At 46.7% G+C, this 70385-nt stretch overlaps 3 protein-coding genes and 1 long non-coding RNA gene across 4 annotated transcripts; 2 read left to right on the top strand and 2 right to left on the bottom strand.

Moving 5' to 3' along the window:
- The first annotated feature begins 1297 nt into the window (after positions 1-1297).
- TVP23A (trans-golgi network vesicle protein 23 homolog A) lies at positions 1298-16821 on the top strand. The gene is made up of 8 exons (XM_083413803.1): positions 1298-1652; positions 5958-6037; positions 9141-9285; positions 10169-10258; positions 12016-12144; positions 13508-13636; positions 14901-14991; positions 16632-16821. Exons 1-7 carry the CDS (start codon positions 1641-1643, stop codon positions 14958-14960), a joined length of 645 nt encoding a protein of 214 aa, XP_083269929.1. The 5' UTR covers positions 1298-1640; the 3' UTR covers positions 14961-14991; positions 16632-16821.
- A 328-nt stretch (positions 16822-17149) lies between these two features.
- NUBP1 (NUBP iron-sulfur cluster assembly factor 1, cytosolic) lies at positions 17150-28448 on the bottom strand. The gene is made up of 11 exons (XM_083413736.1): positions 28301-28448; positions 28094-28198; positions 26489-26622; positions 24910-24978; positions 22917-22949; positions 22461-22551; positions 21266-21420; positions 20057-20167; positions 19389-19491; positions 18841-18924; positions 17150-17313 (listed from the first exon to the last, which is right to left on the bottom strand). Exons 1-11 carry the CDS (start codon positions 28344-28346, stop codon positions 17261-17263), a joined length of 984 nt encoding a protein of 327 aa, XP_083269862.1. The 5' UTR covers positions 28347-28448; the 3' UTR covers positions 17150-17260.
- A 2750-nt stretch (positions 28449-31198) lies between these two features.
- Positions 31199-41475, bottom strand: LOC310664584. The gene is made up of 3 exons (XR_014504976.1): positions 41292-41475; positions 39594-39729; positions 31199-31988 (listed from the first exon to the last, which is right to left on the bottom strand). It is a non-coding gene; the product is annotated as an uncharacterized lncRNA (long non-coding RNA).
- Positions 32330-54295, top strand: TEKT5 (tektin 5). Its single transcript, XM_083413622.1, has 7 exons — positions 32330-32969; positions 37205-37288; positions 38721-38791; positions 39794-39937; positions 40372-40594; positions 47671-47825; positions 53914-54295. Exons 1-7 carry the CDS (start codon positions 32403-32405, stop codon positions 54128-54130), a joined length of 1461 nt encoding a protein of 486 aa, XP_083269748.1. The 5' UTR covers positions 32330-32402; the 3' UTR covers positions 54131-54295.
- The last annotated feature ends 16090 nt before the right edge of the window (positions 54296-70385 follow it).

Genomic DNA, 70385 nt, shown 5'->3' on the forward strand with positions numbered 1-70385 from the left:
ATGTTCTCCTGAATTGCAGCTTCCCAGTTTGAGTGTGGATTGAATCAGCCCTCCAGCCTTTACCAACAGACAGGTGACTCTCAAAGGACTGGGGTGCAGGCAGGGGCCCCCAAACACCAGAGAATTTGTTTCGATCAGAGTCAGGGTGGATTTGATTTAAATCAAATCAATTTAAATCACGATTTAAATCACTAGTCAGTCAAGCTTGATTTAAATCACTAGAAAGACTTGTTCTTGCTGGTGTAATCTTAATATTTACAACCAGATGAAGGGTTCGTTTTCGGAATAATAAATTTTCAGAGTGGTTTTTACAGTTATATCAAAAATTACACAATCTCCTTTCCCTTCCTCCCCCACAACAAACACTCTGTGAGGTGAGTGGGGCTGAGAGACTTCAGAGAAGTGTGACTGGCCCAAGGTCACCCAGCAGCTGCATGTGGAGGAGTGGAGACACAAACCCGGTTCCCCAGATTAGGAGACTGCCGCTCTTAACCACTACACCACACTGGCTCCGAGAGAGAGAGACGAGGATGATTTTAATACACACATTGTACCCCTTCATCGCATGCTCCGCAGAACATCCAGCTCAGTGGCAACCAGCGGAGTCACATTTGAAAATCTGAAACTCTGTATTCTTGGGGAGGGAAGCTCCTCTTTATGAGGGGGTTATGTTTATATTTCCTTTTTTGAACCTCCCCCCTTTTTAAAATCAACACCATGGTGTTCTCATTGTTCCTAGCCCTCTCTGGGACCTTAGGGTGAAGGACAGCCAATAAATAAATGAATAATCACAATGCTTTTTGGTTAATGTGCTGAGGAATATCTCTGTGCGGTGTCTCTTGAAAAAGAGGAGCATTCTCTGGATTATTCTTCAAATAAGAAATATAAGAAGGTATCTGAAGAAGTGTGCGTGCACACGAAAGCTCATACCAATAACAAACTTAGTTGGTCTCTAAGGTGCTACTGGAAGGAATTTTTTTATTTTGTTTCAACTACGGCAGACCAACACGGCTACCTACCTGTAATCAGAAATCAATGACCCTGTGGGACCCATGTCTATCATTTCCAAGGGGGCTACTCTGAGTAGGTCTGGTGTTGGCTGCAACCTAATAAAGATTTTTATAAGAACTTAATGGACTGGTGTGTTTTTTTAAAGCCCTTTAAAATTAGAGGCACCTGTCAGCAGTATACAGCCCCCAAATCTGCCCTTTCGCAAAGCTGCTCTTAATCTGATGACAGTTAACTCCCCTACCTCACCCACCCTACCTCCCACAAATTCAGGCAAATCCTCCCACTCTTGTCCTTCCTCCCAGCACAACACCTTCCTTCCATCTCTCCTCTTCTCCCATCAGCCTTCATGAGCGTAGCCAGGATTTTATTTGGGGGGGGAGGCCTGGGGGGGCAGAACCTCAGCTCGCTATCTATTTTTATTGATTTAGGGAGGGCACCTGCCCCTCCCTGCAACCCAGCTTGGCTACGTCCATCAGCCTGCCCAACCTGCCTTCTTCTCCTGCATCTCCCTGCATCACTGCACTCCCGTCTCCATAGCAACCGGCCAGGAAGGAGAAGGTGGCTTGAGCATCACATCACATCCGCAGAGCCACAGAGAAGAGGAAGGGAGGGAAGGAGCCCAAGCTGCGATGATGAAGCAGGTGAGGGGAAGGAGAAATGCCGCAAGCTGCAGGGCGCGTGGGCAGGAGAGTATCAAATGGGAAGGGGGGTATTATGGGTTGTTGTCAATGGGCCTACAGGGTGCATAGGTGTGACAGTGAAGCTGTGGGGCCTCAGTCAGTGTGGAAATGTTTGGTGTGAGCTGGCAAGGCTTTTGGTGTGATAAGGAAGGCAGCCTCATTTGGGAATAAGGCTGTGTAAATGACATACATTTGCAGCACACACCCCACCCCAAGAATCCTGGGAACTGTAGTTTGTTCCAGGTGCTGGGATTTGTAACACTGCTAGGGGTAAACCACAACTCCCATGATTCTTTTTTTTGACTGGGTGAGTGTGCTTTAAACAAACCGGTTATAAAAAGTCTAAGTTGCCTTTAAATAGCTCTAATTTCTGACGGGAAGCCCAGCCAAATTCCAATTTGTGTTGCTTTTGCTGTGGAAGGACAATGATTTTTTAAAAAAAACATCTGCACAGCTTTCTTAGTTGTCTCTTTGCAAAACTACTGACATTGTGAAACAGCTGTTGGGCTGCCTCTTTAAATATTTTAACTTTGGTCACCTCCACTTTGCAGAAAGAACTCAAGGGCCTCCTGGAAATTTAGCTTTGCGCAACTGAAGCGTTTTGAAGAGCTCAGTTTCGCTGGCACGGCAAACCCATGCTAAAAAAACCCATAAAACTCCTCAGACTTTTTCAGTTCATAAATCTTCCTGTTAATTGTTTGCTCATCCCACACCACGTCTCAACCCATTTCCTGTCACTATCTTAACCGCAAGAAGTCTGTGTCTAAACAAAGTGGCAGCCATGTTGGAAATTGCTGTTGTGGGGGGAGTGCTTTTGTGCTTGGATCCTGTTCACGGGTTTCCCTTGTGAACACCTGGTCAGCCTCTGTGAGAACAGGATGCTGGACTAGATAGGCCATTGGCTTGGCCCAGCAGGACTTTTCTTAAATTTTCATGGAAACCATAGGAGGGCAGAGTGCTCTTGAGCTCTGTTCCCGCTTGCGCGTTTCCCATAATGCACATCTGGTTGGCTGCTCTGAGAACAGGATATTGGACTTGATGGGTCTTCAGCTTGATCCAGCGAGCTGCTCTTCTATTCTTTTGATTGGTTGAGCTAGGCTAGATGTGGGGAAGGAGTTTATTTAAAAGAATTATACGAGTTGCTAGAAGCCGCAAGAGAGGATAGTACTTTTTGAACTCAAGTCCTGCTTGTGATCTTCCCACTGTTGGCCATTGCATGCCCCCCAACATTTCTCTGATGAAAATAGGGTTGGCCTATTCAATAATAATACTGTAATAATAATACAGCAGAGACATCACCTTACCAACAAAGGTCCGTATAGTTAAAGCCATGGTTTTCCCAGTAGTGATGTATGGAAGTGAGAGCTGGACCATAAAGAAGGCTGATCGCCGAAAAATTGATGCTTTGGAATTATGGTGCTGGAGGAGACTCTTGAGAGTCCCATGGACTGCAAGAAGATCCAACCTACCCATTCTGAAGGAAATCAGCCCTGAGTGCGCACTGGAAGGACAGATCCTGAAGCTGAGGCTCCAATACTTTGGCCACCTCATGAGAAGAGAAGACTCCCTGGAAAAGACCCTGATGTTGGGAAAGATGGAGGGCACAAAGAGAAGGGGATGACAGAGGACGAGATGGTTGGACAGTGTTCTCGAAGCTACCAGCATGAGTTTGACCAAACTGTGGGAGGCGGTGGAAGACAGGAGTGCCTGGCGTGTTCTGGTCCATGGGGTCACAAAGAGTCAGACATGACTAAATGACTAAACCAGGAGGTGATGGGCCCAGTGGCCATGATCTTCCTTTTTTTTGATGTTGAGCTTCTGCTGAACTACAATTCCCATCAGCCCCAGCAAGTGTGACCAATGTCTAAGGATGATGGGAGTTGTGGTTCAGCAATGTCTGGCAGGTCCAGGATTCCTTACCATATGCACTAGACTACAGCAACCGAGCATCATTGTTTGTGACCATTGTTTGGTCCCCTTCAACTTACTGGCTTCCATTTCCTCCTAAAGTCACCCACCACCCAACCATTTTAAGCTTCCCATCTGCTTTGTGCCAAAACACGACGGGAGAATGTTCCAGGGGGTTCACACTGGCTGTGTGCTGCCTTCTTTTAACCTCCCTCCCTTCCCCACATTTGGAAATATAATTCCCCCGTTTGCTGGGAAAGACATTCCTCAGAGATGACATCCCATGCCTGGCTGGACTTTCCCCCTGAACTGGACCTCCTGTGGCCATGCAACTTTCAGATTCATTTCAGCCACTCCCAATGTAGTAAACGCCTTTCCTAATTCCCCAGGAGGTTCAGATTTCCAGCTAGAGGCCAAATGAATTCTTTTGGGTGTGAAGTAATTGGCCTTCCTGGTTCTGCTTGTGGATTCCCAGCTACTGAATTACTGGATGTGCGTGAATGGCGCTTGGATGTACAGTGGTACCTCAGGTTACAGACTCTTCAGGTTACAGACGCTTCAGGTTACAGACTCCGCTAACCCAGAAAGAGTACCTCAGGTTAAGAAGTTTACCTCAGGATGAGAACAGAAATCATGAGGCGGCAGCAGGAGGCCCCATTAGCTAAAATGGTACCTCAGGTTAAGAACAGTTTCAGGTTAAGAACGGACCTCCAGAATGAATTAAGTTCTTAACCTGAGGTACCACTGTGTGTTTTGTGTGTGTGTGTGTGTGTGTTCTTAACCTGAGGTACCACTGTATTTCTTTTTCACACATTGAACCTGCTTGAGTAAATGCTTTCCTGCAGGCAATTTCATAAGGAGAGTCTGCTGGATCAGGCCAATGGCCCACCAAGTCCAGCATCCTATTTTCACAGTGGCCAACCAGAAACCAGCAAGCAGAAGAGGTCCATGAGAGCATTCTCCTTTCATGTGGTTTCCAGTAACTGGTATTCAGAGGCATGGCAGCCACCAGCTACATTGGTACCTCGGGATACAGACGCTTTAGGTTACATACGGTTCAGGTTACAGACTCCGCTAACCCAGAAATAGTACCTTGGGTTAAGAACTTTGCTTCAGAATGAGAACACAAATGACACAGCGGTGGTGCGGCGGCAGCAGGAGGCCCCATTAGCTAAAGTGGTACCTCAGGTTAAGAACAGTCTCAGGTTAAGAATGGACCTCCAGACCGAATTAAGTTCTTAACCTGAGGTACCACTGTATGGAGACAGAGCAAAGCCAATGTGGCTAGTAGCCACCGCTAGCCCTTTCCTCCATGACTTTCTTTAATTCATAGATATTGTTGTTGTTGTTGTTGAGTCGTTTAGTCGTGTCCGACTCTTCGTGACCCCATGGACCAGAGCACGCCAGGCACTCCTGTCTTCCACTGCCGCCCGTAGTTTGGTCAAACTCATGTTCGTAGCTTCGAGAACACTGTCCAACCATCTCGTCCTCCATCGTCCCCTTCTCCTTGTGCCCTCCATCTTTCCCAGCATCAGGGTCTTTTCCAGGGAGTCTTCTCTTCTCATGAGGTGGCCAGATATAGATATAGATATAGATTTTCTGTTTTATACATTTCAATAATTTTACAATCATTTTAACATTTCAAACTTGACTTCCTTCCCCCTCTTTCTGTGGTTCTTTAATTTTTTTAAAAATATTTTCTGCAAATATAAATTAACTCTTAATTTGCTCATTTATTCATCTGCTTTAAATATATACTCTTATAAAACTGCAGCTTATTACAATAATCCTGCCACTGTTCTTATCCGTTTACAGTTTGTTTTGTAAATATTCAACAAACCATTTCCATTCTTTTATAAAAAGTTTGTTATCTTGTTTTCTTATTTTTCCGGTAAGTTTCGCCACTTCTGCGTATTCGCCATAATTTTTTGCATCCGTTCTTTTTTCGCTGGGATTTCTCTTCTTTCCATTTTTGGGCAAGTAACATTCTTGCCACTGTAGTCGCATACGTGAATAAATTTCAATACAGTTTGGGTAGTTCTGTCCCTATAATTCCCTAAAGGAAAGCTTCTGGGTGGTTGTTTTTACAGACATTATTTTAAACATATTTTTCAATTCATTCTATGTCATTTAATTCTTTTTGAAGCCATCTAGATTGGCGGCTATCACTCTCGTCTGGGGGGATGAATCTCATCCTCCTTCCTGATCCGATTGATTCTGTATGGTGGACTTCTGGTCTTTGGGGAAAGAGACTCATTCATGACATCAACTGCAAAGGAAGGAAGGAATTTCCACTACATCCTTCCTTTGATCAGTACTTGTTTAAAAAACGCATGTGTGCTCATGTGTCTTTTCCAGACTTTAGCAGACGACACTGAAGACGTGTCTCTTGACTTCGGAAACGAAGAGGAGTTGGCCTTAAGGAAAGCAAAGATCAGGTAAATGAAGTAAATTAATTTTATTATTTACATACCCTCCAACATTTCTCCGATGAAACTAGGGACGTCCCATTCCACAATGATAATTTTACTATTTATACCCCACACATCTTATTAGGTTGGCTGAGCCACTCTGGGCAGCTTCCAGCATATAGAAAAACATAATAAAACACTAAACATTAAAAAACCCCTTCCTTATACAGTGGATTACATACCTTGGGTTACATACCCTTCAGGTTACATACGCTTCAGGTTACAGACTCCGCTAACCCAGAAATAGTACCTCGGGTTAAGAACTTTGCTTCAGGATGAGAACAGAAATTGTGCTCCGGCGGCGCGGCGGCAGCAGGATGCCCCATTAGCTAAAGTGGTACCTCAGGTTAAGAACAGTTTCAGGTTAAGAACGGACCTCCGGAACGAATTAAGTACTTAACCCGAGGTACCACTGTACAGGATTGCCTTCAGATGGCTCAGGGGTCAGATAACTCAACACCCTCCGACATTTCTCCAATGGAATTAGGGACATCCTAAGGAAAAGCGGAATATTCTGGGATCAAATCAGAAACCGGGACTGCTTCTATAAATCAGGGATGTCCCTGCTCATCCCGTCGCGGGGATTCGAACTGCCGACCTTCCGATCAGCAAGCCCAAGAGGCTCAGTGGTCTAGACCACAGCACCACCCGCGTCCCTAATCCTGTTGCTGTGGCAGCCCTCAAAAGGAGTACAGGGGAGATGCCTGTCTAAAGTCAATGGGCAGGGAGCTCCCACACTTAAGCAATTGCTTTCAAGTGTGGAACTAATAGTGCTGCCAGGATTTTGGTTGTTGCTTTTTTTGCAAAGTTTTTGAGCTTTTTTAGTTTGGCCCAAAGTTGTTGAGCCGTTTTTTGCAAGATCCAAACAGCAGCAACAGCAGCAGCAGCAACAGAAAGAGGTTTTTAGGCTATTTTTAGGGAAATTTGCCAAAATCTACACTTTCTGCTCCCCACCCAGCCTCAGTCCATTTTTTTGAAATCATTTTTATTTGATTTTACAAATACAATTTTATAACAGTCCCAATGCATATCCATATACAGATGTTACTCTGAATCACAATACTTCCCCCCCCATCCCCTTCATGGGTCCTTTTTTCAGCATTTTAAACCGCCTATTATTCCGTAGTCTATATTTTATATCAATCCATATTAGCCATAACATTTGTTACGTTACAAGTGAGGCTTTTGAAGGGTGGTTTAAGAAAATCAGCAGGGATCAGTGGTTTTGCATATGCACTTGACCCTGGGCAGAGGATTGTATGAAACACCTAACCAAAAATATCTGGAGAAAATTTTCTACCCTCAGTGACATCAATATGATTTGATACCTGTTGTCTGGTTTGGACAGAAGCATAATGCTTAATACAGGCGCATAATGCTTAATACAGCTAAATTAACCGGGGGGCTTTCCCAACCTAGACAAGGCCAAGTGGTCACCCTCAAAATTTAAGATTCTATGTTTTTGTGTGGGTTTTTTTTAATGCATGCTTTATTTATTACATAGGCCAAGCCTTTTATTTTCAAGTGCAATTACGGTATTATGTATATTTTCCACTTATACGATTCTGTTTGGCTACAACCAGCATTCGGTTGCCTTGTTAGTGAAATTTGAATCTGGATATGGGAGGCTGTGAAAAGATGCTCTGTCCCCAGGGACACGCCAATTCTCAAGTATCGAAGAGTCACACAACGGCGGAACTGGGGAGACTCTGCACTAAATGAACTATAAGAACTTCAGAAAAGATGCTCCATTTTTGAAACCTCAGCTGCACGTTTCAATGTACATAGAAAGCTGAGAAGTTTGGGACTTTTCTGTTGTGTTGTTGTTAAACCACAGCTGCTAATACGACTCCACGTGCAACTTCATTTTTTACCATATTCCACAAAGGGGAACCCCAGGCTTCTGTTAAAAACAACACCAGACAGAACATACAGATCTATGAGGAAATGAGAGACCCATTGCTTCTGTCTCTTTTCAGCGAAGGGATCTCAAGCGGGGCTGCTGCAAGTTGTCTGCAAGTAGAGTTTTTAAATGTTTCCATGCATCATCATTTTTATTTTTTTGAAATTATATTCCAATTCCTTTTTAAGAACAAACTTGAGCAGCTAGCCCAAAGAGCCCATTAAATGCAATAGATGTGGTTCGAATGACTAAGATGGAACCAATATGTACTGTATTTTTCACTCCATAAGATACACCTGACCATAAGACGCACCTAGTTTTTAGAGGAGGAAAACATGAAAAAAATATTTTGAATCAAATGTTGTACTAAACTATTTAAAGCAGCAAAGTGGGCAACCCCTGTCTGCTTTGCTGCTTTAAAGCAAACCACGGAGGAGGGACGGACGGGTGCCCTGGCTCCCCTTCCCTCCCTCCTCTATGGCTCGCAAAGCGGACAGGAGCTCCTTACACGTAACTCCTCCACGCAGCATTCACTTCATAAGATGCACAGACATTTCCCCTTACAGTGGTGCCCCGCAAGACGAATGCCTCGCAAGACGGAAAACCCGCTAGACGAAAGGGTTTTCCATTTTTCGATGCGCTTCGCAGGACGAATTTCCCTATGGGCTTGCTTCGCAAGACGAAAATGTCTTGCGAGTCTTGAGGGTTTTTTCCGCTCCCCACCCCCTTTTTCTAAACCGCTAAACCGCTAATAGCCTTTTAGCAGCTAATCCGCTAATCCCTTAAGCCTTTAATAGCCGCTAATAGCCGCTAAACCACTAATAGCGCTAATCCGCTAAGCCGCTAATAGGGTTGCTTCGCAAGACGAAAAAACCGCTAGACGAAGAGACTCGCGGAACGAATTAATTTCGTCTTGCGAGGCACCACTGTACTTTTTAGGAGGAAAAAATTGTGTCTTATGGAGTGAAAAATATGGTAATTCACTGGAAAGGTGCATTTAAAAGGTTTTACGCCTGTACTTCCATGCTTTACTTTGCTGCATATTTTGTGATTTTAACTGTCTGCTGGGATTCTCTCACCAGAGAGTACTTGCCCCAAACTTGGGTCTCGACTTCTGGGATGCAACACAAAACAGCTTAGCATATCTTCCGGATCGTTCTCTCCTAGGCACCCTCTGGCCACCTTCTTCCACCTCTTTTTCCGAGTGAGTGCCATCGTGACCTACCTAGTCTGCGACTGGTTCAGCAAAAGTTTCATTGCCTGTTTCGTCCTCATTCTCCTCCTCCTGTCCTTCGACTTCTGGTCTGTGAAGGTAAGGACGCTCTGGGCATCTCACAACTCTTAACATTATGCCACCTTGCGCCATTTTGTCTTTTATCCAATGGCGTGAAACAGTCTGCCATCTCCCCTCTCCTTAGTCTCAGTGTTGCCCTTGTAATGCTCCGCAGGGAGAAGGAGGATAGGGACAAAACCAGGCTCCATTGGCACCGTCAGGCATTGACTCTGGCGCCACCTACTGTTGGTCCTCCTGCCTTCTGCCCTACCAGTCCCAATGGGCACCATCCAACACTGCCTTCATCGTGGCATAAGTACATAAGAAGAGCCCCAAAGCTGGATCAGGCCAGTGGCCCAGCTAGCCTGGCATCCTGATCCAAAAATACAGATCTCTCTATGAAAATGGTGTACCAGTGGTATTTAACTCCTAGTAAGTTAGCAAAAATGCAAGTACAAATACCTGCTGGAAATGTAAAGAAAAAGAAGGTACCTTTTACCATATGTGGTGGCTGTGTAAGGTAATAAAAGCATTCTAGGAAATGATATATAATGAACTGAAAAAAATGTTTAAAATAACATTTATTTTTAAAAAACCAGAAGCTCAGGAACCTAGAAGACAAAACCTTCAGGAAAGAATGGGAAACATTTTTCATTTCTTTAGGAGACCACTATAAGCAGATGAAAACAAATACTGCGGACAATATGGACAGATACAAAATACAGATTATGAAATAATATGCAGTTGAAAAAGTTGACAATAGGACCCGTGGAGGGGATGGGGAGATGTCTGGAGATTCCGGGAAATCTCTAAATATTTGGTATTGTTGCAACTTTACATTTGTGAAATCAAATAAAAATGATTATAAAAAAACCAAAAATACAGACCTCTCTAGCTGGCTGGCTTTCACCCTCTCATTTAGAACGTCACTGGAAGGCTGCTGGTCGGTTTGCGATGGTGGAACCAGATTGATGAGGACGGGAAGAGCCACTGGGTGTACGAAGCGAAAAAGGTATTCCTTTAGATTGTCTTTCTCAGAGCATAGAAGGGCCCTTGCTGGTGGACCATGTGTTGCAGCGGGCAATAGCTCTGTTGGTAGATTCTGAGACACTGAATCTCCCAGGGTTGGGGCTTTGAGCCTCACGTTGGGCCAAAGATTCCTGCATTGCAGAGGGTTGGACCAGATGACCCTCATGGTCCTTTCTAAGTCTATGATTCTATTATTCTAAGTGGTTCCCAAACTTTTTCAGACTCAGCCTCGGTTCCATAAACACATCAGCAGTGCTCCCCATCCCTATTAGAAAGCATAATTCAGAATAGTGGCTCACACAAGCCCCTAAGGAAGTTAATAACACGGTAAAATTCAAAGCAGAAACAATTAAGTACACATTCATTCAAAATCCAATTGAGACCAAATTAATGGACATGATGCAGTGAGACCAGCCTTTCGAAATCTGATGGCCATTTACATCTCCAGCAGCCCCCTGCTGCTCCCTTGCCTCTTCACAAGGTAATCCTAGCTAATCCCAAGCATCCCAGGGCAAGTTACTCCTCACTTTGGGAACCATAGAATTATAGAATCATAGAGTTGGAAGAGACCACAAGGACCATCGAGTCCAACCCCCTGCCAAGCAGGAAACACCATCAGAGCACTCCTGACATATGGTTGTCAAGCCTCTGCTTAAAGACCTCCAAAGAAGGAGACTCCACCACGCTCCTTGGCAGCAAATTCCACTGTCGAACAGCTCTTACTGTCAGGAAGTTCACTGGTCTAAAGCATACAGGGAAAGCGCAGGAAGAGGTACGTAATTTCAAGAATTGGGGGGATGGAGATAAGTTTTTCTCCTCCACAGTATTATTGCTCGGAGTCCTCCCATAGATGGCAGACAGAAGAAAGGACTTCATCAAATAATATGCAATTAAGTTTTTGACTACACCACTGTTGGATGCACGCAAGCCATCCAAAATGGGGGAAACCAAGCAAGACTTGCCTCATTTAGGCCTGCAATTTTTATGCCAACATGTGTATAGCAAGGGTGGTCCACATAATATTAATTTAATTATTTATATGCCACTCGTCTGACTGGACTGGGTTGCCCCAGCCACTCCCAACAAAATATTAACATTTAATATTAAAATATTAAAAACACAGTAAAACATCAACCATTAAAAACTTCCCTGAACAGGGCTGCCATTAGATGTTTTCTAAATGCCAAATCTGCTCAACAACTTTTGGGGTGTCCTGGTTCTTGCTTTTTGAAAAATGGCAACCCTACCCTCTGCCTGCTTACACATTTGGTGACAGACGCCATTTTCCCCAAACCACGCTCATCTGTCCCACACCTGATTCCAGGTGTGGGGGTTCTGGAAATCCATTGCAGTTTTTCATTTAAAATACTGCTTAGTTGTTTCTTTGTTTTGTTTTAAAAAACCCCTAAAGCCATGTGCAAATGAAGGCAATGTTTATCAAACTGTAAAATGAGCATAAAATGCAATTCTGCAGTGACCATTCCATTGACGTGGCCAGTATTTCTTGAGTATACGAAAAAAAAAGGCCTTTTTTAAAATGCATGGGACCAACATATCCACCGACACGGTACCAAATTTTAAGGAAGTTTATTGCCGATAATGAGGAAATGAATCTGTTTTCCTAGAATCAGATTATATATGGCAGAAGTTCCCATTTCTGTTTAATTCTGCGTCATTTTCACAGAGATTTCAGCGGATGCTAACCCAGCCCTCTCTTTCTCCCACTTTCCTCCACCATAGGTCCCGTCAACCGTAGCTGCCCCCACCGAAGTCGAAGCCCGGATATTCTGGCTGGGCCTGATTATCTGCCCGGTCATCTGGACGCTTTTCTTCTTCAGCACCTTGTTTTCCTTGAAGCTGAAATGGCTGGTAAGGGGTTGGACAAAGGTTTGCAAGAGCCCAGGGGGCAGAAGTGGGGCATGGAGGGAGAGGAAGATCTGTTGAAAAGGCAGAAGCCCTTGCACCAATGGGACATCTTTGTTGGATACAAGCCTAGACGGATGTGATAAATAATATTGGCTATAGCTCTTCACACCCAGATCATAGCACAGGGGTCAGCAAACTTTTTCAGCAGGGGGCTGGTCCACTGTCCCGCAGACCTTGTGGGGGGCCAGACTATATTGGAGGGGGACAAATTCCTATGCCCCGCAAATAACCCAGAGATGCATTTTAATTAAAGGACACATTCTACTCAAGTAAAAACACCAGGCAGGCCCCACAAACAACCCAGAGATGCATTTTAAATAAAAGGACACATTCTACTCATGTAAAAACATGCTGATTCCCAGACCTCCCGTGGGCCAGATTGAGAAGGCGATTGGGCCGCATCCGGCCCCCGGGCCTTAGTTTGCCTACCCATGTCACGGCACATGGAAGAACAGTCATAACTCACCCCCAGCTTCTGATGAAAAAACTTGGGGGTCTACATTAAGGGGGGAAAGCAATAGAGTCACAGAGGTCTCTTCAATCTAGGAAGGTTGCCAAGGTTAGGGGTGGAGAAAAAAACTGACTCAGTACACAATTAAAGACAATTTATCAAATTTGCACTGACCTAGAACACAGCTGCCCTTTGAAATTTGCGCCTGTCTGAATTTTGCAATGCATTTGTCCAACTAACATTTACAAGAAGGCATTGATATTAGGGGAAAGCATACATGAAGAGGAAGATATTCATGAATATTATATATATGATTCTGTGAACGGCCCTGAGATCTAATGACGAAGGGCAGTATATAAATCTAATTAATAGTAATATTAATAACAACACAGAGAAAAATGCTTTACGTTAGGGGAAATTGCTTGCAAAAATGGGTGCATTCGTCAAAACTGCATTTGTGTTTGTTAGGAGAAATTCACGACAAAATGCTGCTGGAATTTTCACAAGGATTTCATATGCTTTTGCAAATTTCTGCAAAATGTGGAGAACTGAATTTCATATTGGAAAACGGGAAAACAGAGAGCCGAAATTGACTGATCAATCCTCTCTAGTCAAGATAGATAAGTAACTCCCAACAGAATATCTGAGAAGATAATTTGTTTTTTGCATTTCTAGCCCACCTTTTCCTCCAAGGAGCTCAAAGGGGTGTACCTACTTCTCTGTCTATTATTATTATTATTACTACTACTACTATTATTATTATTATTATTTGTACACTCAGTGGTGCATTCTGTGCACTGCCAACACACTTGCTGGTAAACATCCCAACCTGCTTCTGTTTGCTGTTTGTTGCAGGCTCTCGTGATAGCTGGCATCTGCCTCCAAGCTGCCAACCTCTATGGCTACGTCCACTGCAAATTAGGAGGCTCGCAAACCATCCACAAAGTCACCTCAAGATTCCCAGCGCAACAGATGTTCCAGAGGGTGAGTTAGCGCCGGCTGTTTAGCCAGCCTTGAGTCAAGGTGAGGGACAGCTGCTCCACGTCCAACACCACAAAGGAATGGAAATGCAGATTGTAATTTTGATATGTCAAGGTTAAATAGACGGACAACATTGCTGTGGGTTGGTGGGGTGGAGCTTGCATGATGCCTCGAGTCCCTTCCAATTCTTGGGCTCCTGTACCCAGTGAGGGTTAGCATCTAAGAGAGGAGGTTGCCGATTTGGTCAGACAAGTTTCTTTGCAAGTCAGTGACCTTAGATAGCCGCTTAAGTGTCCTTAAGGGACGCGGGTGGCGCTGTGGTCTAAACCACTGAGCCTCTTGGGCTTGCAGATCAGAAGGTCGGCGGTTTGAATCCCTGCAAAGGGGTCAGCTTCTGTTGCTCGGTCCCAGCTCCTGCCAACCTAGCAGTTCGAAAGCACACCAAAAATGCAAGTAGTTAAATAGATACTGCTCTGGCGGGAAGGTAAACGGCGTTTCCATGCGCTGCTCTGGTTTTGCCAGAAGCGGCTTAGTCATGCTGGCCACATGACCTGGAAAAACTGTCTGCGGACAAATGCCAGTTCCCTCGGCCTTTAAAGCAAGATGAGCGCCGCAACCCCAGAATCGTCTACGACTGGACTTAACTGTCAGGGGTCCTTTACCTTTAAATGTCCTCATCAGCATCCCAAAAGATATGAATAGAATAGAACAGAACAGAACAGAACAGAATAGAATAGAATAGAATAGAATAGAATAGAATAGAATAGAATAGAATAGAATAGAATGTGTAGCATTCCTTCTAAAAAGGCCCAGGACGGAAGAGGGCAGTCTCTCTCTCTCTCCTTTTCTCAATCAATACAGCCTGAACACAAAGGGATATACCATCATACCTTGGATCCCGAACACCGGAAACCCAGAAGTGAGTGTTCCTGTTTGCGAACGTTCTTTGGAACCCGAACGTCTGACGGGCTTCCACGGCTTCCAATTGGCTGCAGGACCTTCTTGCAGCCAATCAGAGGCAGTGCTTTGGTTTCTGAACGTTTCGCAAGTTGAACGGACTTCCGGAACAGATTCCGTTCGACTTCCAAGGTATGACTGTATAGTCAAGACCAACAAGCAAGGCTGGATAGGAGAGGAAAAGCAGTAGCTGCTGCGTTCTTGAGTTTTCGGGGGACTGAGCACGGCTAGTTGATGCAATCTAACAGAGACTTCTGAAGGGGGCTTGGGCTGCTGTGACAAAGACGAAAGACATTTATGTATGTTGCAGGATATGCCAGAGGATTTTCAGAAGACCGTCCTGAAGGGCATGGGGACACGAAACCACTAGAGCAGAAAGAAGTGGGGAAAACTGATTACCGGTAGGAACAATTTGATACCACTGTTCTGGTGCTAAAGGAAGACCATCAGCTTGTTGTTTGAAAAGCCCAGATGCAACACCATCTCCCACCTCCTATCTGTTGCACTCAGTGGCACCAGCCACCCACCAAGTCCCTGTCGCCTCCCCTCTTTTGCAAGCTATTCTCGTCTCTTCCTCTATTAGAGATTCTGGTATTCCCCTCTGTCCAACTCATCCCTAGCACAAAAGTTGGCAACTTTGGTTGCAGAGGAGGAAGTGAAACAAACCGCTTCCACCTATCCGCACAACCAGTCTCGGGAGCCATCAGTCAAGGCTCATCTGCCCCATGGGCTCTGCCAATTCCAAAGGGCGTTGTTGACCCACACTGTCAACAGACCCCCTAAGCAGAGCCAGAGCATCGTATAGGAAAGGGGTCAGCAAACTTTTTCAGCAGGGGGCCGGTCCACTGTTCCTCAGATCTTGGCAAGGGGGTGGATAGACAGACTATATTTTGGAGGGGGGAAATGAACGAATTCCTATGCCCCACAAATAACCCAGAGATGCATTTTAAGTAAAAGGACACATTCTACTCATGTAAAAACACGCTGATTCCCGGACCGTCTGCAGGCCGGATTTAGAAGGCAATTGGGCCAGATCTGGCCCCCGGGCCTTAAGTTTGCCTACCCATGGTATAGATATTCAGTCCAATTCAGATTTCATTTCCTAGTCAGTCACGTTCCTGCTGGCCATTTTATTTCTTCAAAGAACTGGGAGTGTGGGACTCCACTGCTGTTTTTTGAAGGGGCATTGGTCCACAAACAAGTGTATGCACTTTGGCACCACCTTTTTCTTGCGCTTAGGGAGGTAGTTGGGAGAAGAAGAAGAAGAAGAGGAGTTTGGATTTGATATCCCGCCTTTCACTCCCTTTAAGGAGTCTCAAAGCGGCTAACAATCTCCTTTCCCTTCCTCCCCCACAACAAACACTCTGTGAGGTGAGTGGGGCTGAGAGACTTCAAGGAAGTGTGACTAGCCCAAGGTCACCCAGCAGCTGCATGTGGAGGAGCGGGGACGCAAACCCGGTTCCCCAGATTACAAGACTACCGCTCTCAACCACTACACCCCCACTGGGTCTCTAATTAGTTATATAATCGTCAAGGTTTCCTGCCTGGAACCTTGGAGCCTCTGGCAGTTAGAGTAGACAGTACCAAACAAAGTGGCCCAATGGCATCAATCTGTGAGAGGCAACTTTCCTCTTTCCTTGAGCCCTTTCTTCAGAATCCATGAGGACTAGAATATTTAATTCTCGAGGCAGATGTCAGTGGTAGAGTATACGTTGCATAAATCCCTGACATTTCGAGGCTAGGAGAGATGTATCTTCCATCCTGAAGAGCTGCTTCTGGTTCACGCAGACTAAACCAAGTTTGATGGACTGTTGGTCTGACTCTGTACAATTTCCTGTGTTCCTGGGAACTAGCAGTAGACATGGAGGGGGCAGACTTTGCTCATGGGCCTGGGGCTCCCTACTCTTTAATGTGTCAGTGTTCCAGTTCACAGTCAGACTAAGAAACAATGCAGCTAGTCCACAGCACAGAACCCCGCTAAACAAACACTAACGCATTTGCTATTTAAATTATAACTCTTAAATGTATTCTGATCTTCCAGATCCTTCACGGAGAAAGACTGGCAGTCAAGAGAACCTGTGGTCTAAATATGGATCATCCCCAACAACTTTATTCATCGGCAATTACTGAAAACAAAACTAAGGAGGCTGAAGCAGAATGCAGAAATGATTGTGAGAAACTCTCCTTAAAGAGAGAGATGTACGTTTCTAAATAAAAGAACTTCCTACCGAGATATGTGTGTTTTAATTTTAGTTTAGCTTATTTTAAATAGTAGTTTTAAAACTGATTTTTTACCAAAAACTTTATTGTTTTATGTTCTTTGTAAGTAGCTTTCGAGGGCTTTTTCTTTTTTTTAAACAGCCAAGTGGTGTAAAGGTTTTATTAAATAAATAAACGTTCAATGACTTTTGCTAATGAAGGTAACAGCCCTTAAGGGTAATCTAGCAATCAGAAGCAGACTTGCAACATGTGCTCAGTGTATGCATTCTGAAACAGGCATACTGTGCCGCTGTCCAAAAGGAAGGAGAGATTGGGGGGGGGAAAGACGACTAAAGCCGGGACATGACTCAAAAAATTTATTTGCTTGCAAAACAAAGGCTTTATATATTCCTATACAGAGAGGCTGAAGGCGATCAACGCTTTCCTAAGGACCCTTCCATAGTTTGCTGTTCAAGTACTGTTTTCTTCCTGCGGGGGGTTGTGGCTACAGAAGTCTTGGATTCCTGCAGAAAGACACAATGCAAGATGAATCAAAATGCTGCCTCAGGTTTTTGCACTGGAGGCTGGAAATGCAAGCGCACACCTCTCTGTGCTTGCAGCACAATTCACTGCATTTTCCACCGCAAGCCATGTTTGACCAGAAGAGGAGCTCTGGTCAGTGGAGAACTTGCCCTGGAGAATTTCCTAGGCCCCAGCATTAATGTACTGTATTTTTCCATATATAAGACGCCCCCCATGTATAAGACACGCCCTATTTTGGGGGACTAAATTTAAAGAAAATGAGGGGAGGTGGCCCCAAGCTGTTGAGCTTTTTAAATGGGGAATTGCACGAGAGCCATCACCCCAGCAGGGCCGTTGCTGTGGGTTGGCAAAGTGGGCAGCCACTCCCACCACCACCTCTGCGGGCGGGAAGCTCCCTAGAGCGCGGGCTGCCAACCAGCTGGCTGGCGGCTTCACCTCCACGCTGTTGCGGGAAACGCTCCCTAGAGCATGCTCATCATGCAGCGGCATGGGGGGGGGGAATTGCGCACCCACCAACCAGCTGACTGGCGGTGCGCAGCTCCCCACGCCACTATCTGTGTATAAGACGACCCTAGTTTTTTGACATGATTTTTTAGTTTAAAAAACCTTGTCTAATACATAGAAACTTGGGACGCGGGTGGCGCTGTGGGTAAAACCTCAGTGCCTAGGGCTTGCCGATTCGAATCCCCGCGGCGGATGAGCTCCCGTCTTTCGGTCCCAGCTCCTGCCCACCTAGCAGTTCGAAAGCACGCTTAAGTGCAAGTAGATAAATAGGTACCGCTTTATAGTGGGAAGGTAAACGGCGTTTCCGTGTGCGGCGCTGGTGCTGGCTCGCCAGAGCAGCTTCGTCACGCTAGCCACATGACCCGGAAGTGTCTCCGGACAGCGCTGGCCCCTGGCCTCTTAAGTGAGATGGGCGCTCAACCCTAGAGTCGGACACGACTGGCCCGTACGGGCAGGGGTACCTTTACCTTTAATACATAGAAAAATACGGTACCCCTTCACTCTGCCCATCCTTAGCTGCAGAGTTCACTGCAGCGGTCACCTGCCATCATGGGAGAGCTGCCTCCACTGATGCCAGCTCATTTTGAAACAGAAGTATGACTTTGCACAAGGTCAAGTATGACTCTTTAGTTCTCAAAGCGGGGACATTTTAATTAGGAACTGGCAGCGGGGGAGGAATCAGATCTAGAACTGAACGCCTAGTAACCTGTGACTTACTTGGTTAGGTGTTTAACAACTTTCAGGCTAGGTATGAGTCACTTCTAGTTCAACGTGCTCAGAATCCTAGACATGCCGTTAGAAAAGAACGAGAGCTCCCAGCCACTCATATGCATCTACAAGCCACAAGCTGCCTTCAGCAGCGGACTTGGCTGGCTAGGCCAACATGGTAAACGTGGAAAGCATCCATTTGGAGCTACCAAGAGTAGCTTGTGGGTGCACCTTAAAAATATGGAGGAGTGCGAAAGTTTCTCGGTTGCAGACTCTTTCCGGGATACTGTACTTACTCTGGATGATATTCCTGTAGGATAACGTAGCTGGAGAATTCGGTACCTCGGACAAGAACGAGTGTCCCGCGTCACAGCTTTTTCCTAGCCCGGCGGAAGAAACAAGCAAACCGCAAAGGACACAAAGACGGATGCCAGTGTTTAGCTCAATAGTCTTTCTCACACCCCATACTTGCATTTATGTTCCAAAGAACCCAGCGCAAGAGGGATGGGAAATCTGAAAGTCCTCCAGATGTGGCTGGAAGATCTCTTCCCACTGAATGATAGTAAGTGGCATAAATCAGCCTCTTGCCCCATTTACAGCCGCTGACGCTATGCCGGCTGCTACCGCCAGACCCATTAAACTACAATTCCCTGAGAGCCCTGGCCATGTTGGCTTGTCCTGATGGGAACTGGACCCTGATAACTTCTGGAGGGCCACAGGTTCATTATCCCTGCATTAAAGAGATTTGCACTGTTTGTTTGCGTGCAACTTAAATCCCACTGAATATAAACAGTGTAACGAGACTGTGAGCAAGCTCGGAAGGTGCTTCAATGTGCGGCATTACCTATTTGTGGGTCCAGAGGCACCTTGCCCAGGAGAGGCACGTTCAAACTGTGGCACATGGCCTCTGCGCCACCAGTTGTCGGGGGGAATATCTGCGACTCGTTCTGTAAAATGAAGATGCCATTGAACATGAACCCAGCAGATACAAAAAGAAAAAGAGAGAGACTGGTTGTAAGCTTTCGGTCAGCAGACGTGAGTCTTGTAATGCCTAGTACACTTCAAGTCCAGAACTCCATCTGGATTACAATCCTCGGAACTGAGTTAGACGGGCCAGTGATCTGACTCCGGCTAAGGCAGCTTCCTGTCTTCCTAGCACTTCCCACTCCTATATCGATAGGGCTGCAGCCCTGCCACTCAAAGTGCTCAGCCAGACAGAAACTGGGGCATATCTTGAAACATCCTTGGTATTAGGGGCCAACTCAAGTTTGTCTCAATGAGCCTCAAGCAGGGGCCACAAAACTCCTGGGAAATACAGATCCAAACCCTGTCAGAATGTGGAAGGGACCGTGAATTAATACACCAATAATTTGTGTGACAGTCATGATAGAGCTGGGGAAAATGCAGGGTAGCATCTCATCAAAACAGCTTAAGGGGGGCATTCTTCTGGTGCTTAATGACCCGGTAGAGCAAGAATAATTCTTGTGCTTAAATGTATGCAAGAAATATTACCTTACATTTCGGGCAAATGAAACCACTCATATTTTCAACTACTCCTATGATTGGCAGCTTCACCTTACGGCAGAAGTTTATCTCTTTCCGAACATCCTGAAGAGAGACTTCCTATTTAAAAACACAACAGTAACCCAACGAAATGTTAATTCAGGTTTCCCAGATCTGTTTCATAGTCTCCCCCCCTTTTATTATAATGAGACAGCAGAGCCTATTTCTTCACAGGGATGCTGTACAGTTCATTGAAAGGCCCTTTTTGCACAATTAAAGGGGGGCCAAATGACAAAGCCAGGAACAAGAAGGAGGTGCCCATGAGCCTGCGGCCATTTTAAATGGCAAAAGCCATGCCCCCCCAGCCGGATTGGCCAGCCGGAGGGCGTGACACAGGCACAGGGCTCAATGACACAGGGGGCTTGGTTACACCCCGCTCACAACACCTCCCCTCCATTGAGAGGCTTTCCCAGAGGACAACTGCCCTACAGCCTCCCCTTGGATAAACTCAGGCTGCAATCTGTTTACCACAAGCCCCAACGCATTCAACAGAGCATATTGGTTAAGACTGAACTATTAGTTGTGCCAGCTCTGCGCCGACAGCAGGGATGGGATTCTGAAGTCCTCCTACAGCGCAGTCAGCAGAAGAACAAGCCCGTCCTCCCTCCCTCCCATTATGCTTCCGCCATTCGCACTATTTAACCTTTTTATTGCATTCTAGGTCTCTTGTTGTGACAGAAATCCTAACCTTATTTTTATAGAGCTAGAGAACTAGTTACTGTATGAATTCAATCTGGGTCTGACACCCAGAGTTATTATACAGTGAAATCAAAGTATTCCTCCTATTGAAGCTTCCAAAAAAGAAAAGGAAAATGAGATGGGAGATGAGCAAAAGTCATTTAGTTAGGGCTTATCCCCACCTCTATTTGCCCCACTGCTTTCCCCCTGGAGAAGCCCAATCTTTATCGCTGAATTGGAAGAAATGGCAACTGGGTTTTCTGCAGATTGCTGTTGGTTCCGATTTAGCGCTAAAGAGTGTGTTTTCCAGGGGAAAGCATTGGGGCAAAGGCAAAACCACTCAGATCCATGCCTGGGACAAGTGGAAAACCACTCAGATCCACACTTGCTGGGCACAGGACAAGTGGAAGTTTGGACGCGCCGTGAGTCTCCTACTCAGCTAAATCTCTGAGTTTTAACTCCTAGAGTTGTGTACCTTACCTGAGGGGTGGTGATTACCACTGCCCCGTCTATGTTGGCGGCACTGAGGTACTGCACTATAGATAAGTGCTCATCCGACGTTCCTGGAGGTGTATCTACAATAAGGTAGTCGACTTCGCCCCAGTCCACATCGCGGAGAAACTGCTTAATCATTCCTGGAATCATAACACGCATGATTAAAGTTGGGTGTTTATATTCAGCTCCCTGAAACTGTATCCAACTGCCACCATTTCTATGGCTCAAATGAGAACTGTGTCTCAGCAGTGTTTGCTGTCTCCATTAGAGGTCTAAGAGCATGTGTAACATGCACTAGCAAAAAAATAAAAGTGGGGGAGGGAACTGAACTCAGAACTACACAGTTCAATTCTGACAAGCATGCTGGAGGTGGTCTGGAAACAACATCTGATTTCCTCCCCCCCTCCGGTTTCTGGAGTGGTTTAAGAAGCACTGGAGCAGTGTGCATAAGCAAACAGACAAAGGCAGATGATGCAGGCTATCAGCTAGTAATCGGTGGAGCTGAGATCCAATGCATAGAAAATGCTGGATTTTGAAACACGGTTTTTTTACTTCCTAGAACAGAAACAACATCTGATTTCCTCCCCCCTCCGGTTTCTGGATTGATTTAAGAAGCACTGGAGCAGTGTGCATAAGCAAACAGACAAAGGCAGATGATGCAGGCTATCAGCTAGTAATCAGTGGAGCTGAGATCCAATGCATAGAAAATGCTGGATTTTGAAACACGGTTTTTTTTACTTCCTAGAACAGATAAAGCAACAGTTGCTTAAGCTACTTTGATTTCTAGTTTGAAGATGCTTTGGTTGGTTTCAAAACTTTTTGTGTGTGTCAGCTACTTGTGAGCTATGTTGAAAGCCTGTCTCAAGATATGCTATTCACAAATCAAAAGAAATAAAAAATACCCTTAAAGCCACAATGCTATTAGCCCCAACTCATCTCTACCACGAGCTGACAGAAGTCAGATTTTATCAAGTGTGACTTCACATTGCAGCTTCACAATCCCTCTTCCCTTCTTTTCTGTGTGACCATCCCGCAAGCAAAGAACCAGAGTTCCTATCAAACAGTGAAAGTAACTTAAAATGTTATGAACAAAGGCTTTAAAAAATAACCACAGAGCTAACTGAATGTCAATCCCTTGCATTCTATGAGGCAAGTCTTTGTTGAGTTGTGAGATACAAACCATTTTTTTTGGGTCCTCTCCAAATAACGGCATCATCAGGGCTGCCGAGTAAGAATCCCACCGACATGACTCCTAAGTTTTCTTCAACGTACTACAAACAAAAGCACATACGTGTTGGGCAAAACGGACAATGTAGATTAAATAAATTATTGCTGCTTCTGAACAAGCAGCTGTGGTTGCCTTACCACTTCTAGCATAGATATGTGAAAACTTGAACTTTCTGGTACCTAGCCTAGTTTGGCTGATGCAAATCACTTGGCATACAACCAGCCAGTAGGCAGCTTCAGGAAGTTCAGCATCAAAATACTTTCCAACACAGGTGAGGCACTGCGTGTAACAATAATATTTCCCCTGCCCTCCCCCAACACTCTTTCTTTTTTTTTTGAAAGGTGCTGTTATCATTGCCTCCATGAACCAGGAAGAGTATTCACATGATTTAAAAAAACAACAACTCACCACTGGAGACCATCCAGAACCACTCTGGTGAACCTGAAAAAGTACACATTTTATGTTAGTGTATGTCTGGGGAACAGGTTTCTGTCGAGGGCTGCATTCCATTAGGAATCTTCTTTTAGGGGCTGCATGACAGTGTTGGGTGGAGGCAAAACTAGCAAAATAACAACTGAGGGTGTGCGGGGATTATTTTGTTTTTGTTATTTTTGTATGCATTTCTTTTTCCTGTTTTTATACTGTAAAACTGCCCTGTGATTCTCAGATGAAGGGTGGTAGAGAAATCAAATAAACAAATAATAGCACCAATGGGTGCTTTTTACTTCCTCCCTCTCCCCATGTAGTGGGCTGCCAAGAGTGGGACACATGGCTTTTGCCAGGGGTCTGGACAGACTGCTTGCAGAGGGCTTTACCACAGCTCCGCCTGGATTGGGAACCTTGTGGCTGTACTCTAAAGCGCTCTACGTGGGGCTTCCCTTGGGACTGGTCCAGAAGCTGCAGCTGGTACCGAATGCTGCAATCAGTTTTTCTGAACGGAGTATGTGGACACACACACACATATTCCACGGCTATGGTTGCCCATCAGCTCCTGGGCTACACTCAAGGCCATGTTGTTAAAATATAAACCCCTTAACCACTTTTAGTAGGTTACATGAAAGATTGCCTGCTGCTGTATAGACCTGTAAGATCAGCTGGGCAAATTCTATTTGCGGCTCCATATCCTACAGAATATCACAGGGTGGTGAGCCCCCTAGTGGCATTCTCTGCTATTGCTCCGTTCCACGGAATGCCCTTCCCTCTGCCGTACCTGAAGCAGCTGCTTGAGATGTCTTCAAAAACTTCTCTTTTTACCCAGGCTATCCCTGACTATAAGACTGGACCCTTCCTTATGTGCGTAAGCCCACTTGAATCTGTTTTACTTGCTTTTAAATTGTTTTATTAGTTTTAGGCTGTATTTTTATTTTAATCGATATTGTTTCCATATTGTACATACAGCTCAGAGTTGTTGTTTTTTAAAAAACTATTCAGCCAGTTGGAAATACTTTTATAAATCTCTTTTGGCTCCCATCCCCAATTGTCCTCCTCCTCCTCTACCTCTGGCCTCCCTCCACCAACACAAACAGCTAGTATACATAGAACAAGCACACCAGTTATCTAATAAGAACCTCAATACCCTGTTGCTGCTCACAATTTGTGACAGGGAGTTTTTAAAACATTACTGGGGGGGAAAGGTAGGTGGTAATACAGAACTTAACATGTAAACTCCCTGAGGCTCGCTCCAGGCCTGGATGTTTGCAACACAATATAGTTGACAAAGAAAGAGAGCCAGAGACCTGCAGACCTGATCATAAGCAGGGTAGACACTATGTGTAGACAACCGTAGTAACAGATACACATACTCTCCCCCACATAAACCACATTTTTTTCATTCTAACAAAGGCTCCTGGTGAGCCAAACCCTGCACAGAGACTCATCAAGACTTCTCCCAAGTCATTTTTCATTTTCGAGCTTTTTAACGGAACCTAAATGGTAGCGGTTTATCACCAATTTTGTGCAGTCTAAGCAGCTGTTCCCTGCTGCAAGAACCATTGAAGCAAAGCTGAAAGGGACCCCTATGTTCATTCAGCCAAAATCTTGGCTTAAAAATTTGTATAAAGGTAAGGTAAATAACCCCTGGATTGTGAAGTCCAGTCAAAGGCAACTATGGAGTGTGGCACTCATCTTGTTTCAGGCTGAGGAACCTGGGGTCTGTCCAAAGACAGCTTTCTGTGTCATGTGGTCAGCAGGACTAAACTGCTTTTGGTGCAACAGAATATGATGAGTGCCAGTGCATGAAAACACTGGTTACCTTCCTGCCACAGTGGTACCTATTTCAAAAGACAGCTACAGGGCAGAGGCGCTTCAAGTCTAACAAACCCTAAAGAAACATCTGACCAGGCAGATCAGATATGGCAGTGGTCCCGCAGTGTTTTCTTCCATTTATGAAGTCATATCATACCTGTTCCCCTTCTAGGCCCATGATTTTAGGGATGGATGGACCACAGATGTCAATGTCCAGCACGGCAACCTGGAGGGAGTTGGAAGTAAGTTGAGGAAGGGGAAGTTAGAAGTGAGCAAGCAAGACTTGCTACAAATGTTGCGTGTCTGTCCAGGGTTTTTCAGAGCTGTGGACGGTCATGTCCTGTTCCAACTTACTAGAGACCCTCCACCTGACATTTTTTGTCCCCTTCTCCCTAGCAGTAAGTCAGCACACTGTGATCACTAGGTATGCTCATTGGGCTGTTTTGAGGTAACCCCCCCCCCCTTTAAGGCTTTCCTCCCCAAAATATTTTTTGTACTGCAAATCTAGGGATTCCTCCAAGCCTCCTGGCATTCCCCTCTTGTGATGAATGACGCCATTTCTGGCTACATAAGGCCTAGAACTTGAAGCATGACCTTGCCATGATTACATATCAGGAATAGAGAACCTGTGACTCTCCAGATGCTATTCAGTCACCTCCCATCATCCCTGTCCCACTGATCATGCTGGCTGTGGCTGATGGGGAGTTGGGGACCCAATATCTGGAGGACCAAAAGTTACCTATCCCTGGTATACATATTGGAACACTACACACAGAAAAATTCCAAACACTAGGAATAGCAAAGTGAATTACAGCAAAGAGATGTGAAGTCCAGTCCCAAGTATGTTTATTTGATCAATTTATTTTAGTGTAGTATATGCGAGTAGACAGAGATATGCTCTTCATCAGGGTAAGATTGCACAAACACACATGTATGTAGTTATTGGTAGTTGTTATTCAAGGGCTGTAAACTTTATTCTAAAACGTAGACTAGATGTGAAAAAACTCTTGCCCTCCAGATGTTGCAGAACTACAACTCCCAGAAGCCCCAACAATCACAGCCAATGATTAGGGATGATAGGAACTGTAGTTCAGGAACATCCTGTAGTTCAGGAACATCTGGAGGGCCAAAAGTTCCTAACAACTGTGTCTACTTTCCAAAGTTATGTTTGGCTGTCATATCACATACATAGCGCAAGGAAAAACTTGTGCAATCTTCTTAATACAACATATGAATAACTGCTCACTGTTCATCTACTTTCTGGAATATTTTCCATTAGTTCCTACAGGTACATCCATTATTGCTATTAGCAAAATGAACAATTTAAGAGCCAGAGTGGAGTAGCGGTTGAAGCATTAACTAGGAATGGGGAGATTTCAAACCACATCACCACTCAACTGTGAGGCTCACTAGGGGCTAGTAATACCCCCTCAGCTTAACCCCTCTCAACAAGGTTGTTATAAGGATTTTAAAAAGGGGTTGAGAGAACTGTATACTATGCCCAATGCAACACAAAACAAATATATTCTAAAACAACATAATAAATTGTTTCACCCTAGAAAAATACAATATTTGTCCATTTTAAACCCAAGCTAAATTATTTCTGAAACTATATTTAAATCACTTATTGCAACCATGTCAATATTTAGAGATGAATTGTCTCCCTTGTCACCATTTACAATTGAATAATATGGGCTTCAAAAACAAACAAAAGATATAAACAGGATCACACTCACCTGTTTGGTTTCATCTTCAGCCAAGCCATGCGCCAAGTGAGCACTGAATGTGCTCTTCCCTACGCCTCCTTTCCCAGACAACACCAGCAGTTTGTGTTTCACAGCTTTCATTTTCTCCTTGATTTCCTCAATAGCTTAGACAGGGGAAAAAGGCAAAGCACAGAATTTGTGTGGGAAGGATGCCATTCTAAACAGAATCTGTTCCCTCATGCAGCATGAAGGTGCCCAGTTACTAGGATGCTCTATGAACTACATAACCAGGTTTGCAGATTAATTTCTGCTAAAAGATATTCCTAATGCTGAAGCTCTAATAGCTGCCTGTACAAGTCATGGGATACAAATAAAGTCTGCAGGTGAGGCTTTGCCCATTGCCACATCTGTACAATGGGAAAACAATGTTCAGAAAAGGGAAAGCAAAATAAGAACATTAAGAGCCTGCTGGATCAGGCCAATGGCCCATCCAGTCCAGCATTCTGTTCTCACAGAATGGGAAGCTAGCAAGCAGGATTCAGGCACAACAGCACTCTCCCCTGCCTCCTGTGGACTTCAGCAAGTGGTGTTCAGAAGCACCTGTGCTTCCAACCCCTGAGGCACAGCATAGCCAAGCCATTGTAGCTAGCACCCACTGATAACCTTATCCTCCTCCATGAATCTGTCTAATCCTCTAGTTTGTGGCCATCACCTATGTGGGAGGGAGTTCCACAGCTTAACTAAGTGCTGTGTGAAGGAGTACATGATCCAAGAGGGATGGTGTGGCTCTCCTATGAGAGAAAAGGTTACAACATTTGGGTTTTTTTAGTAAATAGGGGAGGGAGAGAGGTTTATTAGGAAAGGAATTTAGAATAAAACCTGTGACTGAAGCAGCCTGGCAGTGCCTCCCTCCCCCCTTGAGATGATATGCTTTAGTTGAGATTTCTGCACTGCAGGATCATAGAATCGTAGTCAGAAGGGACCCCCAAGGGTAATCCAGCCCACCCCCTGCAATGCAGGAATCTTAGCTAAAGCCTCAAGCAGGGCTTGACATCTTTCCGCAGGGCCTGCAAGACTGAGCTGTTCCACCAGGCCTTTGGCCAAAGCACAGTCTGACCCCCTCCTTTGGTAATCCTCATAGCTCAATGGTTGCCATTAATTTGATTTTAGAATGAATTGATTTTAGAATGCTGTGTTACTTTATTGTTGTTAGCCGCTCTGAGCCCGGCTTTGGCTGGGGGGGGGGCGGGATATAAATAAAAGTTTATTATTTTTTATTATTATGACAGACGGCCATTCAACCTCTGCTTTAAAAACCCTCCAAGGAAGGAGAGCCCACCACCTCCCGAGGGAGACCGTTCCCCTGCCAAAACAGCTCTTACTGCCAGAAAGATGTTGAGCCTTAGCCTCCTTTCTTGGGGTCATGGGTTCGAGTCCTACACTCTGGAGCGGGAGGAAACTAGCCTGCCCCGTTTTCCGTGCGGCAGCCCTTGAGATATTGGAAGAGGGCTCTCCTATCTCCTCTCGGCCTACTCCTTCCCAGGCTAAACATACCAGGCCCCTTCGATGAAAGGGGGTCAGACTAGATGACCCCGCGGGACCCCTCCCAAATCAACGGTTCCATGCGATCCTTACCTGGGTCGGGTCCCACGGGCCCCCTGGAGGAGCACACGCCCTGGTTGGGGCACCCCTGGCAGGCCTCGGCCTTGCCCGCCTGGTCGCTGCCGGTGCCTGGGCATTCTGGCAGAGGCGAAAGGAAAGAGAAGGTCCCGCGTTAGTGGAAGCCGGCGAAGAGCAACCCCCCCCCCACCACACACCGCCTACCCCTGCCTTTCCCCTCACCCTGAGGCGGCACGTCCAGCAAGGCCGGCCCTGCCGCCGCAGCCATGGCGTAACCAGCTGAGGAGAAACGGGGCGAAAACACAAATACAGGCACTTCCGGCGAGGGGCGCCACTTTCAAAGAAGTCCCCCTTTCCCCACTTCCGGTTGCGCGCTCGAAAATGGGTCCTCCCCTAGCTTAAACCGGTGACGTTCGTTTCGATTACGGCCCGCGCAAGCAGGAAGGAGGAGGAGGAGCATCCCGGAGCCCCGCCCGATTGCCCGACGCAAAGGTGCGCATGCGTATTCTTGAAGGCGGGTCGGGCGAAGGGATAGCATTGAAAGAAAGGCGAGCTGGGCGACAAGAGTTGCAGTGTCACGTGGCCTGATCCGGCGTTTGCGATTGGATGGCCCCGAGGCGAGTTTGTGCGAGTTCGCTGAGGGAACTCGAGCGGCTCTTTTAGTCCGTGGCGGGGGGCGAACCCCGTGTCTTTCCTGTGACACGTGGGCGTTCGTTCACACGTTTTTCTTAAAAAATAGTGCTCCCTCTAGCTGAAAACAGCGGGCCATTTTAGCATTAAAAGCACACACACGCATACGTGAAAATAACCAAAGCCAATGAAACAAAATTTACTGAAACTTTTTTTAAAATCGCACGAATATTGTTGCAAAACAAAAAGATCTGCCCATTTCTCCCCTAGTACAATTAAAATAACTCATGATTGGAATGTACCCCTGAGGTCCCCTAGGTTGCAATGACTGAAAGTATTCATGTTAAAAAGCAATCTTAAAAACCACACGAAACCATCCAAAGACCCTCTTAGCCAAAGTGCCGTCTAATATCTCCTGCACAAAGCCATTGGAAGCAGCTCCCAATTTGCCAATGACACCCAGCTCTATTTCTCCATAATCAGAACAAAACAGTGACTTCTGTGTAGTTCAGTGGGACTCCCATTGAATGAACTTGCTCCCAAGTAATGGCATCCATAGGGCAGGATGGCAGCTGGAGAGTGGGCAAATAGCCCCAGATTCAAATGTCACTATGATAAGCTTGCCAACAACTTATGGGGTGGCAAGGAGAGAGGAAAGCCTCTTCTCTTATTACCAGAAATCTCCAGGTGAGGTCTGGGGCAGCCACCTTCTGATTTTAAGTATTAGTTAATATTTAACACACAAGAGGGAAGTTTGGACCAAGAGGGACTTTCTCACTCACACTTTTAGTCAGCGCTTTCCCCCCTAAAATAATAATAATGTTTAGGGGTACTCTCATTTTGACTCAAGAAAACCACCACTTTATAGTTCAAATTGGGGAAAATAAATAGAGTAAATGGACAAAAGTATAGAGATTCACAAAATGTTTAGGGGTATGCATCCCCCTGCGTCCCCCCCAGAAAAAAAGCACTGCTTTTAGTAATGATGCCGGCCTATGACCACTTGGGGTCCTCTGGTCTTCCTCTTTCAACAGCTCTCTCAAATGGATACCTTTATATTTTCTATATTTTCAACTGCCATTATATGTGGAATTGTTTTCCATCGCTTTCATCCTGGTTTTTGGTTTTTTTGTTTTTGTTTTGCTTTACATTCATAGCAGTTTCTTTTGGTGCGTTTTATTGTGTGGCTTTGTGATAAAAGGTCAAATCAAATAAATAAACACGGAGTGGATGTTTCTGTTTCGAGTGTGGGGTTTCAGGATTTGTTTGTTTTTTAAATAAATATAGTGGTGTCTGGATAGGAACTGGGGCAAGCGAAGTTAGCATTCATGGCTATAAGTTTCCATTTGATCTTGGCTTGATACAGGCTGAAGGATCCTTGGGAAATCCAGCATGAAGTGTTTGTTTGCAGGTCTGTGGCAATGGGTGCAAATCCACAGGCAGTGTTCACACATGCAGCACACCCAGGGCCGGACTGAGGTTTGATGATGCCGTAAGCTAGTGAAGGTAATGGGGCCCTTTATATGTCCAGCTGTCCTTTGTCAACAACAAATTGTTGCTGATTTTTGTGTTGAATATATGCTGTATGGTAATTTATGGACCTAATAGGTATCTAAAGCCATTTTCACATGCAGAATGTAGGCACCCTATATATAGAAATGGGCAAACAGTGATATTTTAGGGAGCAGGCTAGCAGGCGGGGTCCATTATTTACATCAAAGGAGCCTACACAACACAAAACACTGTTGCTGTATGTCGGTTTTATTTTATTTGTTTTGTATCTTACATTTTGGAAATGTACATCCAGGTTTTGTTTTGTTTTTTCAAGAGAGTGGGGCCCTAAGCTATAGCTTGTTTAGCTCATACGTAAATCCGGCACTGACACTGACCAATCCAGCAGCTTACCCAAATTCCTGGCATTTACCCCAAAAGTTATGGTAACATACCGAGAGGTTTAAACACAGAGACTTGGAAATATTTAAACCAGGAAGGACTTTTTTTGCACATTTAATCAGCATGTTACACCACCAGCTCTCTATCATGTGACCTTATTGCCTTATGTTTAGAGTTGACATATCTGTTTTCGAGCTTGCGTAGGTTTTGAGATGTTAAATATAATAGTATTTGGAAGGAAATCGGGGGCAGAGCTAGCACTGTCCATGGTTTCCATTTTCTCCTGGCTGGTGTGGGCTGAACTTGGGTCGGTTCCCCCCCTGTTGTTGCAGATATGTGACAATCAGTGCAAATCTACACATAGCATTTTATTTCATCTCACAAGATTTATATCCCGCTTGATTGTAAAAAGCCTCAATACTTTTTAACATAGGTTTTTTCAAAAACATATGTTTGCATATGCAGCAGACCTGTGAAACAGCACATGGGCTGAGCTCAGTAACACATGGCCACGCATGCATGCTCAGAGAAAACATTGCTGTTGCATCTAACTTTGCTGATGAAAAATTAGCTTTTATTTGGAAGAGGAGGTGGGGAGAGATGCAATTTCCTGGCATTTACTCAGTGTGTTACCATAATGTTTGTGTCAAATGCCAGCGATTTGGGTCGGCCGCTAGGTTTCTCTTCCTTTTTCTTTTTCCTAAAATAAAGGCTAGCTTTTTTTTTTTGGTCAGTGGTCAAATGCATTTCCTCACAGTGCGCATGCCTGGTGCCATGTAATCAATCTCAACCCATGTGCTGCTTTTCAAGTCTGTTGCATATGCAAACATATGTAAAAATGCTAGATCTCTCAAGTGTGGGCTCCTTCAGCCCATATCAAGCCAAGATAAAATGGAACGTTGTAGCCATGACTGCTAACTTGGCTTTGCCCCCAGTTCTGATCCAGATATGGCTAGATTATGGTAATGTCAGGTTTTGGGAAAGCGGCTCCCTCCCGTTGGCTGTGGATAAGCAGAACAAAGCAAAAATAGTCTCTTACCATTTAAAGAGATTTTAATTATCACAGTGAAAGAACAAAGAGTCCATTCTCGGAGTAAAGGTGCTCCCAGTTAAGGTTTACACCCTCTTCCCCCCGAGTCACCCTCATCACTTCCTCGTCTTCCAAGCTGATCTCGCAACCACTTTGCCTTCTGTGCAGCTACTTTATCTAATCTCGTGACCTTGGACCCATCGACTGCAGACTTTCCAGTGAACTGGAGCCCATTAACACTCTCTCTCCCGGTTCTTCTCCTCCTAGCTGTTCACCAGCCAGTTATTCCCAACATTTGTCTTCTGAACTATGTCCCTCTGCGAACCACTGTTCCAGATCTATACTCTCCCATTGCTCCTGGGAAAATTCAGGATCCTGAATTCAGGGGGAGGCTCCCCCCAGTCCTCATCTGTGCAGCCCACATCAGCACAGTCCCATACTGATTTTAACCCAGCCACCCCCCAAAATATTTGATCCAGGAGTGGCTTTCTTGCACACTAGACACACTTGTAATGATTACGCCACACCAGACCTTATCGCCCCATGTTTAGAGTTGCCATTTCTGGTTTGGGTTTGTTTGCTTTTTTAAAGATACATACGTTTTTAGGAAACAAAACAGGCAGGCTGAGTGACCCCTTTGCTGGGGTCACGATGCCCTCACTAATCTTCTGTGACACCGTCACTGAGTCACAGTGCACGGGGCAGCTGCCTCTGCCTTGTCTCATGCCCCTGACCTCCAAGCAAGGTTGAGTGGCTGGTTCAGGGAGTTAGATGGAATTCCTTGGCACTACCCAGACTGCCAGCTACTGCGGACCTCGGAAGAGTTGCTTGCTTCCAGAGGTGGCCCCAACCAGCATCAGCCAGGACAGCTACCAGTCTTATTACCTGCCAGGCTACCGCTACCTGAACTCATGGCGCCCCAGCTTGTTCTACAAAGTGTCCGCCTTCAGGCCCAACGATGAGGGAGCGGGGCGCCTCTGTGCCCCACTGCGGCCTCCCACCATCCTGCCGTCGGTGCGGTCCTCCTTGTACGCTCGCTACAGCCCCCACGACTGGTACAAAGCCAACCAGCTCCAGATCAAGGGCTCGGAGGCTTACCGGCACTGGGCCGGGAGGCTGAACGCCGACACCGGGAGGCTGGTACAGGACAAAGACCAGCTGACACGGCAGCAGCAGGAAGACTCCGGGAAGAATATCGGGCAGAGGCTAGCGGACATCAATTTCTGGAGGTCCGAGCTGACCTATGAACTCGAACGGCTGCTGTCCGACACCCGCATGTTGGACACAGCCAAGAGGCGCCTAGAATGTGCTGCGGATGAAGCCCAGGGACCACTGCAGGTGGGTGCTGAGGGTGGTCCAGGAATAATAATAATAATGATGATGATTTTATTATTTGTACCCTGCCTATCAGACTGGAAGAGATGCGGGTGGCGCTGTGGGTTAAACCACAGAGCCTAGGACTTGCTGATCAGAAGGTTGGCGGTTCAAATCCCCACGACGGGGTGAGTTCCTGTTGCTAGGTCCCAGCTCCTGCCAACCTAGCAGTTCAAAAGCACGTCAAAGTGCAAGTAGATAAATAGGTACCACTCCAGTGGGAAGGTAAACGGCGTTTCCGTGCGCTGCTCTGGTTCGCCAGAAGCAGCTTAGTCATGCTGGCCACATGACCCGGAAGCTGTACGCCGGCTCCCTCGGCCAATAAAGCAAGATGAGCACGGCAACCCCAGAGTCGGCCACGACTGGACCTAATGGTCAGGGGTCCCTTTACCTTTACCTGTCTGACTGGATTGCCCCAGTCACTCTGGGCGGCTTCCAGCATATAAGAAAACACAGTAAAACATGAAACATTAAAATCTTCCCTATACAGAGCTGCCTTCAGATGTCTACAGAAGGTTGTATCATTGGCTCTTTCTTTGACGGGAGGGCATTCCACAAGGCGGGTGCCACCATCGAGAAGGCTCTGTGCCTGGTTCCCTGTAACCTCACTTCTCACAGTGAGGGAACTTCCAGAAGGCCCTTGGAGCTGGATCTCAGGGTCTGGGCTGAACAACAGGGGTGTTCTTAACTTTAACACTCTTGGTTTGGTATGCAACTGTGCTGAGAAGCCATTTGGTTTTCTCTTGGGCAACCTCTGTGACCAAAGTGGTGGTCCGCCTTCCCTCCCTTAATAGAACCATTCCTTGTTTCTAATATCAAAACAGCACGACTCCCAGATCTTCAAAACGACAGTCATGCTTCAAGTCCTTGGGAGCACTTTAATTTATTGCTTGTTTCCAGGGCTTTATTTCAGCCAGAACTCACTGGAACTCAGTCCCGGTACCTCTCAGATGGGTGCCATTGCCATTGTAAGAGAAAAAGGGAATTCTGTCACCTCTTTTTCTAGAAAAATAGCACTGCTCGTTTCCAATGTTCTGATACCTTTCCATAAAACCGCAATCAAGGCAATCAGCAGAAACGAGATAACCAACAAATCAAGTATGAGTAAGAAACCACCATACCACTAATAATAATAATCTAAAAGCAATGATCTAAATCAGCAATGTCGAACCTGTAGATTGCTGTGGTGCTCCCGGTGGACTGCAGTGATCACCTGGTTTCTCCTTAGTGATTGCGGCACACCACTCCGCCGCTGCTTAGAAAGGTTGTATTTGCTGCGCTGGCGGCAAGTGGTGAAAGGAGGGAGTGCCCCCCCCCAAAGCTCAACAACAACTCTGGTGTCTTTCCCTAAAAAAAGCTCAAGAACTATGGGCAATAATAGGTAGATCACTGCCAGTTTTATTATACTTGGAGTAGATCTCAGTCGCTATAGAGTTGGTCATGCCTGATCTAGATGGTCACAAGCAACTGCAGTCAAATCTTATTTAAAAACACCATCCAGAACAGGTCCACTGAGAAAAAGCCATTTGTAGTCATGTGGGTTAAACCACAGGGCCTAGGACTTGGCGATCAGAAGGTCGGCGGTTTGAATCCCTGCGATGGGGTGAGCTTCCGTTGCTTGGTCCCTGCTCCTGCCAACCTAGCAGTTCAAAAGCACCTCAAAGTGCAAGTAGATAAATAGGTACCGCTCTGGCAGGAAGGCAAACGATGTTTGCGTGCGCTGCTCTGGTTCGCCAGAAGCGGCTTAGTCATGCTGGCCACATGACCTAGAAGCTGTACGCCGGCTCCCTCGGCCAGTAAAGCAAGATGAGCGCTGCAACCCCAGAGTCGACCACGATTGGACCTAATGGTCAGGGATCCCTTTTCCTTTACCTTTAACACAGCACCCCAGACCCACTTTGCACTGGGCAAGGGGGAGATTTGAACTGAGTGTTCCTCCAACTAAGCTGGCTTTCTGCCACCCACGGAGCAAGATCTCACTTTCCCCTTCGTCTGCAAAATGTCCCGGTGGGCAGGAATGCTGAGAACGGGGAGCCCACCAGTGGTAGCTGGCAGAAAGCCCCCAGATGGTGCTACAAGAGCGGCAAGAGTCTTGATAGCACAAGGATGGAAGAATGAAGAAACCCCGACGAAAGAACAGTGGCAAGAGAAATTGATGGACTATGCAGAACTGGCATAACTGACACACATATATATATGTTGTTGTTGTTTAGTTGTGTCCGACTCTTCGTGACCCCATGGACCAGAGCACACCAGGCACTCCTGTCTTCCACTGCCTCCCGCAGTTTGGTCAAACTCATGTTAGTAGCTTTGAGAACACTGTCCAACCATCTCGTCCTCCGTCATCCCCTTCTCCTTGTGCCCTCAATCTTTCCCAGCATCAGGGTCTTTTCCGGGGAGTCTTCTCTTCTCATGAGATGGCCAAAGTATTGGAGCCTCAGCTTCAGGATCTCTCCTTCCAGTGAGCACTCAGGGCTGATTTCCTTCAGAATGGATCGGTTTGATCTTCTTGCAGTCCATGGGACTCTCAAGAGTCTCCTCCAGCACCATAATTCAAAAGCCTCAATTCTTTGGCGACCAGCCTTCTTTATGGTCCAGCTCTCACTTCCATACATCACTACTGGGAAAACCATAGCTTTAACTATACAGACCTTTAATGGCAAGGTGATGTCTCTGCTTTTTAAGATGCTGTCTAGGTTTGTCATTGCTTTTCTCCCAAGAAGCAGGCGTCTTTTAATTTCGTGATTGCTGTCACTGTCTGCAGTGATCATGGAGCCCAAGAAAGTAAAATCTCACTGCCTCCATTTCTTCCCCTTCTATTTGCCAGGAGGTGATGGGCCCAGTATAGCCCCCAGATGGGGTGTAGTCCAGAGGTGGGTGTGGGGCTGGACCAGCCTGAGATCTGTGGGATTTTGGACCAATCTCTCTGCCTCTGAGCGACAGCGTCAGTCACCAATTTGGGCCCATTCGCTGTGCCAGCTCCAAGCTTCTGAAGCAATCTTACTGAGCCCTCTCTGCTCTGCCGCTTCATAAAGTACCACTGTGGGTGGCTGTAGGTTTGGATTGCACCCTCAGGTTGTTGCAGCGAGAACGACAAATAATATTGGGGGCACACAGAAGAAAATGGACGAGATTCGCTTAACCAGCCCTGTCGCCAGAAGCCCTGAGCAAGGACGACTGAAGGGCGGTTTGTGAACTGTCTTCAAAGACAGCCCCATGGGGCCTGCTATTTATCTGCGCACTTGGGGATCACTTCTTTAACCCGACTGTTGAGAACCTTTAGTTTCAGAACAAAAAAGTGTGCAAGCTTCCCTTAAGCTGTAGAAAAGTGCACACAACACACAGGTCCCAAAATTCAGAGAGTAAATGGCAGGCTTTGTTGAAAAGCGACGTGCAGCGGTTAAGGCTGATAGCACCCTTGCCCTGACTCTTCCTAGTCCGGTCTTGCTTTTTGAGTCTAAAACTGGCCACAAGGTGGTGTACTAGTCTCGCTTTTCAAATAGATGTAGCTCAGTTTTCTTTTGGGTAGAGCAGCCAAGACGGGTTGCATGTCCCCTTCAAGCCTGACAGGGGTCTAGAGGCAGAAGTGCAAAGTTTCCAGTAGTGTAGCGAGCCCAGGGTGTGTGGGTGGTGGTCCACACTGGAAGGGAGGGGTTGCAGGGAGGCACGGAAGTCTGTACTGTGCGTTGGGGGTTGGGATTCTGGGGGGCAGGGGAGCTTGGGGTGGCCCAGTGGTTGTTGGGTGTATGAGTAATAAGTCTCATTGATGGGGTTTACTCCCAGGTAAGTAGGGTTAGGCTTGCAGCCTCAGCGCTGTTCTACACCTTAGTTTGGGGAAGTGTGGATCGAATAGTGTTTGTGTCAAAATTCACACACAAAAATTGAATTCCTTGTGTGTCCTTAGGCTGACCCTTGGGGGGGGGGGGAGGGTCCAGTAATTTAGCCGCTAATGGGTCTCCTAGTTGCCATTTTGATCATCCAGCACTTTGGGTCCTAGCAACAAACAAACATCCATTCATCCACATGTTTTAGTTACAGCTTAACCATTCACAGATATATTTGGAACAGTTTTCTTCCTCTATTAGGAGATTGAACGTGGAAAAGAAAAACACCTTGCAGTGTTTTTCCAAAGACTCACTATTAGCCTTTACCCCTCTGAAGGAGTTATTTGAACCCGTGGTTTTCTTGTCTGCTTTCAGGTGGCTTTGGAATGCTTATACAACCGGGAGAAAAGGATGGGCATCGACTTGGTCCATGATGACGTGGAAAAGAATCTCATCCAGGTACAGCGAGCCTTGCCGGCTTTGTGAAATGAGTTTGCAGAAAGGTAGCCAGAAATAGCACTTGAGACAGGTGTTCCGTTTTCTTGATAAAACCCATTTTTTTGGATTCTCCCTTGGCGCTCTAACTTGCTCAGGGAAGTCCAAGTTTGACCTGAAATTTCAGAGCAGCATTTCCCAGCCTCTGGGTCACTGACCCGCAAGCGGATTCATGAATCCTGTGCAAGTGGATCAGGGGCTTTAGGAGTAAGCCCAAAACAATTATGGCTTGTGACTTATGGCTTTTTGTTTTGTTGGCATGTGGTCATGCTGTGTTGACACTTGTCGTCAAACGCCAGAAATGCTAGAGTCTTGCATCTTAAGACCTGGGAACCGTGATCTGGTGGCAGAGAAGACCTAAGGTCCAAAATTCATATGGTAATAAATCATATGCATAAACCAAGCACAATTTGAACCTAAAGCCAGATTATAGTACATAGGAGATAGTTGTGTTCCTTAATATTTTTATTTTTATAAAGCTCAAGAGATGTACATCACAGGTGTACATTGGGAAGGGCCAGGGCCAGGTTTTAAAGCTATCCCCAAAGTGCATTTAAATTCCTTTTTTTGGGGGGGGGGGGTAGGGGGATTTTGTGCATTGTTACTCAGAAGTCTGAAGTTTAGCTGCATTAGATTCCTTTCAGCATTATGCTATTTTCACGCCAGAAACAAGTTTAGGAAAACTGGCCCAAACACAAACTGACATAAAATTTATAATGATGTTAGTGCATTACAGCAAAAATCAAAACAAATTTTAAAAAGCACCTTAATTTAAGGACAAATAGATTCATGGATGGAGAACTAGGACTCATTTTATCACATTTGAGATGTGTTATCCTCCCTCAATGGGCATTTATTATGATTGCATTTCTATCCTACCAAGATGTTCAAGGTGGCACACGTCTTTAAACCTCTTTTGCTGCCTTGATGCACAGTTGTAGTGGGCGAGGAATCCTTTGCCTCTATTCAAGCCTAAAGCCGTAGAATCAAACTGCCTGGTTCAGGAAGTTTGTGACCAACTTTTGTAGTACGAGAAGCAGAATGCAACCAGAAATCTGTGCACGTTCCCATTGTTCACCGGTGCCCAGATTTCTGGGGTCTGGGGACAAATTTGGAAATGTACAAAACTGTCATGGGTACCACAAAACACAGATGCTCAACACGCACCCTTCAAAGCTCAGGCAAGACATCACCAGCCTGGGAAGAAAACAAAACACAGACCTAAAAAACCAGGCAAGCCCTCTCCCCAAGAAAGCAACAACATCCCAACCAGACAACTGCAACAATGGGAAGGGCAGGGAGGCTTGGTGGATGTTGAGAATGTCTGATAAAGGATGCTCTTTCAGCCTCCATGTTTGCAGGATCAATGACAGCAGGTGTCTATTTTCCGTTACAGGAGGTTGATCTGATCAGAGCATGCCAAGAAAGAATGAGGAAGCTTGCAGAAAGGATCGAACAACAAATTAAGTAAGTTTTTTAAACACACACACGCACAAAATATACATGGCCTTTAAAGGCGGCTGGTGAATTGGGCACCCTGTTCATTTGCAATGTCTCAGCCACCGTTAGAACTCAGCAGTAGTGTAGCGTGGGGGGTGCAGGGGCGGCCGGCCGCACCAGGCGCAACATCTGGGGGGGGGGGTGCGCTCACACTCGCAGCTCTCTGCCCCTACCTGGCTCACTCACTCTCTCTCACTGCAGTGCTGGCTGTGCGAATCCGATCCGAGCCACCGGGTCGCCGCCCACTGTGGAGGGGGGTGTGTGCCAGGCATGCGGTGCGGTGCGGAGAGAGAGCGAGGGACTATCTGCGGGAGGGGCAGTGCAGCAGGGGGTGCAAATTACTTGCCTTTCCCCGGGTTAGGGGGCACAAATTACTTGCCTTGCCCCGGGTGCTGACAACCCACGCAATGCCACTGGAACTCAGCAGCCTTTGCCTCGAGAAATCCTCTTTTAGTGTTTAGTTCTCCAAAGGATGGCCATCAGGTCTCTTGGCAGTTCTCAACAACAAAAGCCCTTTAACCTTCCTGGGTTGCTCAGCCATCTGGAATAGACCCAGAATTCACAACACTACCCAGGAAGTCACACCCAGCCCTCAAAGGGAGGAACGGCAAAAGTTTCCCTGCTGCTAAAAAAGGAAGCAGCATAATTGTTGGTACTACTGGGTTTTCCTTTAACCCCACCCCCCGTTGGGGTTTCTATAACTTCACAGCAGGCAGAAATCCAACAGGTAAGGCATTTACTGGCAATAATATTGCTGAGTCTTCCTTACCTGTTCAGCTTCTGCCTGGTAAAAGGCACCGGTGTCATTCCGCCCATATTTTAGGCCGAAATCCACAGCTTGTTTTCACGGTTTTTGAATATGGAAATGGGATTTCCAAGACTTCTTCTTTCTTGCCCATTGTCACCTGCAAAAATGCTTTGAAATTGTAAATATGCTGCTATAACAAAAATCCTCGTCCTCCTACATAGTGTCAACAGAGATGCCCAACATGCTCTCGAGAGGGACCTTGGAGACAAGAACTCGGCCCATTTCATCGATGAGAAGTGCTATAACCTGAGGAACACGTCCGACAGCATCAATTTCTACCACGGAGTGGAAAAAATAGATGGAACGTAAGTCTGGGGCACTCTGCTTATAATAGCCATTGCTAGATTGTGTTATTGAGTATGACAGACACCAAGCCCACACCTCTTAAAATCCAGGTGTGAAAGCAATCCTACTAAACAGAAAGTAAACTTCCTGGATTTCCAAAGATGAGCAATTGTACCTATTGTACAAAGCAAAGCTTCAGAGGGGGGAGACCACAACATTTTGCTTCCACTTGGTGTGTTTGTGAATTTGGCCTTTGAACATGCAGAAATGTGTATGCAAAATCCTTTTGTATAATTACAAATTGTATGGTGCCGTGATGTCGTGGATATATAAATTTCTTTTTTTAAAAAAAGAAAAAAGTACGCAATTTATTTTGCGCAGTGTCCCACAGCACCCTGGAACACAGGACATCATGCTGGTTTTTAGCAGTAACCCGGATTCTTATACCTTGCAGAGTGACGGTCCCCGAAACGTGGGCCAAGTTTAGCGATGACAACATCCGGTATTCACAGAACGCACGGGCCAACACAGCCACCCTCTGCAGCGAAGCGGACCACACCCTGGAAACCACTTCCGACGATATGTGGAGGCAGTGGACAAACACAAATTTGGCCTTCGACGCCCGCATTTCGGAAATAGCGGACTCCAAGAACCAGCTGCAGGCACAGCTGGCCAAGGTAGGAGGGCGCTGGTCTTCAAGAGGCTGGGCGGGTTAGGCAGAGACTGCTCTGCTGAGTGCTGGGGATGGAAGAGACTTCAGGTGGAAATGGAGGCGGAAGTGGAAATTGCCCATGTTCCCTCCTTCCTCCTGGGTCCAGAATGGAAACCAAACCAGTGAATATCGCCAATATTTCCCAATACGAAACTGCCCAGCTGCTAAGATCCTTTGTTTTGGTGGTCTCCCACCTCTTTTCCCTAGCTGTATAAACACACCTCCTGTAAAAAGGTAGTATAAACGCCGACAACTGGCCTGTGAGCGCTTCAGTTGGAGAACACCCTTTACCAATGGTGTCATGGGCTTTGAAGACGCTCAAACTCGGGACACAAGGGAGAAACGTGCTAAGTGGAAAGCACACTTGGCAAACCCTCACCGTGATCAATTCCTACCCAGACATCTATGTCCCCACTGTGGAAGGACGTGTGGGTCCAGAATTGGCCTCCACAGTCACTTATGGACTCACTGTTAAGTCCGTGTTCATGCAATCTTAGTTGGCTACGAGTGATAGGAGAAGAGGAGGAGGAGGAGGAGGGAGAAGAAGAAGAAGAAGAAGAAGAAGAAGAAGAAGAAGAGAGCTCTCCCACCTCTTTCCCCTAGCTGGGCAAACTCTAACTAGGTTTTGGGAAGGAGGAGGGAAGACTCTAGGACTCACTTACCGGGCTTTGGGTAGGCAGCACGAAGGCTGGGGAGGGCCACCCAAAAAGCCCTCGAGGGCCATGAGCAAGGTTTCTCCTACCATCTTGCAGTGGGGGGCAGCTGTCCTAGATGATAACTTTTGAAGGCTGCTACGCTTGGCATGGTGGGTGCCATCCTTTCAGTCGAGTGAGCTGGCCTTGTGGATTCCTCAGCTCAGGGATGTGTAGACCACCCAAGCTGCACTGTGATGTCACCATGCCACAGAACCCGGACAAGACCCAACAATGGGCGGTCATAAAAGGCATGAGCATGGGAAACGTGGCAAGCCCCACTACGGTTGGGCATGACATGAAAAGGAGGTCCGGCAATCAGTGGCGTAGCGTGGGTTGTCAGCACCCGGGGCAAGGCAAGTAATTTGCGCCCCCCCCGCTGCACTGTCCCTCCCCCAGATAGTCCCCCTCTCTCTCTCCGCACCGCACCGCACGCCTGGCACCCTCCCCTCCACAGTGGGCGGCGACCCGGCGGCTCGGATCGGATTCGCACAGCCAGCACTGCAGTGAGAGAGAGTGAGTGAGCCAGGTAGGGGCAGAGAGCTGCGAGTGCGAGCGCGCCCCCCCAGATGTTGCGCCCGGTGCGGCCGGCCCCCCCTGCACCCCCCACGCTACGCCACTGCCGGCAATTATTTTCTTTTCTCCGTCTTTGCTCTCAGTATGGGAGAGGAGGCACATAGAATTGGAAGGGACCCAAAAATCCCAATGTATCGAAATCTCAATGGAGCAGAAAAGATTATTTATGTATGCAGCCATGGCTCTGTGGATGTTATTGGCCCAGAGATGGAAAGAAGATAAAGACCAGAGAAGAATGGCAGATTAAGTTGACGGATTATTACGAAATGGCCAAAATGACCGGAAGAATCAGAAATCAGGAAGACTAAAATTTTAATAAGGAATGGGGGAGATTTATCATTTATCTTAAAAATCATTGTAAACAGTTAAAATTGTTAGTAGGGTTGGAATAACACTTGTAGTTTAATGGTTAATTTTGGATATAATGGAGATGTAAAAAATTTGAATTATTATAAAAGATGCAGGAGGAAATGACTAACCATAGGACCCACAAAGGGGAGAAGTCCAGGAGTTTCTTTGGAATCTTGTTTTTATGTTGTATGTTGGATATGTGATTGAAAAACTTTAATTTGAAAAACCAAATAAATGAATTTATTTTTTAAAAAAAGAATTGGAAGGGACCCTCGGGCTCATCTACTGCAACCCCCTGCAATGCAGGAAAACGCAGCTGATCCTTACGGGGATCAAACTTACATCCTTGATGTTATCGGCACCATGCTTTATAACCAACATAGCTGCCCAGGCTCAGTGAATTGTGACAGTGTGACAGTGAATTGCTGCTTTCAAGTAAAACTTGTTCAATATTGGCCATGATTCTGGTGCTGTTGCTCCAAGAAGAGAAGAAGAATAAGAATTTGGATTTGATATCCCACTTTATCACTACCCTAAGGAGTCTCAGGGGACACAGGTGGTGCTGTGGGTTAAACCACAGAGCCTAGGACTTGCCGATCAGAAGGTCGGCGGTTCGAATCCCTGTAACAAGGTGAGCTCCCGTTGCTCGGTCCCTGCTCCTGCCCACCTAGCAATTCGAAAGCACATCAAAGTGCAAGTGCATAAATAGGTACCGCTCTGGCGGGAAGGTAAACGGTGTTTCCGTGCGCTGCTCTGGTTCACCAGAAGTAGCTTAGTCATGCTGGCCACATGACCCGGAAGCTCCCACAGCCAGTAAAGCAAGATGAGTGCCACAACCCCAGAGTCGTCCGCGACTGGACCTAATGGTCAGGAGTCCCATTACCTTTAAGGCGTCTCAAAGCGGCTAACAATCTCCTTTCCCTTCCTCCCCCACAACAAACACTCTGTGAGGTGAGTGAGGCTGAGAGACTTCAGAGAAGTGTGACTGGCCCAAGGTCACCCAGCAGCTGCATGTGGAGGAGCGGGGAAGCAAACCTGGTTCACCAGATTATGAGTCCACCGCTCTTAACCACTACACCACACTGGCTCCAAGGCAAAGACACAGCATTATAGAATTGTCGGTCTGTGGAGTTGGAAGAGACCCCATCAGTCATCTATTTCCACCCTCTGCAATGCAGGAATCACAGCTAAAGCATCCCTGACAGATGGCCATCCAACAGAAAATAGACTTGCTCCACCTTCCATGCGATAGCTCTTCATATATTTGAAGATAGCTATCATGTCACCTCTCAGTATTCTCTTTTCCAGGCTAAACATACCCAGCACTCTCTAGTATAAAGTCATAAGGCTTGGTTTCCAGATCTTTGATAATCTTGTTTCACCCAATATTGACTCTTAATACCTATATTTTTGGGGACCCGGGTGGCGCTGTGGGTAAAAGCCTCAGCGCCTAGGACTTGCCGATCGAAAGGTCGGCAGTTCGAATCCCCGCGGCGGGGTGCGCTCCCATCGCTCGGTCCCAGCGCCTGCCAACCTAGCAGTTCGAAAGCACCCCCGGGTGCAAGTAGATAAATAGGGACCGCTTACTAGCGGGAAGGTAAACGGCGTTCCGTGTGCTGCGCTGGCTCGCCAGATGCAGCTTGTCACGCTGGCCACATGACCCGGAAGTGTCTGCGGACAGCGCTGGCTCCCGGCCTCTAGAGTGAGATGAGAGCACAACCCTAGAGTCTGTCAAGACTGGCCCGTACGGGCAGGGGTACCTTTACCTTTTTACCTATATTTAATGAGCACTTCTCCCCATTAAAAAAACCCAACCTTTTCCATTTTAAAGAATGTTTTTGTGTGCAGGAGGGAGAGGGTTCAAACAAATCAGGACAAATGCCGCAGAAACGGTGGATGCTGTATAACCTCCCTGCAAACGTGGTGCAAAAAATTAAATGCATCTCGATGAATTTGATAACCAGATCAACTGGAAGTGAGAAAGTATGAATTCAGAGTCAAAGCGCCACAGGTGCCATTCAGGAGAGACTCTTTGGTGCAAATTGCCTCTGCAATCTGTATGCCGCGAATACGAAGATGATCTTTTATGCATAACAAGCCCATTTAATGAGACAATATATAGAGTCACCAAGCAAGATGCATGCACTCTGTTACACTGGTGGATGTATTTATGTGTTTTGTTTTTAATTTTACAGTTGCTGCAGTCATTGTTCTCTTAAAAACAATTAACAAAAAATAGCACAGTTGAAACAACGACGCCAGGGATTGTCGGGAGTGGGAGAGCCCAGGCCTGCAGCATTCTTTAACCTCCCTCATCTTGAATACCACTTGACACATTTTAGCCACCCAATTTGAATGCCAAATTTGCTAGGTGGTTCCTTATTCACACTGAGACGCACCCCTTTTGTGTATGCATGACGCCACAGTTCTTGCTCCATGTGGAATTTTGGATAAGGTGAACACTTGTGTACAGGAGGTGGGGAACCACAGAACGAGACAGAGAAAGAGAGAGAGAGAGAGAGAGAGAGAGAGAGAGAGAAGAAAGCTTCGGGAAATGGTGGTGGGGTGGGGTGATTGGCGGCTCCAGCAGTGGCAGGCAGAAAGGAAGGAGGTGTCTGCCTTCTTTGCAGGCAGAAGCTGCAGATCCATTCCAGCCTTTTTCTTCTGCCTGCACCTGTCTCTGCCTCATGGCTCTGTCTCCATCTGAGCTCCCTTGACCACTTGTTTGTGGAGAGAGATATTTGGGGGGCGAAAAGTTGCTTTTGAGATGCACAAGCAAAGAGGAGGAGGAGGAGGAGGAAGAGGCCTTGCACCCTCTCCAGATCTGCCCTGCCTCTGGAAATCTTGGCACAGCCTATTTTTCTCTGAAGTTAAAATCTCCTGTTTTGGCTTCTTGACCCCTCTTGTTCTGGTTGCTTTGTTTGTCGTTGCCCCCCCACCTCTTTCTTGCTCGTCTTGTCGTTTTCCGACCTCCCTTCTTCCTTCATTGAAATAAAATAAAAATAAATAAATAAATAAATAAAATATCCTGGGTGTACACCTTTATGAAATGTGCTGCACTCACCCACTGCAAAATATTTTAAAATGAGGGGCATTACCATAAAAACTGAGTGCAAGGCGCACTTTGTCCCTGCCTACGATGGAGGTGTGGTGGTGGAGATTTGCACAAATGGTGAAGGATGCCAGAGGGCAGACTTGGAACTTTATTCTCTGCAAGAGGTGGGTGTACGGTTTGGCAGCTATATATATGAACTGATCTCCACCCAGCCTCTGGAGTGTGTGCTTGTGTGTGTGTGAGTGAGAGAGAGGGAGAGATTTGCTTCCTAATTCTTGGAATATAGCCACAAAATGATGTCGTTTGGTGCAATACAGTCTGGTGACTTTCTCCACCAATCCAGTCAAGTCCTTTCAAGCGATGCGAGTTTAATCTGGACCAATGTGTAAATCGCAGTGTGCGATCCAAAGCCACTTGTAGCAAGTTTCTGCCAGGTGTGAAAGGTAGTTGCTCTGTAGAGACAACCTCCAGTTCCTCTCCCAGCTTACTCCAGCTTCTTAATTATACTTTTAAAGCGGAAAAAAGGAAGAAGACAGGAGACAGCAGCCAGGAAGGCAGGATGACCTTAAAACCAAACATACTATTAAGCTCCTAGTTGTGGGTTAAAAAGACGAGGCAGTGTTTGGTTTGGGAGTTCACTTAAAGGTTCGAACAATATTTTGTTTCGGAGGCTGCCAAGGGAGGAGATTCCTGCCTGCGTTATCAGTTATCCTCTTCCTCTGGGGGCACCATCTGGCAGGAAGGTCTCTTGCAGAAGCCCCAGGGGAACACATCGGCCCTTCGCCAGAGGGCCCAAAAAGCGGACATGTATGCGATTCTGAATTAGGGATGGGGGAGAGATTTGATACGGTTCACATCTAATGTCAAATCTGCCAAACTCGCCTGAGTTTGAACCAAAACACAGCTGCCTTTTGAAACTTGTATTTCCCCGAATTTTGCAGTGACGTTGACCATTAAGTAAAATAAGGTGGGAGTGTGGTGCAGCAGTAAGCCTAAGCTGTAGAACGTTTAAAAACATGTTAAACAATGGAGCTAAAACCATAAAACTTAACTAAAAGCTGGAGGGTTTGATAAATGTTGCCTTGCTGCTTCCGCGCATGCGCGTGATGTCATTTTGAGTGTCTGTGCATGCGTGAGCGGCGAAACCCGGAAGTAACACGCTCTGTTACTTCCGGGTTGCCGCAGAGCACAACTCGAACAGGCTCAACCCGAAGCACATTCAACTCGAGGTATGACTGTACCTTGGTTCTCGATCTTAATCCGTTCCGGGAGTCCATTCGACTCCCGAAACCATTCAAAAACCAAGGCGCGGCTTCTGATTGGCTGTAGGAGATACTTGCACTCAAGCAGAAGCTGTGTCGGACGTTCGACTTCCAAAAAACGCTCGCAAACCGGAACACTTACTTCCGGGTTTGCGGTGTTCGAGAGCTGATTTGTTTGACAACTAAGCCGTCTGAGAACCGTATTCTCCCACCCCCCATTCCCCCAGCACATTTCTTTCCAAAGAAGCCCTAAGAAGGAAATACCTTCCATTCGAATGGGCCCAGATGTCAGGGACTGGACTGAGGAGGAATGGTGGAGACAGCCCCACCCCTTCCCCTGAACCTTCCCAAGAAGAGGAGGACAGTATAGATTCAGTATAGAAGCTGGGAAATATTGGGAGAGGGGCAGGAGGAAGAAGAAACACCGGGGAGAGGCAGCTGACAGACTCAGTGTCTTTAGAAAGCATTCCTGACCCCACCCCCCCGGACCCGGCAGGCATTGAGAGTAGGAGAAAACTCAGAGGCAGAAAGCACAGATCAGCCGGCACAGGGGTGATGTGGAATAGGAAAGACGGAGGGGGTGGGACTTTACCTGGAGCAACACCATTGTCCAAGAGAGATGGCATTTCTACCTCTCTGTGAATATTGAATAAAACACTTGGTAAGAGCTCTTCTCCTTTATCTGCTTCTTGGCTGCCACTGTGGGAGGGATCAGATTCCCTGAAGCCTGACACCAGAGGACGGTGGCGAAAGTCGCATCAATCAAGGAGGCAGCAAGCACTGGGGGGGGGGGGGGCAAAAGCTGTTATGTACTGAAGTTCTCACCCTGGGCCACCAGGGGGATACTGTAGATAGTTTTCACTCAGGTCCACATATGCAAATAAGGAATTGAAAGTGACGTTCAGTGATTGGATAGTTACAGAAAGTTGTTACTGTTGCGTTGTAGTGGAGCTCTATATAAGCAGGCTGGCTGAACCCTTCAGTTCAGTTCTGTTCTGGCCTGTGAATAAACAAGAGCTGTTTGAAGAATCGCTGTGTCATCTGATATGTTCACCCACAACTTAACAACAACCATACCATTTTCTTCTCCTCCTTCTCCTTTCAGACACTGCAAGAAATCTTTCAGACAGAAAATACAATAATGTTGCTGGAAAGAGCCATAATGGCTAAGGAGAGCCCACTCAAGGTAGCCCAGACACGCCTTGAAGCCCGAACATGGCGGCCAAATATGGAGTTGTGCCGGGACGTACCCCAGTACAAGTGAGTGAGCCCCCCCCATCTCCCACCCTCCAGATATTGCTGCTTGAAGGCCTATCACATTCCAGATCTATTTGCTGTTGATGCAGAACGCATCGAGGATTATTAGTGCTACAGGATTCGGGGAGTTGGTTTGGATGCCATCTTTGAGCTCCCGTCGCTTTCTATTTCCGCAAGATGGAATTCTGCAATCAGCGTTTCTCACACTTGGGTCCCCTCCACCTTTTGTGGGACGACAACTCCTATTATCCCTAGCTATCAGGATCTGTGGTCAGGGATGATGGGAAACTGTAGTCCAGTAATAGCTAGGGACCCATGTTTGAGAAACACAGTGCCGGTAGAAGTGGTCAAACCAGTTGGTGGTCCCTAGCCAAGTCTCCTAGACATCTTTAAACCACAGAGCCTAGGACTTGCTGATCAGAAGGTCGGCGGTTCGAATCCCCTGACGGGGTGAGCTCCGGTTGCTCGGTCCCTGCTCCTGCCAACCTAGCAGTTCGAAAGCACGTCAAAGTGGAAGTAGATAAATAGGTACCACTCCGGCAGGAAGGTAAACGGCATTTCCGTGTGCTGCTCTGGTTCGCCAGAAGCGGCTTAGTCATGCTGGCCACATGACCCGGAAGCTGTACGCCGGCTCCCTCGGCCTATAGAGCGAGATGAGCGCGCAACCCCAGAGTCGGTCACGACTGGACCTAATGGTAAGGGGTCCTTTTACCTTTAAAGACACCGTCACCCAACTGCTTTATTGCAGGAGTATTATGCAAGATGCTTTTGATGCAATGGGCCCGTTCACACTACTGTTTGTCCTGTGATTTCTTGTCCGAGAGGAGTTATTTTTGTCCCACAGCTTTCCCGTGGTTTATGGCTGAATTGGAACAAATGCCAATATGCAGGAAACCCGATTTGTTCCAATTCAGCAGTAAGCCATGGGTTTTCCCAGGGAAAGTGGCAGGACCAAAAGAAAGAAGAACTTGGACCCCTGGCTAAGAAATCATGGGATAAACGGGAGTGTGGATGGGCCCAATAATAATGGTGGATTTATTCTGCTTTATGTTTGTTACGCGATGCTTCCACAACGCAAGTACATTATTACTGTCTGGATGAGCTATAGCGTAACAAAAGTGGAACATGAATAAACCAGAATATTTGCGGAATTAAAAGTTATGGGACTTCAGCAGAAGTTGAAATGAAGTCGTGTGATTGCTCCAAACTTTTGCAGGTGCAGAAGCCGGCCTTCTCTGCCAATTTTTAAACGCCTGCTGAGAGCTTTTATATTCTGCCAGGCCAGGGCAGGCAATTAAGAATACATCCTTTCACAATGGCTAATTAATGTCTGCTTTAAACCTTCTTTATGATGTTTATTGTACAATTTTACGATTGCTGTAAACTGCCTTGATATCTTTTTCATGACATAGAGGTATATAAAGATCTTTATCAATAAATATAAATAAATAGTATTGAAGGGGTGATTGTGTACCTGATAGCACCATGAATGTTTCTCTCTGCATTTCATAGCATCATAGAATAGTGTTGTGGACTATACTTTGCTCCTCACAGAACTACGGTTCCCAGGGGCACCCTCAGGAAACTACAGTTCCCAGGATTCTTTGTTGTGGGAGAATTCCTCCACTTTGGCATGGCTGTGACTGTTGTAGACTGTATCTCCCATCATCCCTGAACATTGGCCATGCTGGTTGGAGCTGATGGGAGTTGGAATCCAGTGACAGATGGAGGGCACCATGTTGGCTAACCATGCCCTATGTTTCTGCAAGGCTTCTGTTCCATTGCTCTTTGTTTTTTCTCTAGCCACAAAGGGGCCCGGTGTGCCTCCCCACCCTGCTTTCCCTTCTCATAAAGTTGGGAGACACAGGATGTTTTGACACCAGGCGCTGGCGGGTGATCGTGTTAAGGGTCGGAGAAGCTGTTTGCCGAAATCGTTTTTTTCAAAGCCGCCCTCCCCCTCCAAAAAGAAAAAAGGGTTGACTCATCTTTTCCTAGTGCACCTGTATGAGCCTCAGTGGGTGGGAGTGATAACATCTCCAGCAGCACAAAGCGTTTTACAGGATCTGGCTAAGCATCAAAGGGGTTTTATAGCAGAGCTTGCAAACACGGAATCTGCTCCGTCCTCTGCAAGAGCAGGGACAAAAAAGAGAGAGAGAGAAGAAAAGGAGTGTCACACAATAGGAACACAGCAAGCTGGCTTGTTATATTGAGCTTTGGTTCAGCTAGTTCAGTATTGTCTACACTGACTGGCAGAAGCTCTCCAGGGTTTCAGAAATAATAATAAGAGTAATAATAATAATAATAATAATAATAATAATAATAATAGTAGTAGTACTAGTAATACTAATACTAATAATAGTACTAATAATAGTACTACTAATAATACTACTACTACTAATACTACTACTACTACTACTACTACTACTACTACTAATAATAATTGTATGGCACCCATTTGTGGCTTCCAACAGATATAAAAAGATCTTACAGTCCTTTTATATCTGTTGGAAGCCGCCCAGCATGGCTGGGGCAACCCAATCAGATGGGTGGCTTATTATAATTTCAGTGGTATCTCGGAAGTCGAACGGAATCCGTTCCGGAAGTCCGTTCCACTTCCAAAACATGCAGAAACGAAAGCGTGGCTTCTGATTGGCTGCAGGAAGCTCCTGCAGCCAATCAGAAGCCCGCTGGACGTTCAGCTTCCAAAAATAGTTCACAGACCGGAACACTCACTTCTGGGTTTGCAGCATTTGGGAGCCAAAACCTTCGAGAACTAAACTGTTCGAAAACCAAGGTATGACATTACATCATCATTATATATCCTCCAAGGTTTCTCTGACGAAAATAGGGGCATCCTATTCAATCATCAAGGGGACGCGGGTGGCGCTGTGGGTAAAAGCCTCAGCGCCTAGGGCTTGCCGATCGAAAGGTCGGCGGTTCGAATCCCCGCGGCGGAGTGCGCTCCCGTTGTTCGGTCCCAGCGCCTGCCAACCTAGCAGTTCAAAAGCACTCCTGGGTGCAAGTAGATAAATAGGGACCGCTTCCTAGCGGGAAGGTAAACGGCGTTTCCGTGTGCGGCTCTGGCTCGCCAGAGCAGCTTCGTCACGCTGGCCACGTGACCCGGAAGTGTCTCCAGACAGCGCTGGCCCCCGGCCTCTTGAGTGAGATGGGTGCACAACCCTAGAGTCTGTCAAGACTGGCCCGTACGGGCAGGGGTACCTTTACCTTTACCTATTCAATCATCATCAACAGTGCTTTCCCCCCCGGGGGTATTCAAGGGTACGCAGTACCAGTACCTCCCCCCCCCCAAATGTTAAAAGTGTGGCACTTACTGGAACAGCTACATGGTGAATACTGACACCTTTTCCCCCTTAAAAAAGCACTGGTTGTTGTGGTAGCAGTGGTGATTTTACTATTCATACCCCACCCACCTGACTGGGTTGCCCCAGCCACTCCGGACAGCTTCCAACATATATAAAACCATAATAAAACATTAAACATTTTTTTAAAACTCTCCTGTACAGGGCTGCCTTCAGATGTCTTCTAAAGGTTGTACAGTAACTTATCGGGAGTCGCACAACTCCACACCCTACAAAGTTTCTCTGATGAAAATAGGGATGTCCTAAGGAAAAGCGGGACATTCCGGGATCAAATAAGAAATGGGGACGGCTTCTGTAAATCTGAGACTGTCCCTGGAAAATAGGGACACTTGGAAGTTCTGTTATTATTTATTATTATTATTTATTTATTATATTATCAGAGCTGCAGGGCTCTGGCAGCACAGTCTGCGTTTGATGTTTTATCGTGTTTTTAATATTCTGTTGGGAGCGGCCCAGAGTGACTGGGGAAACCCAGATGGGCAGGGTATAAATTAATAACAACAACAACAACAACAACAACAATTGGGGCCGGATTTAGGTTTGATGAGGCCCTAAGCTACTGAAGATAATGGGGGCCCTTTATATGTCCAGCTGTTTTATAACGGGGTCAAAATAAAAAAAATATGTATTACATGAAATCAATCAGCAGGCATAAGACTCATGCCCTTAGTCTACGCTGCCTGATCATGAGTCTACAAGCACTCTTTAATATTAGATAACAGGTACAACAGCTTGACCTGCATTCAACTGTGTTGCACTGCAGCTGCATGCTCTATGTTGGCATGCAACCAGTCCATGCAGAATGTAGGCACCCTATATCTAGAAAGAAGCAAACCAGTGATATTTCAGGGAGCAGGCTAGCAGGCCTTACACAACACAAAACACTGTTGCTGTATGTCGGTTTTGTTTTATTTGTTCTTTATCTTATATTTTGGAAATGTACGTCCAATTCTTTTTTCCCCTTTAAATTTATAGGGGGGCCCCCAAGAGATTGGGGCCCTAAGCTATAGCTTGTTTAGCTTATACGTCAATCCGGCACTGATTATTATTCCGGGTTGCTGATGCTACCTCTAGGCGGAAGCTGGTGTTCTGTTTATTTGTCCCTTCCTTCAATGATTTGCAAACCACTTCCCCCCAAAATGTTTCTGAGGTTCTGAGTGTTGCAGGAATTTATATATAGGTTGGGGGTGTTGCCCCTCCAGCAGATATCATGCGTATGCAGCCCACTACCAATATCAGCACAATCGCTTTTGTGACTTTTGTGATTTGTCCCCACAAAACACTTCATCACAGTTTCTTCCTATCTATTCAAAGGACCTTTGCTGCACGATACCAAATTTAACAATTCACTGATAGACGTATGTATGTACTGGCTCACTGGGAAAACTTCAGAAATTCATATAGACATGTCAGCTCAGCTACTCAGCAGCCCCTCTGCCTGAGTGATCATTCCTGGCATCCTGATACCCGAGTGCTAGATAGGTAGCCATTCCAGAAATAACAAACCCAGATGAAGACAAAAGGGTGTGATTAACTTGGTTGGGAAGGGACGTGGGTGGCGCTGTGGGTTAAACCACAGAGCCTAGGACTTACCGATCAGAAGGTTAGGGTTTGAATCCCCGCGACGGGGTGAGCTCCCGTTGCTCGTTCCCTGCTCCTGCCAACCTAGCAGTTCGAAAGCACGTCAAAGTGCAAGTAGATAAATAGGTACTGCTCCGGCGGGAAGGTATACGGTGTTTCCGTGCGCTGCTCTGGTTCGCCAGAAGTGGCTTAGTCATGCTGGCCACATGACCTGGAAGCTGTACGCCGGCTCCCTCAGCCAATAAAGCAAGATGAGCGCCGCAACCCCAGAGTCGGCCACGACTGGACCTAACGGTCAGGGGTCCCTTTACCTTTACCTTTACCTTGGCTGGGAAACAGGGAAATGTACATATCTCTTTTGTTACACTTGATGGGTGTTTGGTGGAGGGCAAGGAGAACCATGGGGCAGGGTCCAGCATGCTCAGATTACTGCCACCAGACCTCCCCTTTCATGATGTAACCATGATGTATTAGTGATGTAGTTTGGGGGGGGATGTAACATGGGGATTAGCGGCTAATAAAAATTTGGGTTCTCTTTAGTTCGGGGTTTCCATCTTGTTCCACCTTGTGGCAGGTGGGAGTCCTGTCGTGACAGTCTTCAATAAAGACCAAGCCTACTGGCTGCTGTTTTGCTCTGGTATTCCTGGCTGGTGTCCTTGTTTTTTATCCAAGGGAGCCCTCAGATTTCTCCGGTAACAGAGTATCTGTTATGTACCGATGTTCTCACCCTGGGCCAGCAGGGGGATACTGTAGATAGTTATGCAAATGAAGGATCGAAACTGACGTTCAGTGATTGGATAGTTTGTATGCAAATGAAGGATTGAAAAGTGACGTTCAGTGATTGGATAGTTTGTATGCAAATGAAGGATCAAAAGTGATGTTCAGTGATTGGATAGTTTGTATGCAAATGAAGGATCGAAAAGTGACCTTCTGTGATTGGATAGTTTTAGAAAGTTGCAACAGTTACAATTGTTCTGGAGCTCTATATAAGCAGGCTGACTGAGCTCCTCAGTTCAGTTCTGTTCCAGCTTACAAATAAAGAGCTGTTTTGGAAGAATCGCTGTGTCATCTGATATGTTCGCCCACAACTTAACAGTATCTGTTTCCCCCCAACCCCACCCCCATTTCAGGCTGGTGAATGAGGTTTTCACCATCGACGACACGCTGCAGACCCTGAAGCTGCGCCTGCGCGAGGCTCACGACACCCTCCAGCTGCTCATCCTCAACAAGTCCAAGCTGGAGCATGACCTCCTGGTGAAGGCCAACTCCCTATTCATCGACAAGGAGAAATGCATGGGGATGAGGAAGACTTTCCCCAGCACCCCTCGCCTGGTCGGCTACACCTGAGCTTTCCCGGCGACCTCTGCTCTGACATAAAAGGTTTGCAAATCATGGGAGAACATTCTGCTCGTTTCATTGCTATTTTTTTTTCTTTGTTTGTTCGGTTAGCCAGCTTGACAAAGGAAAAAAAGAGAAGAAATTGGATGGCAATAAAGCATAAGAGAAACCAAATCAGAGAAAAAGGGTCGCAGGTTTTTGTTGCTCAGGGGGAAAACGTGAGGCGGGGTGGGGGTCTCTTGCTGTGGGAGGAGCTACAGTCCACGCAATGCATCCTGGGAAAGAATTGGGCACTGGGGCTCGCCTTTCTGTCCTGGCAAGCCCACCTGCTGCCTTGACTTCAGGGCTCTTTGCTCAAGGAAAGCGCATTTGGGATACGCCGCCTGTGTGGTGCAGATTTTTGAAGTCCCAGCTTCATTTTTTTATTTAGTTATTTTGGTGGAATCTAGACACATACAGTGGTACCCCACAAGACGAATGCCTCGCAAGATGGAAAACCCGCTAGACGAAACGGTTTTCCGTTTTTCGATGCGCTTCGCAGGACGAATTTTCCCATGGGCTTGCTTCGCAAGACGAAAATGTCTTCCGAGTCTTGAGATTTTTTTCTGCTCCCCACCCCCTTTTTCTAAGCCGCTAAACCGCTAATAGCCTTTTAGCAGCTAATCCGCCAATCCCTTAAGCCTTTAATAGCCGCTAATAGCCGCTAAACCGCTAATAGCGCTAATCCGCTAATCCGCTAATAGGGTTGCTTCGCAAGACGAGAAAACCGCTAGACAAAGAGACTCGCGGAACGAATTAATTTCGTCTTGCGAGGCACCACTGTACTTAAAAAATGCTGTGAAAATGCATTTTTAAACAGAGTTTAAAAAATATACAGTGGTTCCTCGTTTTTGAACATCTCCATTGACGAAAGTTTCAGAACTCGACGCTGTAAACCCAGAAGTAAATTCTTTCATTTTCGAACGCACCTCGGAAGTTGAACGGCTTCTGCTGATGTACCACTGTGTTTTTCTCATTTGTCTCTATTAAATTTGCAGGCTGCCCTTTGCGGCCCGGTTTTTGAACGTTTCGGAACTCGAACGGTCTTCCGGAATGGATTACGTTCGAAAACCGAGGTACCACTGTATATTGAATTTGCCATTAACTCACCATCACCATCTAGTGTCACATTTGTATAACGTTTGGCAAACCCTCACCATGATCAACTCCGACCGGGAAACCTCCGTCCCCACAATGGAAGGACGTGTGGATCCAGAATTGGCCTCCACAGTCACTTACGGACTCACTGTTAAGACCGTTTACATGGAAGACAATCTTACTCAGCTATGAGAGTTGACGAAAGAAAGAAGAAAGCATTTGTATAATACACTCAAAACATACTTAAAATGTTACATTTGCAGCTTTATAGCCGAGTCCTTTGTTGTATTATCACATTTCTACCCCTCCTTTCCTCCAAGGAGATCAAGGCAGTGTCCGTGGTTTTTCCGCTCCCATTTTCATCCTCTCAACAATCCTGTGAGGTAGGTTATGTTGAGGGACGGTGGTTATATTCACAACATACATTTAAAGTGCATTGCTTCCCTCAAAGAGTTCTGGGGGCTGTAGTTTGCCCCGCACAGAGCTAGAATTCCATCACCCTTGACAAAACTACAGTTCCCAGCATTCTTTGGGGAGGACACCATGCGCTTTAAATGGATGGTTTGGATGTGAGCAGCGACTGGCCTAAGGCTACACAATGAGCTTCATCTCTAAGTTGAGATTTGGACAATGGTCTTCCAGATCACAGTCCAGAGACTGTGCCCCTCCTTTGCCCCTCCAGATGATGCTGAACTGGGTGTGAATTCAAGGATGTATAGCAAGAAAAGAATTGTGGAACATTTAGAAATTGAATATTTTAATGTGATCTCATATGGACACGGATGGAAGAACTTCCTACAGTGGTACCTTGGGTTACATACACATCAGGTTACATACGGTTCAGGTTACAGATTCTGCTAACCCAGAAATAGTGCTTCAGGTTAAGAACTTTGCTTCAGGATGAGTACAGAAATCGTGCTCCGGCAGCACGGCAGCAGCGGGAGGCCCCATTAGCTAAAGTGGTGCTTCAGGTTAAGAACAGTTTCAGGTTAAGTACGGACCTCCGGAACGAATTAAGTACTTAACCTGATGTACCACTGTATTACTCAGCATGGAGGCAGGAATTATTGGGGCTAAAGTTGACATTAAAGGAAAAAAACCATGGATGACATTTATTAATATTAAAGTCACTTATGGTGTTTTCCAAGATGGGTGGTTTATTGAGCATCCATCAGGATTTGTTTGCATGAAGCTTACGGGGAGATTGTACAACACTGACTCTCCTCTGAGCTTTGATTCTGATTTGTGTGTGTGGCAATCCCCCATCCCTTTAGTTACTGCCAAAAGACCGGTTTTGTGGGGAAGTATATTAGATGCACAAAAACCCCCAAACCCTCTGGTTCTGCCAACGTGCGGTTGATTCCCACCCATAAATAGCAAGAACCAGGAGGCGCCCTTTGAGTCTGCCCAGACAAAGTGCAGAAAGCAATGTCAGTCGTCTTCCAAGACTTGTTTTCATGCTTGCGACGGGGCGTGCAGAAACACAGAGCGATTCAGGGCTTCCCGCCCTCCCCTCCCCTCCTCCCGCCCCCGTTCTGATCTAAAGGCAGCGTGGAGCAAAAAGTCAAATCCTTGTATGTCACGCAGGAACGTATTCTCAGGGAACCCGTCATTAGATCATTGTTTCCTCCGGTGCCCTGTTCAAAGAGACTCTCTTGCCCTGGGTCTCCACCTCCGAGTCTCTATATATAGCCTTACTTTCATTTCTAAAACCGTCTGTTTTAAATTTCTGAAAAGAGATATTGGGCTGGGCCTCCGCCAAGTTCAGATACTGCGCATTCCTAACTTACAGTGCAAATGGATTCCATACTGTTACAAAAGTTGGGTGCCGCCCACACTCCCTGCTGGGTGGCAGCAAAAATCCAAGGGGTCGCCCAGGGTCTGTGTTCCTTTGGAGAATTTAGACACGGGGGGGGGGGGGACTGTCGTAGTTTTAAGAAATATGGTTTATTCGTCTGTTTACACCTTCAGGCTGCATGGAGGGAGTCTAGATCTTACATCATGGTCATTTCGAGAGGAGCTGGTCCCCCACAGCAGGGCAGCCCTGGAGTCCAAGGCTTCTCTCTGAATCAGCTCTGCAGCCGGCCTGCCCAAAGTGGATCCATAGCTGTCAACATTTCCCTTTTTTAAAGGGAAATTCCTTTATTCCGAATAGGATTCCTCGCAAGAAAAGGGAAATGTTGACAGCTATGAGTGGATCTAAGGGTGGATCTACACACAGAGGGAAAAGTCAGAAATGAAATCATTATAACAAAAGAGAAAAAAACAACGCTATGTAAAACCACCAAGAGATTTTCTTTGCTCTCCAGCGCCCTCTGGTGTTGCATGTTTATAACACATTCAAAGCTCTTCTTTTTTTTAAACTGATGTGTTGAGCCCCCAGTCTTTCTTCCTCCTTTCCAGAACACCTTGCTCCAGAAACTCTCTTTTACTGTCACCTCCCACCCAGTTACCCTGGCAACCATCCGAACCCCCCCCCCCGTCTGTGTTCACACGTCAAGGCAAGCGGAGGAGGGAGGAGGACAGCTGTCTTGCATTCCCAATGGCCCTCAATTATTCTTGATGGCACTAGCTTGGCCAGGTCATTTTGCATAGGCTAGCCCAAGAATTCCTCTGCAGCTTGTATTTCTCCCTTCACATCCCAAATAAAATTGGACCATTTATTAATCTCCATGGTTTTGGGGGGCCTAGGTAAAGGTAAAGGTACCCCTGCCCGTACGGGCCAGTCGTGTCCGACTCTAGGGTTGCATGCTCATCTCGCTCTAGAGGCCGTGAGCCGGCGCCATCCGAAGACACTTCCGGGTCACGTGGCCAGCATGAGGAAGCTGCTCTGGCGAGCCAGCACCAGCGCAGCACACGGAAACGCCGTTTACCTTCCCGCTAGAAAGCGGTACCTATTTATCTACTTGCACTTAGGGGTGCTTTCGAACTGCTAGGTGGGCAGGAGCTGGGACCGAACAATGGGAGCTCACCCTGCCGCGGGGATTCGAACCGCCGACCATATGATCAGCAAGTCCTAGGCACTGAGGTTTTACCCACAGCACCGCCACCTCTTTTGGTGGTCCTACCCCCACCCCAAATCTACAACAATACGCTTGGGGAGCAGCAACGACTTATTTTGCTGGAACCACTGCAAAGTCAAACTACCTCCCTCTCTACCCCTGTACAGTGGTACCTCGGGTTACAGATGCTTCAGGTTACAGACGCTTCAGGTTACAGACTCCGCTAACCCAGAAATAGAACCTCGGGTTAAGAACTTTGCTTCAGGATGAGAACAGAAATCACGCAGCAGCGGTGCAGCGGCAGCAGGAGGCCCCATTAGCTAAAGTGGTTCTTTAGGTTAAGAACAGTTTCAGGTTAAGAACGGACCTCCGGAACGAATTAAATACTTAATCCGGGGTACCACTGTATTTGTAGGAACAACTTAAGGCAGGTGAAATATACTCAGAGTCGCAGAGTGATTTCATGCTCTTTATTCAGCTCATAGTGGTGAGGAGGAATGAATGAAAGTCCCCTCAAAGTATCTGCTTTATACACAATGGGCTGCACATGATTGGCTAATTCTGGAATTCTACTGTAAGCCAATCAGGTTGTGGATTCACTTATATCTGGAGCATGATTGGGTGGTTCCTGCCAACCAATCAGACTGCTGCATTGTTCTAGGACCAATCAGACTGATGCATTCTCAATCCTATTGTTCTAGGACCAATCAGACTGCTGCGATTTGGATCCTATTCAACTCAGTACATAACAGCAGGTTGTGCCAACAACCCAGAATTGCTGATGAGTATGGATGGAAAGATCTGATCTCTCTCTCTGTTTCTCCTTTTTCCAGTCTTAAATTCATTTCCCCACATTTCTGCAGAAGTTTGTTTTTAAAATCCTCCTGAAAATCATTCGGCGTTTCTCCTATGCAGTTTTGACTCATCTGCACGGTTTGTTGTTGTTTTTTGCAAGAAATTTCTTCCAACGTAATGCATTTCTGACGTGTTCGTTTCTGTACACAATTTCCCACAAATGCAGGCCTTTGATTTGGGTGGAGACCGGCATCGCAAAGTTTGGATAAGCGCAAGTTTTGGAGGATGGTTGTGTTTCGCTTCTTATCTGTTTTCAAGCAGGGCAAATCGGATAAATACATCACAAAATGCAAACAGAATCAAATCCCCTCCTCCTTCTTTACGACTTACCGTACTGGCATGAATATAAGCCTCTCTCTTTTTCCAAATTCCGACTGAAAAGTTAAAAGTGCGGCTTAAATTCGTGACCTTACGAAAATGGGCTTTTACGCTATCACTGCTGAAACAGACATACAGTAAAACGGAACGGGTGTGAGTTCCTGCGGAATTCTAAGGGAGCGGCTTATATTTGGGTATTGTCTTTCCCCCCCCCCCCCTTTGAAATTTAAAGGTGTGGCTTATATTCAGGTGTGGCTTATATTCAGGCCAACACGGTACATCTGCATGACCCATGACCAGCTCAGCACCTGAAATTGCCATCTCAGCTTGGGGTACCCTATGATCCTATGGCGTTTTTAAGCACACAGTCCTGAATTACTGTGTCCCTCCCTCCCCCTGGATTCAAAGGGCCATTTCATCACCTCCACCCCTTCCACAAACAAGGCAATCTTTACAGGATTAGTCTCCTTCAGGAGACTCTTCTGGCGCCTGCTCATTAATCTATTTGCAAATATTCAGGCCGAGCCCTGTGAGGCCCCTTCCGTTCTCTTCATTTTAAAGCACTATGATGCCGCTTCAAACAGTTGTGGCTTCCCTCAAAGGATCCTGGGAGCTGTAGTTTGGCACTGAGAGTTTTTTCGGAGACCCCCCTGGAGTTCACAGAGCTACAATTCCCTGAGTTCCCTGGAAAGAGGGTTTGATTGCTAAACCACACTGAGTGTCGTAGCTCTGCGAGAAGCAAAGGGTGTCTCTGAACAACTCTTGGCACTCTTAGCAAACTACAGCTCCCAGAATTCTTTGAGGCCACAGCTGTTTCATGCGGTTCGATACTGCTTTTAATGTGCAGGGCAGACGGGAGCTTGAGTAGATTGAATAGGAAGAAGGGAGGACCAGACTGACAAGATGTGAGGCAAACGGTGTCCAGGCCTGGTGAATAATAGGCTGAGAGGGTCTATGACCCACAGTGAATAATAATAATAATAATAATAATAATAATAATAATAATAATAATAATTTATTTATACCCCGCCCATCTGGCTGGGTTTCCCCAGCCACTCGGGGCAGCTTCCAACAGAGCACTAAAATACAATAACCTATTAAACATTAAAAGCTTCCCTAAACAGAGCTGCCTTCAGATGTCTTCTAAAAGTTTGGTAGCTGTTGTTCTCTTTGACATCTGGTGGGAGGGCATTCCACAGGGCGGGTGCCACTACCGAGAAGGCCCTCTGTCTGGTTCCCTGTAACTTGGCTTCTCATAGCAAGGGAACTGCCAGAAGGCCCTCGGCGCTGGACCTCAATGTCTGGGCAGAACGATGGAGGTGGAGACACTCCTTCAGGTATACTGGACCGAGGCCGTTTAGGGCTTTAAAGGTCAGCATCAGCACTTTGAATTGTGCTCAGAAACGTACTCAAGCTCAAGACCTCAGGCTCAAGCTAAGGAACCGAGCTGTATAGATCAGCTCTTATTCATGTTGGACTATCAGGAGGCATCCCCAAGCAGCATGCTATAATGTGTGGGAAGAGGAGTGGGAAAGCACACCGCTGCTCCTCACAGCCATGAAGACTAAAAACTTCTTTTGCAGGGTTTTCATTTTCAAATACCGTATTTTTTGCCCTATAGGACGCACTTTTTCCCCTCCAAAAATGAAGGGGAAATGTGTGTGCGTCCTATGGCGCGAATGCAGGCTTTCGCTGAAGCCTGGAGAGCGAGAGGGGTTGGTGCGCACTGACCCCTCTCGCTCTCCAGGCTTCAGGAGAGCCGCAGCGCCAGCCCCACAAGGTCGGGGGACAGCGGGGAGGCGGAATGCCGCCATCCCGCTGTCTCCCGATGTGGTTTGGAGGCTGATGGCGGGGAGACGCGTACTTCTCCCCGCCGCCAGCCCCGCAAGCTCCGGGGACAGCTGGGAGGCGCAGCGCGTCCCGCTGTCCCCGGACCTGGTCTGCAGAGCACTTCTCCCCGCTGCTGGCCCCACAAGCGCCTGGGGGGGAAAATAATTTCCCCCCCTTTATTTTTCCCCCAAAAAACTTGCTGCGTCCTATCGGCCGGTGCGTCCTATGGGGCGAAAAATACGGTAAACACTTTGGCAACATGCAAGTTTGTCCCCCAGCAACACAAATAATGTCCAGAGTATTTCCTGAGGAGTTGCATATCTACATCTCCAGCAAAATAGCCTCTGATTCCTTCTAATCCTTCTGATTTTTGACTCAACACAGATCGCACAGTGATGTGTGTGCATGCGCATCCACACATATAAATTCGAGTATATGGGATGGGCAAACATGTCCATTTCAGTTTTTCTCCATTTGCCATTTTCCCAGGTTCAGTTCTCCACATCCCTGAATCAGTTTGCCTCCCCCCGCCCCCTGAAGAAAAGACTTTGTGAAAATTCACCAGCATGCAGGCGAACATTTCTCCTAGAGTTTACACGTTTTTGCAAAGGAATTCAGCCCGATCGACTGCATCTTGGCATGTTGCTTCCACGATAACAGATTCGTTTTTGCACAAAGTGCTTGGCTGGAGAACTGCGTTGCAAAATTAGGTAGATTGCTGTGTTTCAGAAAGCATGAGTTAGATAGGTTGGCTTTTAAGCGTGAACTAAATCCAGTTTCCCACCCCCCGGTCCCAGTTTACAACTGGAGTGAGGTCTGGATCATGCAGGCAAAGACTCCCAGTGCTTCTTGCAGCTAGCGACCCGCCCAGGTTTAGCCAAGCAGTGCAATCGCGAGATGGCCTTCAGCTGGTCTTTGCGGACTGCCGTTTCTTCCATAATCTGCCTGCATTCTTTCCCTTCCTCAGCAATGTCAGGGTCTGAGCGGAGGACAAAGTGGCATTTTGTTCCCCTTTCTGGAACAAGTAGTCACTTCGCGGCCACGTGGGGCAAGGAGGGAGGGAAAGGCACAAAATAAGCAATTAAGATTCCTCTTAATGCTGTCAGACTTCCTGCATACAGAACATTCTTCTAAGGTTTGCAGAGCTAACACCCATTCGATGCAGGCGAAGTGTTCTGGAACGTGGAGAGCTGGTAGCCAGGCTTGCCAAATACCTCACAAAAAAAGATAAATTCAACCTACCATCTGCGGCATGCTCACGGGGAGTCAGACCATTGGGCCTCACAGCCGCTTTTGGCTGCTGCATTCTAGTTTTAGAAGCAGCTTTCTTCTAAGATCTCAGGAAGGTGTCCACCATCTTTAAGATTCATCCATGGTACTTATGCCTCCCTCCTTCCATCCTAATAAACTTGTGGAGCGGCTTTTGCTTAGGCTTGGGGTTGGAAAAGGCACGGCACACAAGGAAAATGGGAGGAGAGGGAGGAGGAAAAAAGTTCAAGGGCAAGTTCTTAAAGTGCATTTTGTGTGCTGTTTTCACTAACTCAGCCTAACCTACCTCACAGGGTTGTTGTGAGGATGGAAACAGGAAGGAGAACCATATCTACCACCTTGAGCTCCTTGGAAGATAAAGGTGGTCTACAAATGTAAGAAACAAGCAAATAAATGTTTCTACACGTTACTTGACTGGAGATGTGGACTGAAAAATTTGTGCACATTTTGAACGATAGCTGTGTTTCGAGGGAAGTAAGAGTCCTGCTGTTTTCTGCCTTGCTGAGTCTCCACCTGGAGTCCTGTGTCCAATTCTGGGCACCACAGTTTAAGAAGGATGTTGACAAGCTGGAATGGATGCAGCGGAGGGCAGCTAAGATGATCAGGGGTCTGGAAACTAAGCCACATGAGGAATGGTTGAAGGAGGTGGTGTGTTTAGCCTGGGAAAGAGGCGACTGAGAGGAGATAGGATTTGTTGTTGTTTAGTCATTTAGTTGTGTCCGACACTTTGTGACTCCATGGACCAGAGCACGCCAGGCACTCCTGTCTTCCACTGCCTCCCGCAGTTTGGATAAACTCATGTTGGTAGCTTCAAGAACACTGTCCAACCATCTCGTCCTCTGTCGTCCCCTTCTCCTTGTGCCCTCCATCTTTCCCAACATCAGGGTCTTTTCTAGGGAGTCTTCTCTTCTCATGAGGTGGCCAAAGTAGGAGCCTCAGCTTTACCTTTAATCATATTTATGCACATTTCACTATTTATATGCAGTGGTACCTCAGGTTACATACGCTTCAGGTTACAGACTCTGCTAACCCAGAAATAGTGCTTCAGGTTAAGAACTTTGCTTCAGGATGAGAACAGAAATTGCACAGCAGCGGCGTGGCGGCAGCAGGAGGCCCCATTAGCTAAAGTGGTGCTTCAGGTTAAGAACAGTTTCAGGTTAAGAACGGACCTCTGGAACAAATTAAGTACTTACCCGAGATACCACTGTATGCACCTTTGTATCCATTTTATTTTTATTTTTTTACCAGAAGTCAGCATTGCAAAGTTCGGAGAACGGCAAAATTCAGTTTGCTTCTCCTTCCAGGAATGGTGAGTTGGTTCATGCAGAAAAACAAACCAAATGTGATTTCTTGCCCACCCTTAGCAACTGCTGTGGATGCAAAACTGCTCTCCTGAGTCTCTTCTCCAACTCTCCTTATGTCAAGGCACAGGTTAAAGCTCTGTTGCGGTCGAGAAAGAACACAGCGTCCGCAGAAGACAGAGAGCTGGGCCAGAGCTCAAGGTAGCCTCCTCAGTTTAGGCCATAAATTAACGATGGGGGGAATTGTTTCTGTGCCACAGATGAAGAAAGCTCTCTCTCCTGGAGCTGTTTAGGCCTTCAAGCGGAGCCAAATATTTGAGCTCATCTCTAGCTGGTGCTCAGAAAAAAAGGTGGACTGGCGTTTGAAACTCCAGAGGGAAGGGCCCGGAACGCTCCGTACAGAAGGAATGAATCAGCCTAACCTGGCAAGGACCTGGGACCATGGAGAAAGCAAGGAAACCACATTTGGAGTTTCAGCTTGCAGCATTAACCCGTGAACCATCGCTGCCAGGAATACCTGGAGAATTTATTGACTGAACTGCAACTTGTCTCTCCTCTTTTGAGAAGTCCCCCCCCCCTTTCTTTTTCCCTTTGGTCCGAGACAGAATAGAAAGATTCGTCATCCATGGAGAGAAGAGCGAGGCAGACAGTAGATTCTTTCCCCACCCTCCAGAAGACGGGAGTTGTTGTTTGATGTGATGCAGCTGGATGGGCCAAAGACCTTTCGGTAACTGAGTTGGAAAATACAGGTGCCGCCATTCAACATGCAGTAAGGTCCGCAGGGAAATTCTCCTGCACTGAAACTAATAGTGACATTATGTGCCATGGGGTTGTACCTCTGGTGACAGACACTTTGTGTTCCTTCTGGGGTAGGTTGTCCGTCTTTAGTCCTCACCCTACACGTAGCTCTCACTTGTGGCTCCTAGAAGCTGTCAGCATGCGACAGCGGCCACAATCCCAGTGAAATATACTCGGATGAAGCTGCTGTCGATTGCCTTCTGTTTGTTTTTTTAAAATAATATTGTCAGAGCTGGCTCCAGGTCCCAGCTCACAGAGGACCAATGCTAGCCGGTAGTAATGTACAAAAGTCTTTATTGAAGTACAGTTTCCATTTTCAAGCCGTAGCGCCCCAGCTCTACGTCTAGGGGTTAGACCGGCGAAGCTCCATCTGAATCTCCGCCCCCTGTACACCAGTTTAAGATTCTAGCCTTACTCCACCTCTTCCGTCTCTCCTTTCTCCTCTGGGTCCTGCTACCCCCCGGGGTTCCTTCCTTCCTGGATTCTTCTGACGCTGACGTTGACCCCCCTGACTCCTCCCGCTCTCTTCGGCGGGCTTTAGGACCTGGCTCCCTATCCGGGCTGCCAACTGCTGCACCCTCCTGTACATTTGAACTTGGCGCGCGCGCCCAGCCTTCAACCTTCCTCTCGGCCGTTTCCTCGCTCTCCGATGGAGGCGTGGCCAATCCTGGCTCATGTCCTCCCGCTGGTAGTGCGCCGCCTGATCCCGATGCCTGGGACTCCTCCCCCCTACTGCACTCTGGTGTGGACGCTGGTCCTGATTTCCAACTGCTGCTCTCTGAGTCCCCTCTGGCCCCTTCTTCCTGGGGTGTCCCCCTAGGCACCCCCCTTGCCCTGACCATGGGAGCCCCTTTCTGTGAATCTTCCGATTCGCTGGAAAGACTCAGAGACCTCGGACCGCTGTCATCGCTAACATTTCCTTCGGACTCCTCCCCCTCGCTCTCTATTTCCTCCCTCTCCTGTGCCTCTGCTCCTGAACCCCTGACAAATATTTATTAAATATTTTATAGTTATAAAAAGAAGAAAAGTAGAGAAAAACAATACATAAATTCAACAGACAATACATCGACAATAAAAAAAGATATAATACAACAATACAACAATAAAACAAAAACATTTAAACACACATCCAAGTTTCATATCTATATCTTTCATTTACCTATTTCCTCGACTTCCTCGCACCTCCCTTTTTTGTATTCTAGTTCAAATTAGCTGGTTCAACAAATCCTTTCCCTCTTCTTCAGTTTTTATTCTCTAATTTATCCTAACACAATTTAACGTTAAATTTTCCACCTTGACACCTTGAGTGTTAATTTTCATATAGTTCTTAATATCACTTCTGCTAAAACCATATAACTTCCTTCCAGTATTCTTCTAATGTTGATTGCCTTCTGAGTTCCTTGGGTCCCGGAGCTGAAGCCTAGATACACGGTGCGAGGCAGCGGTGCGGCAGGTGGAGGTGCTGCGGTGTTGTGTGTGGCGGTCAGCTCAGCGGGATCCCATCCTCGTTGCCAGTGAAATATACTCAGAGTCGAGAGTGGATTTCATGCTCTTTATTCAGCTCATAGTGGTGAGGAGGAATGGAAGTTCCCCCAGAGTGTCTGCTTTATATACATTATTTACACAATGGGCCCCCGTGATTGGCTAATTCCCATATTCACCTGTAGGCCAATCAGGTTGCGGATTCACTTCCACCTGGAGCTGGATTGGGTGGCTCCTGTGGACCAATCATACTGCTGTATTCTGGACCCTATTGTTCTAGGACCAATCACTTCTGCCTTTTGGATCCTATTCAACTCAGTACATAACACCCAGGAAAGGTTTTGACCGGCCAGCTAAACCAGGTGAAGGTAGCTGATGGGTCTCAAACCCTCAGTGAGTTATAGACTTCCCCTGCATGTGAAGACATGCTTTGGCCAACAAGACCAAGAGGAGGTCCAAAGGTCATGAAGACGGTTTCTTCACATGCTGTAGAAGGAAGTGACGGGCAGATGGGTCTCATCCACCTCAGGAGGTTGCTCATTTAGGATAGGGTTACCAGACGTCCCCGTTTCCCGGGGACAGTCCCTAGATTTGTAAATTTGTCCCCAGACAAATTCCGTCCCCGGAATGTCCCTGGATTTCATTAAATGTCCCCAGGAAATGTGGCAGTGGCGGCAGCAGTCTCAGCAGCCTGGAGCCAGGCTTCATTGAAAAAAGCCTCCCACCCAACGCTCTGCGGGCTTGCCGGAGTACGGCCAAGAGGGCAGTGTGGCCAGGTGAGGCGGCAGGCAAGCAAGGGTGGAGTGGCCTGGCCGGTGGCGGAAGGAGCCGGGAGAGGTGGGCCCACAAGGAGTGGTCACAGTGGCCACGATCGGTAAAGCCGTTGGCCTGGTGGCCTTGGCCTGCTGCCAGGTGAACTGCCACCCATTTGCTTTTGCTTTTTGCCTCAGCACCTCATCCGGCGCTCACTCATGAAGATGGAGGGAGACCAGGCCCAGCTGGGTAGGCCTCACGCGGGACTAAAACCAATGTGCATTTATATATGCGGCACGTCTTTTTGAGCTCACAATACATGTAAGGTGAGGAAATGCTGGATTTAATACATTGCATGACAGGTTTTTTTTTGTTTTGTTTTTAATTAACCAAAGCTAATTTTAACCAAAGCTAGTTTTAATTAACCAAAGCTAGTTTTAAAGCAAACTTTGATCTGTGGTGTTGACTTTTTTCCTATTTTTTTTTCTTATCCCCCCCCCAAAAAAAATTCTTGAAATTATATGACTTTAGTAGAAATATGATAAGGATTTAAGTATAGATAAAGATTTTGATGTTAAGATAAGGTTAAAATAAATTAAGACAACTAAACGATAGAAAGCAGTGAAAGACGGAAAGGATTTGCTGATTTAATTATTAACTGGAATACAAAAATGGGAGGTGTGAGGAGGTCAAGGAAATAAGTCAATGAAAGATAAGGTTAAAGATCGGAGGAGTTTTCCTTTTCTGTGTGTTTTTAATTGTGTTGGTGTTTTTGTGTTTTGATGTATTTGATGTATTGTGATTTTGTTTTTGCTCTTTATTATGTAATTTTGTATCTTTCTATCTTTCTTTTTCTTTTCTTTTTTCTCTCTTACCTCCTTTTTTCTCTCTTTTCCTCTTTTTTCTCTTTTCTATGTAATTCTTAAAAGTTCAATAAATATTATTTTTTTAAAAAAAATCTTGTATGTATGTATGTATGTATGTATGAATGTGTCCCTGGCTTTATTGGGGGAAAAAATCTGGTAACCTTAATCTAGGAGAAGGAAAACTCTGGCCCTAAACTTCTGCTACCTTGCAGGGTATTCTTGAGTGAAGAAAAGGCTCCGGAGTAAATTCTTCACAAATCTGGAATGGAGTCCCTAAGATGGTTGGATGGTACCTTGTATGTCTCCGTCCCGGAACTCCTGCAGCCAAGCTGGTGACAAATGTCTTGCTCTGCTTTTCCTTTGGACCCCATCAGCCAGGCAGAGAGGGAAGTCTTGTTGTCTGGGCAGCCCAGTGCCTCCAGTCACACTGCCCAGGCTTGCACCCAGGGTGGTCACTCTGGTGCTGCTAACACAGCGGTTTGACTTCACCCCTGGAGGTGTGCTCCATTGTCTCTCAAGACAGACAGATACCAGCAACAATAACTGCCAGGTTCCTGCCTTGGTTTCAATGGGCTGACTGGACTGGGTGCCGCAGGTCAAAACTGCCTGTCCTTCAGGAAAACAGAAACACGCATTATGTTGAGTCAGGCTCTGTCTAGTTCAGTATTCTCGACACAGGAACCGGGAGTGGCTCTCTAGGTTCCCAGGAATGGGAATTTCCCAGCCGTAACCTGGAGATGGGACATGGGTGGCGCTGTGTGTTAAACCACAGAGCCTAGGACTTGCCGATCAGAAGGTGGGCGGTTCAAATCCCTGCGACAGGGTGAGCTCCCATTGCTCGGTCCCTGCTCCTGCCAACCTAGCAGTTCGAAAGCACGTCAAAGTGCAAGTAGATAAACGGGTATCGCTCCGGCAGGAAGGTAAACGGCGTTTCCGTGTGCTGCTCTGGTTCGCCAGACGCGACTTAGTCATGCTGGCCACATGACCCGGAAGCTCTATGCCGGCTCCCTCGGCCAGTAAAGCGAGATGAGCGCCGCAACCCCAGAGTCGGTCACGACTGGACCTAATGGTCAGGGGTCCCTTTACCTTTAACCTGGAGATGCTGGGGCTGAAAATGGGGATGTCAGCACGCAAAACAGATCATCTGCAAATGCAGAAAAGTCTCCCCAACCAGCTGTTTGTGGTGGATCTAGTGGAGCGCTCTCTCTCTCTCTGTGTGTGTGTGTGTCCATGCAAAGGTTTCCCACCCATAGTGGGTGCTGGAGACAGGAGAAGAAGGGAAGGAGGAACAGCCAGGGTGGGCGGAGGGACTTTGCTAGGTTTGTCCTTCTGCAAAATGTCATCTGGCGTCATTGGCTTTGGCGTTTGGACAAAGCGGACCTCTTGCCGCCCAGTCTTGCCGCCACCAAATATGCAGAGCACTGGCTCTAGTGGGTGTGCTGGGCAGAACAAAGGCTTGCAGTGAAGGAGGACGCCCGGTCCTTCAAGTAGGCTCTAAATCCAGGCCACGTTCCAGCTTCTGAAGAGTCTCTAGGCAGCAGGACCCAGGAGAGAAGTTATTGCCTGTCTGCAAGGGGGTGGAGATGCTGCAGAAGGCGCAGGGAAGGGTGGTTCCCATTTTCAGATGCCCCGTCCCACATTGCCCATTTTCCAAATGGAGTTGGGGCCATGTATATAGCATCCTAGTGATTATATTCGCGTTTTCTCCCTCCCTCCTAACATCAGGACTCGTGGGCATCCAAGGAAGCTGAATGTTGGAAGATCCAGGGTGGAGAAAAGGGCTCCTTTGTGCAAATAGTCTGTGGAACTCACTGCCACAGGCAGCAGGGATGACCACCAACTTGGATGGCTTTGCAAGAGAATGAGGCAAATCCATGGAGAGGAGGACTGTCAGTGGCTTCTCGCCACGATGGCTATGTTCGCCCTCCTCTCTCGGAGTCAGTGTGCCTCTGAATACCAATAATAATAATAATAATAATAATAATAATAAATAAATAACAACAACAACAACAACAATAATAATATAATATATTATACCCCGCCCCTCTGGCTGATTTTCCCCAGCCACTCTGGGCAACTTCCAACAGAATATAAAAAATACAATAAAACATAAAACATTTAAAACTTCCTAAAGAGGGCTTCCTTCAGATAATTGTTTATTTCCTTGACATCTGATGGGAGGGTGTTCCACAGGGAGGGTGCCACTACCGAGAAGGCCCTCTGCCTGGTTCCCTGTAACCTCACTTCTTGCAATGAGGGAACCGCCAGAAGGCCCTCGGCGCTGGACCTCTGTGTCCGGGCTGGATGATGGGGGTGGAAACGCTCCTTCAGGTACAATGGGCCAAAGCCATTTAAGGCTTTAAAGGTCAGCACCAACACTTTCAGTTGTGCTCAGAAACGTACTGGGAGCCAATGTAGGTTGAATCACTGGTGGGAAGAGGTCTACTACTGGACAAAGATCCTGCTTATGGGATTCCATTGGGCATCTGGTTTAATTCTATCAATGTTTATTCTTTTTCAATTCTGGCTTTTCCTATAATTTTAGCAGTTCTTGTTTTTTATCGGTAAGCCACCTTGAGTCCCACCAGTTGGAAAGGTGGGATATTTTTGGCATCCCATCTGTCTCAAGAGACAATGCACCTCTGGGATTGAG

Source organism: Podarcis tiliguerta (assembly GCF_965153285.1).
Source record: "Podarcis tiliguerta genome assembly, chromosome: 14".
In the NCBI taxonomy this organism is placed as follows: Eukaryota; Metazoa; Chordata; class Lepidosauria; order Squamata; family Lacertidae; genus Podarcis; species Podarcis tiliguerta.

What these genes read in the sequence shown, in the direction of transcription:
- TVP23A (XM_083413803.1), top strand. An exon ending in GGGTGTACGAAGCGAAAAAG is followed by an intron (nt 10,259 to 12,015) that starts GTATTCCTTTAG and finishes CCTCCACCATAG; the next exon opens with GTCCCGTCAACCGTAGCTGC. An exon ending in CCTTGAAGCTGAAATGGCTG is followed by an intron (nt 12,145 to 13,507) that starts GTAAGGGGTTGG and finishes TGTTTGTTGCAG; the next exon opens with GCTCTCGTGATAGCTGGCAT.
- NUBP1 (XM_083413736.1), bottom strand. Translation starts at nt 28,346, where the DNA reads ATGGCTGCGGCGGCAGGGCCGGCCTTGCTGGACGTGCCGCCTCAGG. An exon ending in CTGAAGATGAAACCAAACAG is followed by an intron (nt 24,979 to 26,488) that starts GTGAGTGTGATC and finishes AACTCCCTCCAG; the next exon opens with GTTGCCGTGCTGGACATTGA. An exon ending in TGGTAATCACCACCCCTCAG is followed by an intron (nt 20,168 to 21,265) that starts GTAAGGTACACA and finishes GTTTTTAAATAG; the next exon opens with GAAGTCTCTCTTCAGGATGT.
- TEKT5 (XM_083413622.1), top strand. Translation starts at nt 32,403, where the DNA reads ATGGAATTCCTTGGCACTACCCAGACTGCCAGCTACTGCGGACCTCGG. An exon ending in GTGGAAAAAATAGATGGAAC is followed by an intron (nt 39,938 to 40,371) that starts GTAAGTCTGGGG and finishes TATACCTTGCAG; the next exon opens with AGTGACGGTCCCCGAAACGT. An exon ending in CGGGACGTACCCCAGTACAA is followed by an intron (nt 47,826 to 53,913) that starts GTGAGTGAGCCC and finishes CCCCCATTTCAG; the next exon opens with GCTGGTGAATGAGGTTTTCA.